Below are 72,089 nucleotides of genomic sequence, written 5' to 3'. Positions count from 1 at the left end.
GAGCTGGAGGGAAAAAAAAAAAAAAAAGACAGAAAAATGAGAAGTAAATACATTTGACAATAAATTTGAGATCATAAACCTTGGGATTCTTTTTATAATACCACGTACTTCAAAATCAGGCAGTATTTTTCATTCGACACGGACTTAAAGGTAGCTCAAAGAAAACATAGGATTAACTGCTAGTAGTGGGATAGTGAGTGCAAGCCGAGCTTGCAAATAAACACATCAGAGGCTCAGTCTAAAAAAAGGCAGAACACAAATAACCTCCTCTTGTTGTGCCTACAGTTTTGCCTAACTGTTCCCAGGTCATGAACTAATTTGCCAAAAGAGAGGTTAATTCCGGTGCAGCAAGGCAGCATTTCAGGAAACAGGTTTTGTGCATGTGGCCTGTGGAGGCTGGGTCACTCGAGGCCCCGCTGGTAGAATGGCTCTCGGAAGGGCACTTCGAAAAACCCTGTGGTGTAGGTTAGTGAATGGGCAATACATTCAGAGGTTGGAGAATACGGGCATTTGCAAACACAGCCCTGGCTTACACCCAAATGTTGATGTCTCCTTCACCTAAATACATTTGTTTTGAGAGACTGTGTGACCTTGGGCAGCCTACTTCCATTCCTAGGCTAGGTGTCCTCCTTGTGAAACAAGGAGCTTGGATGAGTTGCCCTTTCAAATCCCTCCCTGCCCCAAGGACTCAACACAGGAAGGCTGGCCTCTGCCCCCAGAAGCTTCCAGCTGAAGTAGCCGAAGTGCTGGGAGTCCAGCTGCAGGGTGATTCCCATTCATGCTCATCTTTCAGAGCCCTGGGACGGGAGGACGAGCAAAGCATGATGTCATTTTCAGGCAGAGACCTAAGTTCTCTTTTCAGGTCACGTGATTTTCCCTCAAATGTTACACTTCATCATTGGCTGCCCCACCTGACCTAACTCAGTGAGTCTCCTGATTTTCGCGTGTGTAGAAGTTACCTGGGGATGTTGTAAAACGTGCAGGTTCCTGAGCCTTCCTTGCTTCCAACAGTTCTCATTCGGCGGGTCTGGGCTGGGACTAGGAAACGGCATGCTTAACTAGCACCCCAAGTATTCCCGTGGACGAGGATTTGAGGAACACTGTTCTAACTGTTCTGAATTTGGGGTTCATCTCCTCCAAATCCTTAGCCTCCAGGGGCCAGGGCCCCATCTGACACTGCAACATAACGGAGAGCAAAGTGAACGGGACATGCCAGATATTCAATCAAAATTCAAGGAGGAAGTGAATCAATGAATGAGTCAAGTTCACATAATAGGGAAAGTCATTATCTCCATGAACTACCAAGCAAAGCCATGCAGAGCTCTCCAGGCAATGCTTGAGAAGCTAGGGTGAGTGGGAGAAGGGGTACAAGGCAGACTCCCAAGGTGGGTCCCCGTCGGGCCACCAGAAACAGTAGGCTGCTGGCAAAGGGATGCTTCTTCTAACAAGCAAACACGTTGGTCCAGGGGGAGTCCCTGAGCCCCCACTATATTTTAAGCTGCATCCCTCAAAATGTCAAAAGTGGGATTAAAGTATAAATGATTGTCAATTCACTCCTGTCCTCCTGGTCCTGTGCTGAGCAATATGGCCTTTTGGGGATGTAGGGCAGCAGGGGAGGGGAAGAGTTGAGGACGGTCTTTAAATGTAACCGAGTAGAGTGAGCTCCACCGTGTCTTGGGGGGATAAAGCAGTTCACAGGCTGCTACTTTTTTGTGACATAGCTTTTACGGGGGGAGAGCCAGAATATTAAGCTCATTGCTTCCAGATGGGAAGGTTGGACAAGACAGAGAGGCCTTGGCTCTGAAAGCCTGGACGCCGTGGTGCGATAGGGATGTGACATATTGAAGTAATCGAGATAGAAGATCTGGCTTTAGCCAAGGCTGTCAGATAGATACTTTTTAAAACATTACATGGTTTGTAACAAGGTATTGTGTATCCTCTCAGAAACCCTGCCGCCTCAGTCTCTGGGAAGACGGTGGGGGGAAAAGTGTGCTTATTTTGCTTGAGTTACTAAAGCTCCTTTTATATATGAGGAATTTGGCATCTCCTGGCTGGGAGCGGCTGAGCCAACAGTCCGATGCACTTGTAATGTAGATCATGCTAGTGACTCGCTAAGTAAGTCCAGGTGCTTGCATAAGAGGCAGAATCCTAAGCACTCCCTTCTTTGAGCCCTGAAGCAATCATGGCCCAGCGCCTCAAATGAGCCTCAAATCTGTTTAATAAATCATCTGTCTATTTATAGAGTTAATTCCACGGAGAAATTCTTCAGGCTGTCGGGTGGGACCTCTTCCACTAGAGGGCGCCAATGCCCACCTCATTCATTCTAAGCTACTCTTGTTTTACCAGGAATGTCAGCTCGCCCTGGAAGCCCTTTGTCCAGTCCTTTCTCTCCTGTGACCTTTAGGCCCTAGATGCACGCAGGGTGGGGATGCTGAAGAAAACCCAGGCTTCACTGAAGAGTCTCCTCATCCAGTGTCCACAGTAAGAGTTTTGTTCTGGGGTGGAAAGGGAGAGTGGGTCCAGCTGCCTTTGGAAATCTCCAGTTTGCACCGTAATAGTACTAGTTTACTTGGAATTCTGTGAGTCGGGGGACAGACGGCTCCTTCCTTGGTGAAATTCACACCTGAGAACAGGTTGGGACGTCCCTATGGACCCGGCGTCTGCTTTGCATTTCAAAGGCTGGGGACTGTTAGGCTCATATTTTCATTAAAAATTTGTATTAACTTCTGCCCCCCCCCCTCACATTTCAATGTAATTCCAGGATATTTAATTTCAACCAATCATCTGAGGGGAGGGGGGAGGAGGAACTTGATGTGAAACAGCACACAGGGAAAGCCAGCCAAGTAAGCAAAGAGAGCGGCTCAGGGCTGTGTAGATGTGACAACTGAAATCTCTTTTGTTCTCCCAGGCAGGCTCTGAAACCAAAGTCCCTCAAGGACAGGAGATCTAGCTCTGAGCTTGGGATCAAGATGACCAGTTGTCCAGGCTGGCCTCCCTGCTGGGGCAAGTCCTTGAAAGTTTCCTGGCTTCCGTCACCTGGTTGGACTCCGGGGAGAGGAACGCCTACCATTTGCCACTGGCTGTGGGGATATGGAGAGAAAATTAACAAGGCTTCAGAAAAGCCACTCTCTGGAGACTGTGGTGGACATTAGTTATAATGTCCTAGCCTCGAAATGACTCAGACTTCAGGTTACAAGTGTTACACTGAGATGAACAAAGGAACATTAGTCAAACATTAGTCCCCCTTGGCCTTGCTGTAGCGTGGTGGTCACTTGTTCAAATGTCTGCAGGGTCCAGGCAGGTAATGCAAATGTAATTATGAAAGCGTTCCTGCCACAGAGCAAGTCCACAATAAATATTTGCTGACCGAATGAGTGAATAACAGTGGGTGATGGTAGGAGGCATTAGGGAATGGTGGGCGCATGGAAGGGCATGTGTCTTCCATGTTAAACTGGAAAGCACATGCCCTGTTTTGGGTGTTTAAAAATTATAGTTTTTTTAAAACATGACTTTAAATATCTTCTGACCCAAGGGCTACTGACTTGTAACTCTACATTCACTTTTATATATATTTAGGCCTACTTAAAAGACTAACAAAGAAGGAAAATAAATTTGGTAATGTGGGAAGTCCCAAATCTGCCCCATTGAGTTTGACTTTAATATCTTATCTTTGTTCATAAATACAGTCCTATTGTCCCTTCTGCTTACCCACTTTGGATTAGGGAAACTCAGTCACTTTGGAAATACCATGTACAGATGGTGCTATACCGGATGAAGGAGCACAGCAACACTCTCTACTGCAGGTCTCTATACGGAGGGCAGGCCGAGGAGCTAATGATCAATCCCTCAAGAAAAGTCCCCATCAACAAAACCTCAAGGTTGTGCCGGAGCCAGAGGGAAACCTGGCCTGATTTTAGGCCCGGTCATGGAACTGGGCTCTCCTTAATTCACAGGGCTCTTTGTGAGGACCCATGAGTTAGTATCATAGGCTTTATAAAGCCCTTTAGAGAAAGGGCTTTATAAATTGCAATGTGCTGGTGAGTGTAAAGGATTCACACTATGAATTTGGGGGAGAAGCTGGAGGAACGGTTCTCATACGGGTTTGTTACGATAGATTATTGGCATGGTTCTCTGTGTCTGAGTAACATGCCTCTATTTATGGGGTCAACCTTTGCTTTTCCCCTGAAGCTATCTCTGACTTGAGTTAAGGAGCCCATAGCTCACGTTTGCCTGTTACCTCTGACCCTCAGTCAGTGCTCACCTGCAGCCCCGCCCCATCCTTAGAATGGGCGTGAGGGGATGAGCCTTGAGGCTGGACACTCCATAGCCTGCTCTCTGTGCTCTGCCTCCTTCAAACCCCAGCAGTGGGCCCCACTCTCAGTCATTCATTGTTTGCACTTCTTTACTTTCTACATCTATCTCAACAATACTTAGTTGCCTATTTCCTACATTATATTTTAGGTAAATGTGAAATATTATTTCATCCTGGAGCTGAGGGGGATGCACCTAGCATTGCTCATAAGCAGGTAAAGTGGACAGGGTGACCAAGGCCAGCTCTCACTGCCAGAACCCAGTCCTGCTTCCTAGTCTGGTGAAGGCAGATGCTTGGACTGATGTTTCTAATAAGATGCGTGGATTTGCACTGCCTAATGGTCAAAGTCAACCTCCTAAGCCTGGAATTCGAGGCTCTCCAAATCTGGCAATATCTTTCTTATCCTCCCCCACTTCCTTATAAGCACCCCCAGCTTCAGGCACCTCGGAGCACCCCCCTTCCACATACACATCCCACATTTTCTCTTGTCAAGCCTTGATCCATACAATTTCTTCTGCCTGAAATTTTTTTTCTGCAATGTCTGCCTGCCATAATCATGACCATTTTCAGAGAGAAATGTTTATACACCCGTGCATTTCCATAAAGAGGGAGAGGCAAGGTGGAGGGTTTCACCATCCTCTCTGGGAAAAGAAAGGATAGGGAACACTTCCAGCTCTTCTCTCCAACTCTCACCCATTCTTCTTAGAGCAGAGGGGTGGCTGGGACCAGGACCTCAGCACACTGGGCTCTGTCCCACCCCTCCCCACTTTGTAGGATTCTACTTGCTCACTTGGGCCAGGGCTCAGAGGCCATCAGGAGGCCCTGCTGTCAGTGTGTGTTCCTCCATCGAGGCAGGACTGGCCCGAAGCAGCAATGCCCCCTGCAGTAGGAGGGTGAGCACTTCGCTCTGCAGACCCAGGCCTGCCTTCACCAGGCTCTCCTAAGCTTTAGGCCGAAAAGTATACTCTCCTTCATTCTTGTTCTACCTCTCTTGCTCTAATTGTCTCTGAATACTGGTGGGGGTGGGGTGCGGTGGGTGGGGAACAAGTTATTAGGTATATCCTCCAATCTCCAAATCACAGAAGTCTCCTCTGTCTCCCCTCACCTGATGCCCTCAGCCTCTCTTCTTCCTCTCCGGGTAACTCCCACAGAATTTCAGGATTGTATTTCATTTGATCATCCTGTTGTTCAACAGAAATTTACAGGTGTTTGGAGAGCTGGGATTCTCCTGACTTTTGATGTGAGAAGTCACATTTCAAGTTGCGATTTCCTCTGAAAATCCAGTTCTTGGCATTCGTGTGGTATAATGTGAATGAAATTGGACAGGAGGCCAATTTCATTGGCCTTCTCAGATTGAGGCCTATAAAATATTGAGAGCCTTTTAGGAGCCAGCGATGGTGCTAGGAGCTTTTTGAGGCATAATCTTGAGAGAGTTGAGTAACTGATCTCCTTTTTATGACGATGGTAGCTGAAGCTCAAAGACAGAACAAACAATAAGGAAACTGTGCTCTGCTCACATAGCCTACGGTTGGTAGACCCAGAGCTGAGATCCAAAACCCTTGACCTTGAATGCTCTGATCTTGTGTCTCATCACACACATTCTCTCTGTGCCTCTTACAGTCCCTCTGCAGCCACAGAGTAACCTATAAAACATATCTGTAGCAACACAAGGCCATTCAGGGTGCAAGTGCACTAAAGACTCCACGCAGGGCTGATCCCCGTGACCTTGTATAGTCATGGTAGGTTTAACGGAAGGAGCAGGATTGATTGGAGCCCTGGAAGGAGAATTCTTAAGTTGGCAGAGAGGACTTGGAGGGGCATTCTAGGCAGAAGGTCCCACAGTAACCAAGGAGCAGAGGCCAGATAGATTGAGGGAAATCCAGAACACAGTGAACTGACCAGCCTAGCCTGACCCAAGGCTGATGTTGGGACGAGATGGGAGGTGGAGCTAGAAAGGACAGTTAGGTCTTTACCTAATTGGTTTTTCTACTTGGGATGAACCATGGTATCACCGTTTTGAAAATACATATCCCCAGTCCCTAGACCTAGTGAATCAGAATCTCAAGGAATGGGTTGGGGCAATTATTATCATCTTTTTAATCTTCCACAGATAATTCTGATGCTGAGTAGAGGCTGAAAAACACTGAGAAGGAAAGCCATAAAGCAGACACAGAGCACCGGGTTTAGATTCATTTCAGTTCTTGTCTTGGCCTCTATAGTGCTCTGAGCTGGGGCAAACCACCTCAGTTTTCTAATTTTTAAGATAGGAGCAATCATAGGAGTATCTACCTCCCTCAAAAGTTCATTATGGTGAGAAAGCAAAATGTTGTATTGGAAAGCCCTAGCGCAGTACACGCCCCGAGGAAAACAGAAGTGAAGGTGAGCTGATTCTCTGAATTGGGAGGTGCTGCAGGGTGCTGGTGTTTGGGGCTGGTAGGACACACAGGGAGGAATGAGCATTGAGGATCAGAGAGTCCTGGAGAAGGGCTAATGCAATGATTCAGGTGTGAGCTGATAAAGTACAGAGATGGTGAGGCCCTGAGGACATCTGTGTGGCCACAGGCCAAAAGGATTCCAGTTCTCCGTGGTGAAAAGGAAGGCAGTATCCCCATCTAAAAATAAAACAAGCTTCTCCCAACACTGGCCTGGGTGCCCTGAAATGACTGGAGGGCAATGAGATGCAATTCTAGTTTAAGAAATTTGGCTCTTTTAATACAAATTCACAAGCAGCTTTACTGGGGGAAAATGCCCATGTAGCATGTCTTCCAGAATATTGCTAATGAGAGGACTGTCCAGGCAGGAGGCCCTGGGAGCTCTGATTCTGGCATCTTCCATCAGATGGGGGCGGGGGGGAAGGACAGGGGACCAAAACCCTGGAGGTTTAACAAAAGCTGAGCTGCCATTCCATACCCCCAATGCTCCCAACTTGATCCCTGGAGCAATTCCCTCTGATCCTGAAAGAGTTACTATACCTCAAGGTGGGGTGGGGCTGCCTGCCCCCCTTCCTCCCCTCCTGGAAGCTGCAGGACCCATTATCTCATGAACTTTCCCCATATCCCTTGGAAATAAGTATTTCCTTATGGTAATGATTGTTATTCTCATTTTACAGCTGAGCACATGGAGACAGAGAGATGCTCCTCAAAAGAGGGGGACATTTTCTTCCTTTTCTCTGGACTCCGTCAAGTTCAAATCATAAAAAGGAAAGTACAGGGAAGATCTCTGCGTATTTCCAAGCCCGAGGTAGCAGGGCTCAGCGTTAGGAGAAGGAATGTTTATTGTGGGTTTTGTGTGCTGCGAAATTTATGTTCAATTTTTGGGGGACGGTGGATAGCTCCTTTTGATTTTCATATGCCCATAAAGAAAGATGGGGTTTCTGAAATAATCTTGTGGATCCTGTATTTTGCATATGAGGAAATCAAGGCCAAAAGAGGGGAACTGTTAAACAGGCTCTGAAGGGAAAAACTGAGCTCCCAACTCCTAGTTGCATTTATGTCCTGCTGCCCGCCCCGGCCTAAACCGTTTCACATGCGCTGTGGGCTGACTCTCCAAGTAAAGGCACATCCAAAGGTAATTCTGACTTTCCTCAAGGTCATCGTGAGAGCCTGGCTAGAGGCTGGACTTATCTGCAAAGTTTGAGAAACATACTGAAATTATCAAGACTTGGAACACGGCCATCGTTTGCACTGAGGTTTCACTGCCTTATCGAGGAGATCCTAGGTTTGAACTTCTCAAGGTTTAGCCAGTCAGTTTTATTTACCTCATCAGGAGCCCTGCAATCTTAGGCTGGTCCCCCAGGCTTGGGTTGAGGAATCGGGGAGGTATGGGAGACATGCTGGCTCCACAGTCCTCCAGCGACTGACCAGGGATAGGAGTTCTGGGAAACCTCCCCAGCCTGAGAGCAGCTTGGGTCCTGGGCCTGGTACAAGGAGGGGCACAGATGGGGCAGCCTGGATGGCTGCTGTCTGGGTGTCTTCCCAGGTGGAAGATAGGCCATCAACATAGAGTCGTGGGTCTAAGATACAAGAACCAACATGGCGGTCAGTACAGGGTGACCCCTTTCTAAACAAGTGATCTGTTACTGGAGACTTCCCACAATTACAGATGTGAGTAGTCCAAACTAATTTTCTTATAGGCAAAAAGAAGAAAGGATACGTTTTTGAGACTTACAAATTTATCCATACTGTAAAATAACTAATTTGTTTTTGCTTTTAAATTTACCTTTAAAACAATAAGTGCATAATATATAAATAAAGCTTTTCAGGAAACTAAGAGAAATTTGTTAATTTTTTTTTTCCTTGAGGTTATCTCTAATGTTTTCCTAAATCAACTGCTTGAGTTATCCTGGCAGATATTTGACAAGTTTCATAGTATTTTATCACATCTAAATCTATTTTGTTATGTTTTTATTCTCAGGAATGTTTCTCAGCAAAAGCACTATCCTTGCCACTTAATGTACCCTTGGATAGCATTGACATAAGATATAGAAAAAATGCTTATATTATAAGAACACTGAGTAATTAAAGAGATAGCAGGAAGAGTGTTCCACCCTACTTGCTTGGGTGAACAACAGAATGGACAGGTTAAGGATTTGTGTGAGCATTGCCATGGAACAATAGTGAAAATTTAGCACTATTGACCATTAGGCAATTCTCAATTTTTATAAATTTTGGAGATTTGAGTAATTTTGAATTTTTGTCATTTTGTGTACCATGTTTGAATTCATCTACCTTTCTACTGTACTATAAAATATACAAAATACTGTGGAAGTTCAGAGAAGGGAGTGGAGGGAAAATACTAGAATCAGGATTCAAACTCACAACTCTCACTTCTGGACAATTTTTTATATGATTTACTCAGCAACATATCATCTAAAGATCCACCAGGCTTATATTCTTAGCACATTTGACACACCCCATTGCTTCTTTCAGGGGAGATCACTGCCAAGAAGTCATCATGTTAGGCACATTTATTTTATTCTGTTCCCATGACAATACTATAATGTCAGTTTCTTTATGGTCAAGCTCCTATTGCATATTGTGTCATTTCCCTGTGTCTCTAGTTTCTCTAGAATTGTGGGCCCTTGAGTCCTGGCTGCTTTGGCAGCTCTGAACTCCAGTGTTTATCTCCCCAGCCTCTTAGCAACTATTCTTTGCCAGGCTTTGCAGACTCTCTCAATTGGCAAATGCACCAGATCAAAGCAGTGTCAAAAACTGTGCACACAACCTAGCCCCATAAATCTTGGCTGTTACAGTAGCTTTCTACTGACTTTTATTTTATCTACTTGTCTTATTGTTCTCAGCTAGAACAATGGCTTGCTAGAGCTACTGTACGTAAGCAAAAGTGGAAGATAACATATGTTTTTGAGATTTGAATATATAGATCTGGGCCCTGCCTTTTAGCAGATGAATAGAATTTACATACACGGTACACTGTATTTATTTATAGATGGATATTTGGGTGTTTTCCAGTTTTCACTGTTCAAAATAATGCTGCAATGAATATTCTTGGATGTGTTTTCTTGTGCACATCTTTCAGAATTCCTCTAGAATATACATCTGGAAGTGGAATTGCAGAGCCAGAGAGGATGCTCATTTGTAATTTCATTACTTATTGCCAATGTTCTTTCCACAGTAGATGATCCACCTTTACGTTTCCCCCAGCAGTGTATGAGTGTTTCTGTTTACCACTATCTTTGATAATTGTGAAGCCATTTAATTTCTGCTCATCACATGGAAATGGGTTTATATCTTCTTATTAGTGGGGTTCTCAAGTTCATTTCACTTCAGGGTTCTACTTCTGGAAACGCCTGTTCACATCCCTGGTCAATTTTTTGAATGAGTTTTTGGCTCTTCCTTATGAATCTATTTTTTTCTTCTGGTTTTACTGACATATAATTGACATATAGCACTGTGACGTTTAAGGTGTACAGCATAATGATCTGACTTACATACATCATGAAAGGATTGTCATTATAACTTTAGTAAACATCCATCAACTCATATAGATATTCAATTAAAGAAATATAAAAATGTTTTTTTCCTTGTGATGACAACTCTTATTTACTCTCTTGTCAACTTTCATATATAACATCCAGCAGTGTTCATTATATTTGGCATGCTGTACATGACACCCCTAGTACTTATTTATCCTCTAACTGGAACTTTGTACCTTTTGACTGCCTTCATCCAATTGCCCTTCCCCCCACTCTCTGCCTCTGGTAACCGCAAATCTGATCTCTTTCTCTTTGAGTTTTTTTGTCTGCTCATTTGTTTTTGAAGTACAATTGACCTACAACACTATGTTAGAGATATCAACTCACACCTGTCATAATGGCTGTTTTCAAAGGGACAACAAAAAACAAAAGTTGACAAGGACATGGAGAAAAGACAACCCTCATGCACTGTTCGTGCGAATGTAAATGGGTGCAGCCTCTATGTAAAGCAGTATGAGAGTTCCTCAAAAAATTAAAAACAGAACTACCATGCAATCTAACAGTCCCACTCCTGGGTATTTATCTAAAGAAAATTGAAACACTAATTAGAAAAGGTGGACACTCTTATGTTCATTGCAGCATTATTTACAATAGCCAAGATATAGAAGTAATCTAAGTGTCCATCAAATGATGAATGGATAAAGAAGAAGTACACACACAATGGAATATTGCTTAGTCATAAAAATAATGAAATCTCATCATTTGCACCATCATGAAAGGACCTAGAGAGTATTACGCTAAATGAAATAAGTCAGACAGAGAAAGACAAACACCGTATGATTTTACTATGTGGCATCTAAAAAACAAAACAAGTGAACAAATACAATGAAACAGAAGCAGAATCATAGATACAAAGAACAAACAGGTGTTGCCAGAGGGGAGGGGTGTGGGTGGAGAAGAGAAATATGTGAGAGAGAAAGAGGTGTAAACCTACAGTTGCAAAATAAATGAGTCATGGGTATGAAATGTACAGTGTGGGAATATAGCCAATAATTATGTAATATCTTTGTATGGCGACAGATCATAACTAGACCTATTATGGTGATCATTTTGAAATGTATAGAAATATCAAATCACTATGTTGTGTAGCATGGATCTATTTATACAACCTGGATACCAATTAATCCTTGGTTTGTTATATATGTGGCAAATCTATCTGAAAGTATTTATTGAGTGCCTTCTACATGTAGTGCTAGGGACATGGGGGTGAATAAGACAGACCGGGTCTCCATTTTCATGGACCATATGTTCTGGAAGGGGGAACAGATTATCAACAAAATTAATCAATATTTATTTATTTATTAAACTAATAAAATAATTTTAGATCAGAAGAAATACTATAAAAATAAAACAGGAAAATGAGATGAAGAGTGATGGGTGTGGAAAGTACTACTGCAGGGTGGAGAGGTCACAGAAAGCTTCAAGCTAAGGCTGGATGAGACGAAAGAGCTCTATGAAGCTAAAGGGAGAGTGTTCCCCCATAGGGGTAAGAAGTAGTCCCAGGTCCTGAGACAGCATCAACTGGGCATTTAGTGTTTTCTTTCTATGCACCCATCCTCCAAATGCCACCATCCTCTGCTCCAGCAGAGCCACGAGTATTGCTGATCCGAGTCTGGGTTGCAGCAGGCAAGATGTACAGATTATTCTCTGTTACAATAAGATGCGTTTAGCTCACCCCCCTCCCCTGCCAATGATAATAACTGAAAGACGAGGGAAGTCTGTCTTTCACAGAGCACAGCTCATGCCATCTGGACAGCATCCTGACTAACACAACGAGCATCCTGGATTCAGATAACCCAGGTTCACATCCTCCTTCCGTCATCTTAGCTGAGACCCTAGAGGGAGTTCTCTAAACACTCTGTGTTTCAGTTTCGCCTTGTGTGGAATGAGGGTTATATTTGTCATAGGCAGGCCTCTCAGATGTCCCCCAGTGATCTTTGTCTCTTGTGTTCCACGTCCTTGTGTAATTCTCTCTGAATAATGTAGGCTGGACCAAGTGACTCACTTCTAATAACTAGAATACGGTAAAACTGATAGGATGCCACTTCTGAGATTAGGGTTTTGTTTGTTTTGTTTTAAAGATTAGACTTTTACTGAATTGAACTGAGATGTAAATTCATGACTGATTCATATCTTGAAAAATAAGGAAGGCTAGGTTGCATTAGGAGGATTGATAACAAAGGAAACACTGAAATGTAACATAAATCAAATAATTTGCATTATCCAGAGCTGAGAAATAAATAGCATAGTATAACTATTGTTCCCAATATCCAATAGAAATTAAGCCATCATTGCAGAAACAAACAGCTTATATAATCTTTTTTTTGTAGATTCCACATATAAGCTATATTATGCGATATTTGTATTCCTCTGGTTTACTTCACTTAGTATGATAATCTCTAGGTCCATCAATTTTGCTGCAAATGGCATTATTTCATTCTTTCTTATGGCTGAGTAATATTCCACTATATATATGTACCACGTCTTCTTTATCCATTCATCTGTCGACGGACATTTAGGTTGCTTCCATGTCTTGGCTACTGTAAATAGCGCTGCAGTGAACATTGGGGTGCATGTATCTTTTTGAATTACGGTTCTCTGCAGACATATGACCAGGAGTGGGATTGCTGGGATCATATGGTGACTCTATTTTTAGTTTTTTAAGGAAACATCATCCATCGCGGCTGCACCAATTTACATTCCCGCCAAAAGTGTAGGAGGGTTCCCTTTTCTCCACACCCTCTCCAACATTTATTATTTATAGACTTTTTGATGATGGCCTTTCTGACCAGTATGAGGTGATACCTCATTGTAGTTTTTTTTTTTTTTTTTTTTTTTTTTTTGCGGTACACGGGCCTCTCACCGCTGTGGCCTCTCCCGTTGCGGAGCACAGGCTCCGGACGCACAGGCTCAGCGGCCATGGCTCACAGGCCCAGCCACTCCGCGGCATGTGGGATCTTCCCAGACCGGGGCACGAACCCGTGTCCCCTGCATCGGCAGGCGGACTCTCAACCACTGTGCCACCAGGGAAGCCCCCTCATTGTAGTTTTGACTTGCATTTCTATACTAACTAGCGATGTTGAGCATTTTTTCATGTGACTGTTGGCCTTCTGCATGTGAGATTAGGTTTTAAAGGTCTGTGACTTCCATCTTGCTGACTCTGTCTCACTCTTTCTTGCTCACTCTCTTTAGGAGACAGATACATATCAAGGGACCTAAAGGACGAGGAACTAAGGATGCCTTCCAGCCAATGTCCACCAAGAAACTGACTCCTACTAACACCCACTGAGCGAGCCTGAAGTGGACCCTGCTCAACTGAATGAGATAATGTGACCCTGGCTGAGAATGGATGGCAGCCTTGTGAGAGACCCTGAGCTGGAGGACCCAGCTAAGCTGGGCCTTGATTCTTAATCCACAGAATAAATAAATGCATGTTATTTTAAGACATGAAGATCTGGGGTAATTTGTTATACAGCGACAGATAACAAGTATAATAAATGACCTTATCGGGTGGTGCCTGTGAGGATGACATTATACAATACAAGTAAAGTGCTGTGAGCACTGTGCAACACTGGATAAGGACTCCTTAAGTGTTGTGGGTGTTATCCCACTTATTGCCAAGGTTAGGCAACTGGTGCATTATCCAATATTGAGGCTGACAACAAGTCTTGTCTCCCACAAATCTCCCTCAAGCCCTTTGCACCACAGATCCGACCCAGGGAGCAGTCTTGCAGTTACAAATCTCAAGGGTGACTTCTTCAAACAGGTGAACACTCCAGCCAAGCTCAGTTCTGACTTTCTCCAGGAAGGCTTTACACACAGACCCCATCCACAAAGCTCTCTCCTTTACTCTGGAAAACTTCCTCCACTATTTTCAGCGTCTGATGCATATTGTATGGTCTAGAACTGTATTCTGTCTTCTCATGTCCCCTTCCCCACCCCCAGGTCAACTTGAAGCCCACTGAAGCCCAGCAGTGGAACGTTACAGAGCTCGAAGTAGACCGATCAGGTGTGGGTGATCTTGGACAAGCCACACAATCTCTCTGTGCCCATTTCCTCATTTGTAAAGTGAAGACAGCAATACCAACCTCAGAGATTACTACCTTCACACCTTTAGCAGAATGCCTGACCTAATATTCACTGAACAAATCTTAGCCATTTCCATTATTATCATGACTCTGTATTTCCCTCCACCCCTGTGCCACACTAGGTACCTGAAAGGGATTCTACATAGGCTACAGTTCTTTTTTCCTTATCACCTTCTTAGTATATAATTGATTTCTTAATGTTACTCTTCACTCATGTCCTCTCTCAGTGGAATTCAAGCTTCATTAGTGGGGGGCGTGTCTTTGCTTATATTGTTCATGAGTTGATTCCAAGGACCTAGCACAGTGCTTAACATACAGTAAGGGTTCAGGATATTATGACTGACTGACTGAATGAATGAATGAAAACGATGCTCAAAAGCCACTTAACCTCTCCGAGTCTGCCTTCTCTAAAGAGGAATAACACCACTACTGCAAGGAGCAGCTGCTGCTTTTGCCTCCCTGATGTTTCTTCTACATCTAACAACACAGTTCCTCCTTCCTGTGTGAAAGACATTCCATGAGATTCAGGTGGCACTGACAGGAGGGGTCACCCAAGCTGGCCTGGCCAGTTGAGAAATACCACTTCTCTGGCTATGGGGGTGCCCAGATGGGTATATGCTCCAAGTAGGCCCAATCCATAAGATTCGATCAGTGTGCTGTGAGTGAGGGGTGGCTTGGGGGGGCCCAGGTTGGCTGGGCCGTGTGCGCTGGAGGTTGCCAGCAGCCATCTTGCAAAATGTGAAGGCAGTTTGCCTGAGGAGGAAGCCGGGCAGGGGTAGGCAGAGCAGAGCCAGCAGCCTCAAGAAAGAGTGGGCCTTGTGCTCTTTCTGTTCACAAGGACTGGCTGAGAGTCAGCTGAGGCAAACAAGATTTCAGGAATGGATCAGAGGACTAATATGGAGAGAAGGACTGAGGTGACAGAAAGAAGGAATTCTCTGTCTGAAATGCCATCCCTCCGTGTTTGTTTGTAAAACTTCTGCTCATCCTTCAAAACCTCATTTGAGGAGGTTTTTCCTCTTCTAATTCTCCCAGGCTGAATTGATCATGATCCCCTCGTGCCCCATGGTACCAGGTTTAGACTTGGTCACAGTCTTACCACTACAAATTGCAGTTACCTGCTGTGTTAGTCATCCAGGGCTGCCATCAGAAAATATCACAGATGGTGTGGCTCACACAATAGGAATTTACCTTCTCATCGCTCTGCAGGCTAGAAGTCCAAGATCAAGGTGCCAGTAGGCTTGGTTTCTGCTGAGGCCTCTCTCCTTGGCTTGTAGACAGCCGCCTTCTTACTTTGTGTTCACGAGGTCTTTCCTCTGTGGATGTTGTCTGTGTTCTGACCTCCTCTTCTTATAAGGACTCCAATCATATTGGATTAGGGAACACCCACATAGCCTTATCTCACTTTAATCACCTGTTTAAAGGCCCTATCTCCAAATACAGTTACATTCCACAGTATTGCATGGGGCTAGGGCTTCAACGTATGAATTTAGGGGGGCAAAATTCAGCACAAACACCTGTCTACCTGCCTATTTACTCCCCCAAATTTCTTGAGGTCACATGAAGCTGCTTTGAAAAAGTTGGATGAATGAAAGAAAGAAAGAATGAGTAAGTGAAAGGAAAACATTGTCCTGCACTAGGGCAAGACAGAGCTTTCGTTTGTCCATAATGGCCATGTCCCTATTTGGTCTGCTCTGATGGGTATAGAAGACTCTCGTGACCTGGCTTAAGTCTACCAGGGGTTATTGGGGTTCCTTTGGCCCTGTTTTGGATGGGAGAGTGTGCCATGGGGAAAGAATCAGATTAATTATTTTAATCCTACTTAAGGTCTTCCTTGCCCCTACTCTCTTGCTTTCTTCCCACATCCAGTAAATCTCCCAGAGCTGTCAATTTTTCCAAAGTAGCTATCACTTGATGAGCTCTTGGTTGGACTAGAAAACCAGCTTCCCACCTGGCTTGTTTCCCACCACTGTCCCCACTTTAACATTACCCTCGTCCTTGTGATTGCAATCTCTCTGGAATACAGGGTTAATCTTGCCATTCATCTGTTAAAAAAACTCCAAGGACATCTCACTGTCTAAAAGAGTCACATTAACTTGCCCTTCATACCTTTCCTGGTGTTGTCTCATCCATCCAGCCAGTGTATTCTTTATTCTCCACTCTCCTGCCCCACCAGGACCACGTCCCCGAGCCTCAGCCTGTGCCTCTCCCACTGCAGTGCCTATAGCACTCTTCTCTCTCTTCCTTCCTGGGGAACCCACCCTTCCCAGGCCATGCTTCCCAAACCACATGCCCTACCAAAGCCTTCTCACCCTCCACCATTAGTTGTCCTTTGAGCTCTTCATCATAGACTCAACCCTTCTGTATTATAGCTATTTGTATGCATATATTTAACTACACTTGCTAGACTGGGAGTAGCCTGATAGTCTTATTAATCAGTGCATCCCCAGCTCCCAGCACAGTAACTGGAATATAACAGACACTCGAAAACAGTTAGTAGAATTTCTCTGGATGCCTAATATGTCCCAGGCATAGAGACATGCGTGGATCTGACATAGACACAGACACTACTTATAGTAATATGCAGTAATATGTTAAAGGCTTGAATGGAGGTGAGGGTGGGAAAGGCTTCCTGCAGAAGCAGCACTTGATCCTGGGCTGGTCACATGGGTAGTGACCTTATGAAGAAAGTGAAAAACAATCCCTTGCCCATGCAGGGTAAGAACAAGGGGAAGCATTCCCAGTAGAAGTAAGTTGCCCAATTCAAGGAAAATTAGAAGCAGCCAAAAAAAGCTTCAAGAATATCGAGTGGCTGAAATTAGTGGAGACGTAAGAATCATTTGCTGAAAGTCTTCACGTTGCAGTGATGGTCCTTGGCTTGCAGCACTGATCACCTCCTGCTTTCATGAACTTCCAGATAGCAAAAGAAAGGGCAAGAGCCCACATATGGGATGACTTAAATTGGTGCAAGGTAATATGTGTGTCACTCTGATCGGGGGTGGTACATGCTGCATTATTAGGCCCAGGCTGAGGCCATGGTACAGTCATAAATCAAGAAGCTGGGGTTTAAAAAACAGTGGAAATGCTGAGGAAACATGAAGTGGCTGACCTGTTGGGCTGGGCTCTTACTCCCGACAAGAATTTCGATGACTAATGATGTGGATACAGAAGTACTTAACTTTCTCATAACTGCATGTGTAATTTATTTAATTCCGGGGTATCATGCAGTTCCGGGAGCCCTTTAAGATGATCAGTTGAAAAAGGTTTCCCACTATTCAGAAGAGGCTGGAAATTTGTGCTTTCAAAGAAGATTTTTTTTCCCCTGGTAACTGGGGTTCATGGATAGAAAGGTGGGATTGAGGAGAAGCCACCCACCTTTCTAGTTTAATTTATAGTTTTTGCAGTTCTACCAGTAGATAATCATTCAACTGGATCTTTGAGAGCCTTTAAAAAAATAAAAATAACTAGGAAGGAGATAGATCTCATTTCAGGATTTAGTGGATCATGTTCACAGAGATTCGTGGCAATCTGCCGAGAGAAGGGCCTAAATGTTTGTGGGGTGTTGAAGGATGACAAGTCACATAAGCCTGAGACTGCCTACCTGCCTGCCCACCTGCCGTTCTGTTAATTACCTGCTGCCTCATGTCTCTGAGCCTGAACTTCCTCATCTCTAGAAGGAGACTAAGAATACCCACCTCACAAATTGTGGAGAAGATCAAAAGGCAAAGTTAGACACATGTGTTCATACATAATATGCTTCTTAGATGTGTGTGAAAGTCAGATATATTTAACTTGAACAAACATTATAAATTTATAGACGTATTATAAGAAAAGATTGGTCCCAGCTAATTATAAACTACATAATCCCTAACTGGACATTATTGGTTTGGTGCAATCTTAGAAGTAATATGTTTAGTATGTCTTTTATTTTTTTTTACTAGTTTCTTTCTTTTTCTTCTTATTTTATTTTATTTTATTTTTTTTACTTTACAACTGAACACAGAGATAGTGAACTTAAGCAAAGTGAATGATATTGTTTGTTTATTTGTGCCTTCTTTACAAGCGTAGGCCAGTTTTATAAATCTTTTCAAAGAATTAATATTGCTAACCCTCTCTATTATATGTTTGCTTTCTATTTCATTAGCATCTGCTCTTATAGTCCTTATTTGTTTATGTTTTTATTTACTCGAGTTAATTTTTTCTGTACTTTTTTTAACTTCTGAAAATGAATGCATAGCTGATTGATTTCCAATTATTCTCTATTTCTAATATATTCATTCAAGGCTATTATTTCACTATCATTTTCTAAAAATATTCTAAAATTCCTATTTTGATTTCTTATTTGATCCATCACTAATCTAGAAGTGTATTTCTTGATTCTCAAACATACGAGAGTTTCCCAACTATGTTTAGTTACTGACGTTTATTTTAACTCTGTTGTGATTAGGGAACACTATGTACTCTCAAATTCATGAGATATGTTGAAACTTGCTTCATACCCCACTATAAAATCACTTTTTGACATTCTTCTGCCTGTCCTTGAGAGTTGATATATTCTTCTCTTGTTGGGTACGCTGCATATCTGTCCATGAAATCAACTCACTTAACCAAATTGCTGTTCAAATCTTCGACAGGCTCACTGACATCTGGCCGGCTTTGTCAATCAATTACTGAGATAGATGTGTTAAAAAAAAATCCCACTGTGACAGTAGATATGCCCATTCCCCTTGTAGACATGTGTTTTTGCTTTTGGCTTTGTATGTTTTGAGGCTCTGTAACTTTAAATTTCATAGCTAGGTTTATGAATTTTTTTTAAAAAACTGTTGTATCTTCCTGGTGAATTAAAAACATTTATCATCATGAAGTGACCTTCTTTATCTACATAGTGCTTTTCAGCTTAAGTGTTAGTTTTTTTTTTTTGCATGTGGGATCTTTCCAGACCGGGGCACAAACCCGTGTCCCCTGCATCGGCAGGCGGACTCTCAACCACTGCACCACCGGGGAAGTCCCCATCAGCTTAAGTGTTAGATTGTTTTAACAGAGTTATGCCAGTTTTAACTTGGTGACTTTTCCTGATGCATATTTTTCCTTTCTTTTGCTTTTAATATCTTCATACTTACTTTCAAGATATATTTCTGTAACACTGGGTTTTTAAAATAGTATAAAAACCTCCATCTTTTTAACAGAAGTATTTATTCACTTTTATTTATTATAACTACACATTTTGTTTTACATCTACCATGTTATTTTGTATCCTATATTTGTTCCACACTTTCTACATTTTTCCTTATTTTCTTTCAGAAACATTATTTTTATCATTCTGTTTTTTCTGCTATACTAGTTTAGAGATTACACCTTTTAAAAATTATTTCAATGGTTACTCTATATCACATCATTCATCCTTAACAATAAGTTTGAATACCAAACTTTACCTTTATCTCACCCCTGCACAATAGAAAATCTTCAGAACAGTTTAACTCAATTCACCCCTTCCTGATTTCCACCTAAATATTATCAGGTATAAATCTATTGTCTTACATTGTTATTTTATATACATTATTATTTATAAATAATAAATGTTTATACAATTATTATTTTCTAACATGATTATCAGCTTTATACTTACACAATATTTTCTTTGTTCTTGCTTCTTTCCTGTATCTCAGAACTTCTGTTTGGAATTACTTTCCATGTGTCTGAAGTGAATCATTTAAAATGCCCTTTGGGGAGGGTTGGATTGGGAATTTGGGATTAACAGATGCAAACTACTACATATAACATGGATAAACAACAAGGTCCTATTGTATAGCACAGGGAACGATATTCAATATCCTGCAATAAACCATAATGGAAAAGAATAGGAAAAAGAAGTGTATATATAATATATATAATATTATATTATATATATATATAACTGAATCACTTTGCTGTACACCAGAAGCTAACACATTGTAAATCAACTATTCTTCAATGATATATATGTGTATATATATATATATATATATATAATATGAAATATTCTAAAAAAAATCTATGAGCAGCCACAATTTATATAGCTATATTTTAACTTAGTGTTAGGTATTAACTCTATTATGGTATTAAGATCAATTGCAAAAATAAAGTGCAGCAATAAATAGGAAAAAAATAAGACGTCCTTTGATGTGGTTCAATGGTGGCCAGTTCTCTCCGTTTTGGTATGTTTGTTAAGATTTTTATTTTACATCCATCCTGGATATATATTTTGATTGGGTATAGAATTCTGGGTTGGTAGTTCTTTTCATTTAGCATATTACTGTCTTCTGGCTTACATATACTACTTCTGGTGAAAGTCGGCTGTCCATCAATCTTGCTTTTAAAGGCAATTTCACTGTAGTTTTAATATCCTCTCTTTGACTTCTGTTTTCTGCAGTTTCTTTATGATGTATCTAGTTACAAATGCTTTTTTATTAAAATATAGGGTTCACTCAGTATTGTACATTCTATGGATATTGACAAATGTACAGTGACATATATCCACCATTATAGTATCATACAGAATAGTTTCACTGCCCTAAAAATCCTCTGTGCTCTCCTTATTCATCCCTCCCTTCTGTCTTAACCCTGTTAACCGCTAATCTCTACTGTCTTCATAGTTTTGCCTTTTCCAGAATGTCATATAGTTGGAATCATACAACATGTAGCCTTTTAAGACTGGCTTATTTAACTTAGCAATATGTATTTAAGATTCTTCCGTGTGTTTTCATGGCTTGATAGCTCATTTCTTTTTAGTGATGAATAATATTCCATTGTCTGGATATACCACAGACAATTATTTTTGTTTACCTAACTGAGGTACATATTGGTTGTTTCCAAGTTTTGCACTTAGGAATAAAGCTGCTATAAATATCTGTGCAGTTTTTTTGCATGGACGTATGTTTTCAATGTTTACCTTTGTAATATTCCTGATTAAAATTAAGCTTGTTGGAGATGTGGATTCTTGTTTTTCATCAGTTCTGGAAAACTCCCTCTCATTTTCTCTTCAAATATTGCCTCTGTCCCTATTCTCTCTTTTCTTTCTATAACTCCAAAAATATATATTATATATTTTTATTCTATCTACCACATTTATTAATTTCTCACCTAAAATTTCCATTTTTGCATCTCTCGTCTGGATGGTTTCTTCTTATTGTCCCTTTGGCTCATTACTTCCCTCTTCTGTCATGTTCAATATGCAGCCAAATGCACACTCTGAACTTCTGTTTTTTTGGGGTTTTTTTTGCGGTACGTGGGCCTCTCACTGCTGTGGCCTCTCCCATTGCGGAGCACCGGCTCCGGACGCGCAGGCTCAGCGGCCATGGCTCACGGGCCCAGCCGCTCCGCGGCATGTGGGATCCTCCCAGACCGGGGCACGAACCCGTGTCCCCTGCATCGGCAGGCGGACTCTCAACCACTGTGCCAGCAGGGAAGCCCCACACTCTGAACTTTTAATTTCAGTTATAGTAATTTCCATCTCTGGAAGTCCAAGTCCCATATCATTCCAAAATTTGTTGCTTTTATATTTTTTTGCTCCCTGCTGAAATTTTCAAACTCATTTTTATTTCTTTATACACAGTAAGTATAGTGAGTCTATCATCCAAGTCTGATAATTTCCATATCTGATATTTTGGCATCAGTGCTGATGACTCTCACTCATGGTACCTGCACTTGTAACTTTAGTGCTAATCATTACCCTTGAAAAACTTATTTATGGAGGTTGTCCAAGCCCTTTTATGAAGGTACCTTCCTCTAAAGAGGATCTGAATTTTTTTTTTTTTTCCCTGCTGGTCATCTAGGGTATTACCAGTCCCTAACAATTTTAGACCAAATTGATGGTTTGAGTTTTCTTGTATTGTCCTGGTGAAATCAATTTTCACTTATGCATGGGGGCCAGGGGTTAGTTTATGGCCTTCCAAGGATAGGTTTTCTCTTCTTTTATATGTTCCCTCTTCTTCTCAACCTTAAGACAACTCCCCTGTTACACGGGATAGTTGGGAATATAATATAACGTTAATTCTTGCTCACCCTTACCTTACATTGAGTGTGTAGTCGTTCAGAATCCCAGCTTAATGTGAGTTTGTGTGGGTGCCTATCAATCCCAGATTTTGTTCAGGCTTTCATTTCTAGCCTCCTTCAGTTTCTAGGCTTCTAAGTAGTCAAAAAAATTTTATACTCGCTGTTTCTTGTAGGGAGACAAATGTTCTCTATGACAAAGTAATTTTGCCTTCTCCCTTAACTTTTAGGATTCTTACCTTCATGTTTGCATGATCTTGATCAAGAATTTCTCACCATCTTGTCAGCATTTTGGTGTTTTTAAGAAAATTTATTTTTTTCTATTTTCATCAGAATTGTTAGATGTCCTTAAATAAAAATTGGTCCAAATAACCTAGCCTGCCAATTCCAGAAAACAATGTTCCCTGAAATAATTATTTTGAAAAAGAAACACAAAAAAATTCTTTTCTCTGTCACCTCCCATTTTATTTAGAAAATTTTACATGAAATAATATTGATGTATCATGTGTGTTATCAGTTACATAGTGGGAAAACTATCCTAAGTATTAGGAATCTTTAATTAGTGGGTTTTCACTAATAGGATATGTGTAATCTCTCTGAATTCTCAACAGATGTTGGAGAGTTAAAACTGTTGTATTTCAAAAGAAATGGATGCATTTACTATAAAGTACAGTAATATGGTTCTTTTGATCATTGTACTATGATTTAAGTCAGACATCTTCATTGTTTGTGCAATTTCTCAGAACCCATGAAAGATGATATATTTCCCTCTGGCAGAAAACCAACACTCTGGACTGGGCACTGGGTTATTTAACAACCCTGATAAATAATTTACACTTGGGGATATTATGCAGAAACCTTTTCAATTAGCTGGTGTTGACAGAGAAACTAAATATAGTAGTCAATGAAAAAATTTTTTTCAACACATTCTTGACCTAACAGGCAGAAAAAAAATCTTATTTCAAATATTATCTCCTCTAGAAAATGAATATACTAAAGGGAAAATTGTGAATCATAATCATTATAAATATGAGAATTAAATATCAACTTTTTTTTATTTTAGAGAAGATTTTAACTTTTTCTGTGTACATTATCATAGTTCACTAAAAGAAGCGTACACTGGCACAATAGAAGGAGTCAGAGGCTCTAAAATCTGAAAAATTTTGGTTCAAATGATGAGCTCATCAGGCTTCAGGCAAGTCACTAGGCTTAGGAATAGAAATACCCTGCAGTGTTGTTACAAGGATCAGAGATAATACACGTAAAATATCTCACATAAATAGTAACTATTATTATTCTAGAAAGAACTTTCTCCTAATTTGTCCTATTAATTTATGACCCATGGTCTTAGGAATTTGCAATAATGTGGCATTCTTTAAAAAGAAAATAAGCCCTTTAATTTTTTTATACATACATACTTATTTGAAAATTGATTATGGGGCAGAGTAAATACATACTGGTTATGGCAGAATTAATTGTGTTGCCTCTGGAAGATCGTATCTAATCAACTGAAGGCAGATTGTTTACTAGAACACACAGGCCTGCAGAAAAAACTGGAAGGCAGTAGTCAATAATTTAAACTCTATAGACGCTTCCAGGGGAAGTTGTGGAAAGATTAATTCTTTTTCATCTGTGAGCCTTCTTTGTTGATATTCTAGCTTGTCTCCTATTAATTCCAAATTACCACTGACTACAGTTGTCAAAAATGATGACACACTTACTCAGGGCTTTCATGCTTATCATTCCATGTTTTGCATAAGAGTATGTAGGAAAATGCAGCATTACTTTCACAAGCCAGAAGGGCCTTCTTTTCCCTGTCAAGGTTGAAGTCATTCTCTAAGGTGTAGGAAGAGACCATCCTCCAGGCCGGTTAAGTCAGCTCCATCTACCCTGGCTATCAATAGTGTGGTAGACTGCTTAGTTTTTAGGTCATTAATTAACTAATTAAATAACCAGCCTAATATCTTGTGAATAATAGATATAATACAGCCCCTGTGCCAGATGTTAGCAGGAAGTGGGAATGTTCAAACATGTCCCTGCCTTCAAGGCAGTATAGTCTGGTTCTTGAAAACTCACATCTAGCTTTTGAATCCCCTCTCACCTTTACTTCTCTGATTTGATTTGCAGCATATAAATAGAAATAAATATTCCTAGGGTAGCCAGGGTTTCAGTTACGAATGTCTTTTTAATCAGTTCACACTATCCCAAACACTTAAGCAGGGTTATCCATTACAAGTCATTCTACAATCTTAATCAAATTGCCTGCTAAAGGAAGCCCAGTATTTATTACTTTTTTCTTAAACGGAAAACAGCTGTGATAAATTAATCCGTTCACCTGAAATCTCATATTAGGAATGATTCTCAGATATTCTCTTAACTGACCGTCTTTCCAACTATGAATAATATATTCCTCTACCCCTATCTGTGTCTTTGAATGTGGCTAATTCACTTGGTCCCTTTTCTACCTCTCTGTGAGGTACACTGGAGGCAAAAATGTCTCCTGAGCCTGACTAGCAATATTTAGATGATAAACAGATATTTAAAAAAAGGGAAAAAAAAGTCACTCGGAAGGCAGCATGGTCAGCAACAACAGAACACATGCTTACAAGGCCCACATTAAGATCCACGTCCATCCAGAGCATATATCTCCTGCTTATGCAGGTACCACCGCTAATGTCACCAAATATTCAGCCTCAGAATTAACTTCCTCTCCTCTGATTCTATAATAACAAATCAAGATTCTGATTATAATTTGGTTCCCCAAATGGATTTCCTCACTTGGGTACAAAATGCTACCCAAAGGAAAGAGATTTCCAGTTCTTTTGGTGGTTTTTCATTATCAACTGACATTTTGACAAATTCAAATATCTGAGGCTGCTAAGCTAAGGCCCAAACAACGTACTATTGATTTCACCAAAGGCATGCCACGTTGGCTGCCTCTCTTTCAACAGCCCCGTCCCTTTCAAGCTGTAATATTCAATTTCTTCATGTCTTCTATATATGCCTTCACTTGCTCATTTTCAAGGTGATTTTTATTTACAAATTTACGTTTCTTCTCTCTGGTCAGTAATCCTGGTGGTCTGTTTCCTTTATAGGAAACAAAATCCATCCCAGATACAGTATTTTAAGGAGAACAAGATAGATTATAGTAAACTAGGTGTCTACAAAATAATGGGAAGGGCTGGAAAAGTGAAATAGATTATATTCACAGGAATGACTCCAGAAATACAACAGAACTGAACTGCAAGGGGAAGTGACTGCCTTTGCCACGATCAGGAAGGTGGGAATCTGGAGGGTGCGATGGAAATACTGAGTTACAACACACAGCACCACAGCTATGAGCCAGAGACCAGGAAACTGGGATTAGGAGGCCACCACCATTGTAACCTCCTCTCAATACCCATTAAGAAGTGGATGGACACAGAATTGTCAGGTCTACCCCAATTGCCTCTTGTTATCAAAAAACAAAAGAAAACCAAAAAAAAAAAAAAATCCACCAAACTAAACAAAAAGAAACCACTCTGTACCCACAACCTTTCTTGCCAGCAGAAAATAGCCAGAAACACTAGGAAGAAGTCTTCCTTTTCGATTCCCTCTTCAAAATCTCACTCTAGGGGCATCTACATGTTGGAAACTGGTTTTCATCCAGAACACGGGCAATGTAGATTTTTGTTTATTGTTTTAAAACTCTCCAGCCTATGCAAGATAAAAAGGGTGCTCCAGATGTAGGTAGCAAAGAAAACTGAATGGCAATTGACCACATCCAAAATATTATTGGTTCTGTTTGTCTTATGCTCCTACCAACTTAATACGTTTTACTTGAAGGTATCTTATCTTGCACACAGCCCACTTACTCGTATTTAATCTCTTGATGCTTGTGTATGCACTTGTGGGTATGATCAAAATTGTGCCCTGGAGTTAGCTGTAAGCTATACTTGGCATGATGTCCTGTGTGAGATCCTGTATAGTTTCATACCCATGGAGGCCACAACTAATGGTTAACTATGTAATGTGTGTGTATCATTGAATGTCCCCGTATCACATATAGTGTGGAAAACTAGAAAGGTAAATCCCCATTGAAAAGAACACTCTCATTTGACTTCTCGCATCCCACATTTACTTTAATGAGATACAGACCTCTCCCCCAAATCTGCTGTTCCTTTCCTTTCCACTTTGCCATAATTTTCTAATTTAAGTATAGTCACTTTTTTGCAACTTCAATTATTTTTTCAAAATATTCAAATATAGTTATCCTCTTTTCCAGTTCACAGAGAACTATAGAGTAAAAAATGTGGGCTCAGAGAAAAATGAAATGTATACAGTGACATTTGTAACTCCCCCAGCTTCATTTATCTATAGGATGGCTCTTGATAGCTTTGTGTGAGCTTTTGAAAGTTCAGCCAAGCCAGCTGCATGATCACCACAGACAATAGCTCCCACACACGGGGCTGCACGGATTAAAGAACCTGATCCATCAGTAAATCTGCCAGATGGCAGTGGAAGAAAGCTTGTAACTCTCTCACTTTCATTTCAACAGCAGCAAACAATGTTCAATGTTTAAAATAAACTCTTCCAGATGAGCTAAAGATAAACTCTGAGGTGGGTGGACTTGAGCTTGCTAGGCTGCAGCTCTGAAGTGTTTGATTACATTAACACAAAATCCCTGGGTAGAACCCACTTCTGTCAACAGAATGCTTAGACTCGAACACCTACTACACGAAGCCATTTCCTGTGCTTTCATGGGTTGGTGGCAGAAACTTGCTTTGCTTTTTTCACAAACTAATAATGATTATACATTTCTTCCTGCTCAGTGTTTCCTCAGACCATGTGTACAACTTCCAGATATACCTAAAATGCCAACACTGTGTGTAGGTCTGCACAGATAAAAGTCTGTTGAGTATATTTACAATTGAAACTTCTGTTTACTAACTCAACGTACAGCTCACATAGTAGCAAAAAAGATGCCATTAGGATTTAGAGCCATTCTGCTAATAACTGGATAACAATCCAGATCTATGGAGTATACAAAATAAATAAATAAATACATAAAGGTACAAGTGTTTTAAGTTAGAATTTATAAAGGAAGTTTGAAAATAGACTTTAAGACCTGCAGCTTAGGACAGATCAAGCTGTAATACATCATATGTAACATGGCAACTTCTAATGATAAAATGACATACTCAAAAATAACTGCTAAGTGTTCAAGCATTTACCTGTTTAACACAATGAGTAGGAGCTTTAAATGAGAGACTGAAGCAAACAGAGTTGATGAAAATAAGTCTTAGGCTGCAAAAGACATTCAGGACAAAATACATCAAATAATAAATATATTGGGACATTAAAAAAAAATAAAACATATTCCCAACTTTAGATGAGAAGGCTTTGGGTGAATGTGATTCACTACACAGATACATTTATTGCCAGTTCCTCCAAACTGAAACTTTTCTGACATGTCAGTGATAGCTCTACTTTACACAATAGAAGCCCTCTTATTTGAAATTGGTGGGTCACATGAAAAGTTGATTAAAGAAAGATTGTAAAGATGAATCATAGGCACCACATTATCATTTGAACTTGAAACATATAACATGTCCATTCATTTCCCAACTTCTGATATAAAGCTAAGGACTTGTCTTTTTTGTTTTTCTGAGTCTTTAAAATGGGGTCAAAATTTAAAGCCACTTGCAAAGCACTTAATACAGACAACTTTTAGATTTTTATAATATTTTAGTTTTTGACAGTTGTTTTGAAACGTTATTCAACAGTAAGTTTCTAGTGATTCACCTTCATTTAGCTTTTACAAAGCACTCAGCTTACTTTTCATAGAAATCCATATTTCATCGGTTTGCATTATGATTAATAACTTCTGGTACGATTAATAACAAGCACAGCTAACATACACATGCAGCTTTGGTTTGGTTTCCTTTGTTGCCTCCTAAGTCCTGCGAGCCTGGAATAATGCCTGGCACATACTGGGCATTCAATAAATATTTATTAAACGAGTAAATGAATGGTACGAAACTCACTCTTCCTAAGTATGTAACAGAATAGGTGGGGGCAGAAGTGCCAGAGGTATGCTAGCGGGGAGCCTGCCAGCCTAGTGCATTCGCATGCTGTGGGCATCAGTCACCATGTTTTACAAACAGAATGGAGAATCAGTTATTGCAGCCAGTCTGTTAGATGATGGCTAGTAAGAGGGCTTCTACTGTACTTTGATTAAACATCTAGTGTAGCAAAAACTCTTCCTCGTGTCTGTGCAAAACTGAGGGCTCCATTTAACTTTCCTCTAGGAGTAGATTCCCTTCCTCCATGGTAACCTGTAACTAATTTAACTCCCTATTGTCCAGAGAAGGTTTGGGAAACATCTGAAGCTGTTTATGTAGGGGCCAAGCTCCTGAAGAGTGATTAGTAACGTGTCTTCTCTGCAGTGTTCCTTAGCACATTTGGAATCAATTAAATATTCAAATATAGGTTCCCTTAGATCTCTGGCCAGGCGCGGCAGGTTTGTGAGAGAGGAAGCTGGAGGCAGATAACTGCTATTCCTCACACCAGAATCTATAGCTGGAGAGAGATTTGAAGAATACACTGTTTACACTTCCTGGGTCCGCAAGCAAATAGTCACAGGAGATTAGAAATGATTAGGAGAAACAATAGGAGACTTATTAATAGGAGTAACAGTGTACATGAGAACTGTGCCTTACAAGGTGTCTTAAAGACAAATAAGTGGGGACTTCCCTGGTGGTCCAGTGGTTAAGACTCTACCTTCCAATGCAGGGGGTGTGGGTTCGATCCCTGATTGGGGAACTAAGATCCCACAGGCCTCATGACCAAAAAACCAAAACATAAAACAAGCAATATTATAGCAAGTTCAATAAAGACTTTAAAAATGGTCTCCATGTCAAAAGACAAATTAGTGAATACATTGGGGTGTTGCATAAGTAAATAGTATGGCCTTTGTGATCCAAGAATTTTTCATATTTTTAACAGATTGTTAAAAAAGAATATGTAACAGAAAAAGAATATGTGCATATGGCTTAATAACCTTAAGTATTTACAATGTAGCCTTTTTAAAAAAAGGTTGCTGACTCTTGGTTTAGAGGTTTTTTTCCCCATTATGTGTACTCACCTAATTACTATTACTAATAATGGTATAATGATAAGGTACATAGGGAAGAGGAAATGAACATGTGGCAGGTATTTTGTTAGACTCTTTGTCGGCCTCTTCACTGAACAATCCATTAAAGTTAGCATTCATGTCTCAATGACAGAGCCAAGAAAACAGAAGCTCAGAGAGGTTAAGTAACTTGCCAAGGTCACAGAGGGAATTAAACAGTAGAGTTGTTCATCAAACCCAATGTGGTGGTATATTTAAGCAGTGAGATCACTTTCCCAATTAAATGCTACTTAGAACCCCACTATATAAAATAGCTGCTCCGAGTGAAGTCGAGGCAGAGGACCCAGAAATCTCATTCATTTTCAGAAAAACCTGCTTGAAATAGAAGTCAGTATTTCCAAAGATGGTCAGTGACCAACATGAAAATGGGTTTCCAACTCAATTGTTCCATTATCTGGCACATTACATGCTTCTTTCTTAACAATATTTTGCTAAAGGCGAGAGTATCAAAGTAACAGAATTGCCTTTTTCTTACTTCCTTGCCCAGTGAAATAGAAGTCAGCAGAAAGGGGAAAGGAGAGAGAAGCAAAGGGTTTAAATAATCCTCAAAATCTAACCAGTTATACTACAGCGATTAGCCCTCGATTCCACCAAACACTGAGTGGGAAGGACATCTTCCAAATGGCAGCTCGTTTTACCTTAATAGGTAGTGTTTCCAGATGAGTTTCTAGTTTTCTAGTTTCTAGTTTTCCATCATGATAAATTAATATATCCTATTTTATTATGGTGCCACAAACAAGAAATCTGAAAGGCTCAATTCTCACAAAAGGCCCAAATCCCCTGAAAAGCATCAGGCATCAAAATGCAGCCAGAAAAGATGGTATTAAATGAAAAAAAAAAAAAAAGGCTCCTTTTCAATGAAGTCGAGGTGTAGGACAGATTTATTAGCTTCCATTTTTCCAGGTTGCATTCTGATGTATTTCCTGCCCGTATTTCTAAATTCAGCAGGTCTCTTTGTAGGATTATTTTTTAAAAATAAGTTTCAAAGAATATGATGCAGCTATAATGACTACACCTGCAAAGACACACCTGTGATGATACAAACCCTAAGTGTTTCTCATATTCACAACCCAATGCTCTAATAGAAAACAGACCTTCTATACCATTTGCCAAGATCCTGCCATTCTTAGAAAGAACTGATACTGGTAACCAGATATTACAGTCTTAAAAATAATAACCAATCAAGGACTACTCCTGACCAAAATGGCCATTAAATTCTGTGTAGTTGTCTATCCTTTACAGTCATAATTCCTTTTGTCAATATTATGAGATGGTTAAAACAAATAGTTAAAATTACTATTGATGCCTACAATATTCCTACTTACTCAATGATTTTTATGTATACCACCACTGACTTATTATTTACTCACACATAAGTACTTACTGTGTCAGGTACTGTATCTGCCTCTTGAGGAAGAAAAACTAGTAAGAATATAATCTTTCCTTGGATAATTCCTATTGCAATTGTCTAGCTAGAGCTGTGAACAATTAGTGCACTAAATTCCTAGTAAATCTGCCAAGATCAATGAAAAAAAAGTAGACTGAGAATTGGATCCTCCTACAGATATTAAGGAAAGGAACACACTTGAAGGGAATGTTAAAGGCTAAGTAATATTCCCGGTAAAAAAAGAGAAGGATATTCCAGATTGAAAGAACAATATAAGGAAAGGCCCAGAGGCAAGTGGGTGATTGGTCCATATTGAGGACTGGGTTATACAATGAAAGGAGTAGAGATATACTGTCTAAGACGTTAGTAACTAGGCCTATTTAAATTTAAATTGACCTTAAGTAATATTAGAAAATCAGTTCTCAGTCACATTTCAAGTACTCAATAAACACAGGTGTCTAGAGTCTACCATATTGGACAGTGCAGACAGAATTATTTCCATCATTGCAGAAAGTTCTACAGGACAGCACTGAGTGTAAGAGTACAAGGTAAGCATGTGGCCAGTTCATGGGGAGTCTCAAAATTATACTAAAATGTTTAAATAGAAATGGTTTATAAACTACTGAATCGCACAAAGTCCCTTCAGAAATAGCCTTGGAAGACTCCATCCTCACAGCATTGCTATGATCTATTATACCCATCCAGCTTCTACATTTGAATAAGACTTCTCTTGAAGAAAAACATTCGGCAGCTTAAAAAAGAAAGAAAAAAGGCTGGAAAACCCAGTTATGGGCAACTGGAAACCACCACAAGTTTTTAAGCAGGGACATGACACTGTGACACAGATTTGGATTTTAGAAATATTACTTCTTAAAGCAGTGCGCAAGATATGTGGGAAGAAAAGGCACTGGGCATACCAAGATCAGTAGAGGCTAATGAGATGATAAAGGACTAATTTCAGAGAAACTTCTAAAGGAATACACAAATAAGAATTTGCATCAGTAAATTTATTCCAAGTAAGAATTGTGCATTCACACCATGCATATTATTTCCCCACAAAAGCCAGTATTGTCATTAAAACACTTAACACTTTAAACATACCATAAAACTCAAAGATATTTGAAAAACTTCTCAACGTATCTATTTCAAGTCCTTGAATTCTTTAATGTTTGTAATCCATGCTTGTCCAATTATAATTTAAAAATATATTATAACCATATCACTCATTATAATCATTGATATGCTTATTATATATATTTAAAACATCTTTTCTGAAATTTTATGTTCTCCAAAAAATAACTTTTTAGTAACTTCAAAATACCTCTATGGACCTCTTAGCAGTACTATGGTAAAACCAAAATTGCATCGTCAAGTAGCAAGTGCCCAAGCCACACCATTCCTGATCAAAGATAGAGCTGACATCCAGGGAATTCCCTAGTGGTCCAGTGGTTAGGACTCCACGCTTCCACTGCTGGGAGCCCCGGTTAGATCCCTGGTTGGGGAATTAAGATCCCGCAAGCCACGTGGAGTAGTCAAAAAAAAAAAAAAAAAAAAAAAAAAACCCAAAACGACAGAGCTGACATCCAGTCTTACAAACAGCTCTCTTCCACTCCTTGCTCCTATTTTAATATGCCAACCATCACTTCACTGACATCCCAGAGTTTTCCTGCAACAGATTCATCCATAGCTTTGGGCAATAGTTCTTCCTCTTTACAGTCCCCAAAGTACTTTCCTGACACACCTTCTACCTCAGGGGAAGAGGCTAAATAAATCGAAGTCTGGGCACCTTCTAGCGGAGTTTTGAAAAAAGCCCATGTCACCAAATTGAAAAGTGGTTTGACTAACAGTGGGATGTGTATGTGCCTCCCCAGGTTGGTCCGCACCATGCCAGGGTGTAACACATTGACAGTGACATTTGTGCCTTCTAAGCGGCGGGCTAGTTCTCTGGTAAAAAGGATGTTAGCCAGTTTGCTCCGACTATAACAGAAGCTTTTATTATAGTTTTGTTCACTGTTCAAGTCTTCAAAGTTGATGTCTCCGTATTTATAAAGTTTGGAGGTAACTACCACAATCCTGCTGGGAGCTGAACTTTTAAGGAGTCCAAGGAGAAGATTGGTGAGTAGAAAGTGCCCCAGATGGTTCACTCCAAACTGCATCTCAAACCCATCTTCAGTCTTCATATATGGGCACTGGAAGATGCCTGCATTGTTGATCAAAACATCCAGTCTAGGCTCTTCCTTCAAATGGCAAAAAGAGAATGGCAGAGTTATGAACACAGGCCTTAAATATGCCTAAAATAAAATTTTAAACAATTCCTGCAAACTACTAAAATTCTAAAAAACGCCTCTATGAGTTTTCAACAATTGAGAGAAAAGAAGACGACGACAACAATGACTTGTGTGCCTGACCTGGTGCTTTTCATGTTATCTCATCTACTCTCAACAACTCTATAAGCAAACTGAAGCACCAGAGTTAGGTGATTTGTCCAGAATCACAGGGCTCCTAAGTGGCAAACAAAAACCTGAAGTTGAAATCTGACACCAATGGCTCTATTCTTAATTAGTAAGCTGGACTGCTTTTCTAATTGGGATTTTCAAACCATAGCTAGACATTCAATGTGAGCTAGAGAGTGGAACTACAGCAGAAGACAGGTCAGCATTGTTTATTCCCAGAGCTACTAGTATCAACACCAGGGGCAAGTTAGGATTGTTTTATTCTGTAATTTTCTAATAATAAATGTCACCATGGGAATGGCAACCCCAGGTTGTTTCCTTAAAAATGGGACAAGCAATAGAGAGGGTGAGGGATGCAAATTAATACTGGAGAGAACATCATGAATAAATCAACGGAACATTAAGAAAAATATTAAACAGGTAGTATAAACATATCAGAAACAAAACCATGAATCATACATACTAAGTCTCACAATAACAGCAAAGGAGACTTAACAGAGGAGGTCTGCCCAACAAATACCTTTAACCTCTATTACGACTCTAGAATTCACAGTTCTTTTTTCCCCGATATGAAATCTGCCTCTTTCAAGCTTCGAGGAGTCCCCAGCTTAAGAGATCTATACAGTCAGAATTTCGCACTTTGACCATATCCTCCTGCATCTTCCCAGATTAAAGTCCTAAAATTTAGACTGTCCTCAAAGGGAAGTCTTTTCATTCTTTACTTCATTTAGTTGGTTTTCCCTTGTCCCTTCCTGGCTCTGTCTCTTTTGATGGGCAGAGAAAAAGAAATGTACAACGTGTTCCAGGTGTAAAGACACAGTGATGACCCACAAATAAATTTGAGGTCAAATTTCAGATATCACTGGCCCTTTTGCCAAATGTAAGTGAAAAGAAGAATGTGTTAAATTTCACAACTGTTATCAAAGCCTACCTGTCAGTGGATTAACTATTTCTCATTCTGTGTGTCTCAGCACCTTTTGCTTTTCCAATAGTCAACTTCAAAAAGAAGGCAAAAGTTCACCCGTGGGGGAAAGAAAGGAGTGTTCTTTTCAGTAATCCTTTGGAAGAGTTTCCTGTATTAATCATTTCTGAGCCATCATTCTTTGCTGGGCTTGTGTTATTTTAAGACTGTTTCATTTACTGTTTTTTAAATTCTAGAAGATAAATGACATAAATACCAAGAATACCAACCTGTGGGAAATTTACACTTCCTTTTTTTTTTTTTAATTCTGGTTATAGTCACTGAACTACTGAACTTCAGAGCCAGGAAGGAACTTAATACATACTTAGAAGCAAGGACAACTTAGTTATCTCTTTATCTCCTTAACTTTTAGTAGCTGTTTTAATTGGTTCTGTCAAGTGGCCAAAGTAGTGAGAAACCATAGGTATCAAGGAATAAGTATACCCAGTCCCATCTACATTTTTAATGAATAGGAAGATCCACTTTTGATTCTCCCAACATCTCTTGTACACTATTACTTCTTATTTCTAATCCTGATAATGAAATACTGGTCATAACGGTAAAACAAACCAAAACTCTCTGGATCTGCAACAGCTCCCCAACTGTGTATCGAGTCGCCCTAGAGAGTCACAAGGAAACTCTCAGGGCGATTTGGAGTATTTTACATTTTCGAGGGAAACAAAATGATACTCTGCTCAACATCTCAAAAACTACCAAGCTCCAAGTGGTTCACACCTTCAACATTTTATTGTGCTATATTCCTTTTCATGATGTCCTACCTTTGCAAAGCTGAGTGTTTAGTAGTTGCTGCAATGAAATGCAAGTACAATGTTAAAAGTCAACATAGAACAGAAATGAGGGTGGCAATGGTCAGTCTGATTCCAAAGTTTGACAAGCTGGTACAGTGAACAACAGATGCACATTTCCCATTAGTATACTTATGGTTATAATAATTATGGTTATTGAAAAATGAAATAAAAATCTTTTCTTTCATCTATGCTATGTGTATTTTTGTTTCAAACAGTTACTAAGTTGTTACATAAATACTTATTAAGTTGTTTGGATCTAATTGCTTAATGAATAAGCTGTTAGATATTTGTTTGGCCTAAGGGCATCATGAAAAAAATTAGAAAGTTTGGGAACTTCTGCTCTAGACTCAGAGGAGACTCCTTTTCATATAGGCTCCTTTTCTATGCCAGCTAATTTTAAACATCACTCTTCTGAATGCCCTCTTGCAAGTCACCTCTGCAGGGAACCCTTCTACCTCAATTTCAGCAGAGGACATCCATTTCAGTGTAATATCTACTATCTAAACAAAGAAATCCTCTACCTCACTGGCAGGCAGCAGAAGTACTGTATAGGGGTTAAAAGCAAGGGCTCTAGAGACAGTTCGTGGGCAAATTACTTAGCCTACCTATGCCTTAGTGGCCTTACGTTGTAAAATGGGGATAACAATGCCTACCTCACAGGGTTACTGTGAAGACTGGATGACAAGAGCAGTCAAAGTCACTTTAATTTCATTAAAAGTTAAAAAAAAAAATCTGAAATGCTTGGAACAGCTCCTGGCACACAGGAAACTTTCAATAAGTGCTAGGTATTATATTATTTTTATTTCTGTCCCCATTTAGAGCACATGACCACTGGCACTCCAAGCTCCAGTCTATCTGGAAGTTAGGCCAGAGTATGGTTAAGAATACTGCTCATGAGTTCACTGGTGGCAGAAAGCTGAACTTCCTACCCTAGCGGGGGGGGAATTGCTCCAAGGTCCTTGTCTAGCAACGTCCCCTATGTGCTCTCAGGCTCTTTGAGAGATGGCTTGGTGTACATTCACTTTGGACACAGGAAAAACAATCCAGGGACCTGGCGGATCTCCTCCTGAGCTGTCCTCACATGGCAAGAGGAAATGTTCAGAAACTCGTTTATTTTTCTCTTGGGCTCATTTTCTTTCTCAACATTCTTGGAAGACAGAAGACTGTCCTACCAATTTTTCCAGCCTTCAATTCCCAAGCCGCCCGAATCATTCCCAAGGTCACACCCCCTCCCTCGACTGTGGGCGGTCCCCTCCCCGGCTCAGCCCCCGGCCCTCCAGGCCCCGCCTCGCCCGCCGAAGCCCCTAGCCAGTCCCCGATCTCCGGCAGGTTCCCAGAGCCCCACACCTGGAGCACCTCCTGACAGAAGGAGCGCACGGAGCGCAACGAGGCGAGGTCCAACTCCTTGACGACGAGCTCGCCGGCCCCGCTGGAGTCAGGCCCCAATTCGGGGCCCCCAGCCTGGCAGATCTCACGGCGGAGCTGAACCGCCGCCTCCTCGGCGCGTGTGCGGTCCCGGCAGCCCATGATCACTCGGGCCCCCAAGCGCAGCAGCTCGGCGGCTGTGGCGCGGCCCAGGCCGCTGTTCGCACCCGTGATCAGCACTGTCTTCCCGTGCATGAGGCCGGAATACCCGCCTCGGTGCAGCCGCTTGACGTTGGGCCCCACGAACCTCCGGGCCGCCAGCCACAGGGCCCCACCCAGTGCGGCCAGCAACGCCGCCACCGTAGCCACTGCCATGGCCGTCCGGGCCCAGGGCCCACCTGCGCCTGCGCGGGACTTCCGGGGTCGCCGCGCGCCCGGGTCTGAGCTCGCCCCCCGTACGCAAAGAACGCTGGGGCGCGGCCTGTCGTCCCCTGACGGCGGCGTGGTGCATGCTGGGACTTGTAGTCCCCCTTCCGAGGGCACCTGATTGGTTAGTAGAGGACAGCGCTCTGTGTGGCTCCTCGGTGGAGCCGGATCCCAGCCTGAGAGAAGGGTGAGCACGGCCCCGGGTTTTCAGGCTCCTGAGGTCCCTACCCATGGAAATCCCAGACTGGTGGTGGCCTTCCCCATGGAAATGCCTAATGAGTACTTTGAATTTACAAGTCTCTTTATAGGCTGCTTTACAAATCCCACACTTCGGGGCTGGCTTAGTGTGATTTTCGTTAAGGGCACCTGGGACTTGTTAACGCTCAGTCCAGTTTACCTTCATCCTCTGGAGAATGGTCCCTGCCGAACGAAAGTCTGAAGAGAGGCTCTTTTTTCCCACAGCTGACGCTAAGAACTTAGCGACATGAATCAGTTAGAAATAGAATGGACCAGTGGTTCTCAGACTTTAGCGTTGCATTGGAATCAACTGCAGAACCTGTAAAAACAGAAATTTCAGGGCCCAGTTTCAAATTCATTAGAGTCCAAAATGGAACCTGAGAATGTACATTTCTAACAAGTTCCCAGGTGATTCTGATGCAGGTGATATGGGGACCACTGTTTGAGAATGTTAGACCATTGTGGCCTTGATCCATATATAAAAAGGCATTCTCAAATGGTCTTATTTGACAGTGGTAGAGATACACTGGGGAAAGCGTGGACTTCCTGTATGCATAGATTTCTGAGCAGGCTCATTCACAAGCGTCTTCCCCCTTCCCTCCCGGAGAATATTAAATGTAACAAGGAAGGGAAAGTGCTTTTTACACTGTAAAATGCTTCAGAAATGTCAGGGGTTATTGCCACAGGGATCCATCTTCAAGCTGCAAACTTCAAACTTTAGACTGAGCTACTCTTTTTTTTTTTTTTTCGGTACGTGGGCCTCTCACTACTGTGGCCTCTCCCATTTCGGAGCACAGGCTCCGGACGCGCAGGCTCAGCGGCCATGGCTCACGGGCCCAGCCGCTCCGCGGCACGTGGGATCCTCCCGGACCGGAGCACGAACCCATGTCCCCTGCATCGGCAGGCGGACTCTCAACCACTGCGCCACCAGGGAAGGCCAGACCAAGCTACTCTTAAGTCGTCATACGTTCATCTACTCACCCATCCAATACATGCCAGGCCCTATGCCCTGCGAGAGTCACGAAGAAATAGGGCACCATTTCTGCCCTCAGGGTGCTTACTGTCTGGTCCAGAGACCCCTCCTGCCCCAGCCCCCATTCTAGAATCTTCAGGACAAGAGAAGAGACACACAACTTCTGTAGTTTGAAATAAACTCCCTAGATGATTTTGATAAACTCTCCTCCACTCCCTTGTATTTGGGAAGGATATAACATGCAACAAAAAGGCATAGTACAAACAGCCAAGAGGTCGAATGCCAGAAGAAGGATTCTTATGAGTGCTGAGAATGGAGCTCAGAGGTGGGAGGAGCACTCTCACTGAGGATTAGACAAGGCACCAGGAACAGAAATCATGGCGGGTCGGGGGAGGGGGGGGCTTTATTCTATCCTATCTGTAACTTGAAGCTGCCTCTCACACTCACTGAGCCGGGAGCACGTTTCCTCTCTTCCTTTCTCTCCGTCCACATCTTTCCTGTCCTGCAAAGCCCACCTCCGTTCTCTACATTTCCTGACCACTTCCAGCCCACACAGATTTCTGCTTCAGCCTTGTGTGTGACCCTCACTTGGCACTGAGGACAACCAGCCCTCTCGTGTTGGCTGTTTGAGCTTGCACATTTGACTTCTTCTAAGGGATTGTTAAAGGATGGGATTATGTCTGAGTCTCTCTTGTGGCCTTTATCTTGGGGACTGCATAGAAAACAGTAGGTACTCAGTAAGTGTCATGACTGATATATTTTGGACTGCCTTACATCAAATTAGGAAGCAGATCAAAAGATGTGTGTCAGCAGTGGCATGCTTTAACTAGAACCCGGGTGGAATATGTATATGTGGGTGAGGTAGAGATGGAGATGGATGAGGAGGAGCAAGACAGGGTGTGAGGAAGGGAAGATAGACAGCATATAGCTTTTTCTTTTTTTTTCAGCATATAGCTTTTGAAGTGAGATCTAAATTTGAATCTTAGTCCTACCATTTATTACCTGCACATCCTTGGACAAGCTACTTAATCTTTTTGAATTTTAGGTTCTTCATTGATTAAAACAAAGGAAGGTAATAATATTGATATTATGTCACGAAAGTTTGGTTTGATGAGAAAATGAGGTAACATCTGAAAATAACCAGCTTGTTGTTCCTAATGTAGTAGATTATGGTTAATAACCAATCAATGTTTTTTTTTTGAAAACAAAACAAAAATCACAACAGAATGACAACAATGAAGGCTAGGATACTACACTTACTTCATGTCACATTTTGAAGTGGTAGCCAAGGCTTTTTTTCCCCATATAAACATTGGACCTACCTGCTGGGCCCAAAGCCAGAGACTTCAAATATGAAGCCTTGTAGTCCAGAGGCAATGAACTCAGGAAATAAGCTTCAAAGAATCCTTCCAGGAGGTTCTGTCTGGAGCTCATCTTAGATGAAAGTAACCTGTATGAATAAGTGATTTATTTCTGAATAAGCAATGTCAAAATTGGAATACTCACGCAGGTAGCGTGGTATTTTCATTTTTGCATTGATTAAAAGGCTGTTCACAGAGGCAACAGACTAAAAAGCTCCAGTTTTCAAGTGTACTTAACCCTTCTCTTTCCACTTGTGAAGACCCAATATTCTATAATGATGATGGGTAATGATTCATTCTAGCTACCAACATCCATAAATGAGCAATGCTTTGTAAAACTAAGTAGGTTTCTGACATAGTCCTTTAAGCATTCAAGAATTCAAGTTCTAAAATTATTCTAAAGAGTCATCATTATGACTTACACACAGAGGTAGTTGCAATGTCATCAACAGCATTGACAGTTCCAAGAGAAGTAGCTTGAAGGAAACTTGAGAGTTCAAAACGTTTTAAAAAACTCAAGAGAAAACCTTTCCAAATGAACAAAGTTCTGAGGTCTAATCTACTGAAATACCTAATTGCCCTAGAGATCCACAAGATGTGGCTTCCGTAATACCAGACTCACTGCTTTATTTCCCCTTCCCATCCCTAATTGTTCTCTTTTTGATTAATTCCATAAGGTACATGAGCTGTGATGGTGCCAAATTTCTGTGCCCCTTCAATGTGGAACATGTGGTCATCAAAGAAGAGGTGGGGCCTTATCTTCACCAAGATGGGACCTTTGGGGGCTCCAGCAAGGAAAAGAGCTTCGTCTATCTCTAGACCCCAGCGGCGAAGGGTTTTCAGCACGCGGGCGCCTGAACTGGCTGCACTCCTAGCTGTAACCAGGTAGGTCCTGATTGGGCAACATAACCGTTCGTCTTTGGCATAAAACTTCTTTTGCAGTCTGCCTAAATCTTCCAGAAAGCCTTTCAAGGGACCCTGTAAAAGGAACATATGTCACAGCTGTCATCCAGTGAGCCAAAGGAAGTGAACGCTAAAAAAGCAGATGTTTATAAGAACTTATAATACTGCATGAAACATGCAGTATAGACCAGTGATACAATGCTGAAACTCCTTGCATTTATGTGATTATATTTCCTTGTATGGAACCATCCTTGCATTCCTAGAGTAAAACATAGGATGGCCATATAATTTATCATCTAAACACAGATATTTTAAGAGTGTAAGAAGCTTCTATAAAAAGTTGAACCAGGGCAACAGACGTAAACTATCCATGGCAAAATGGGACACTCTGAAAGCTCAGTTAATCAGCAAAAGCACTCCGCTTTTGATTTACTTTTTGTGACTTGCACATTTTAACATTGTAAAGTGTACTTTTTTATCTTGTTCAATTCCTTCTTGGCTTGGATCCAGTCTTCTCTATATTTACAGTTACTTTATATATCATCACACTTTTATCTTCAACCTTTCTGAACACTTACTTTTAGCTGTACCTCTAGTACAGAACATAGAATTGGATTTTGCTAAGTGATACAATCTGAAAGTCTTAATTTTTAAAACAAAAGCTGAGTTTTAGGCCATTTCTATTTATTGATATCACAAATATATGTGATAATGGTTCTGTATTACAATTTGTATTTCATTTTTCACGTTTAAAGATTTCAAAAGATTGTTCACTGTCTTTTTTATTTGAACATGTGTGTATGTGTGTTTCTTCTAACATTTAGGAAGGTTTGTATTATTTCCTTCTATTGGTTACCTTTATAACTTTTTATAGTACCTTCAGACCTCTATTTTTTTTAAATCCAGGATCTATTATTTTTTATAATGAAAAATAATGAAATTAGGGTACTTCTTCACCTTTCTCCTATCCTCTATTTTTTCTTCAATCATTTGATTTTAACTGTTTCATCTTTCTCAGTGTTTGCATTTGAATTATTAAAGATTCTTATATTTCTGTCTCGCAGCTTTATCCTTTGATCAGCTATTGTAACTGAAGATATCAGTACACCTACTCTTCCTTATAACTTTTTCCTCCATATTTTTCCAGTTTTTAATAGTTAAATAATTTCTACATTGTTAGGGCATGTAATATGTGCTTTCTTCTCTGTCACTCTAATCCCTGCAGTTGTTTTAGTTTTAGATCTACGGTTAAATATATTCTATGCCCATTTGTGCCTTTGTGTGTTTGTAGTCACCTACATATTGGCCAAAATGTGTCCTCTTGTATTAGTTTTCTCAAGAATATCTTATGGAAATAATAATCCCTGAGAATATACTATGTTCTTAACTGTTGATCTGTTTCCTTTTTACTTGAATGAGCTTTTGACTGGATATAGAATCTGTGATTTCTATTTCCTCTCCACATGATCTTATAAGTAGGGCTCCACTGTGTTTTGCTACTGAGTGCTGCTGTGGAGAAGACTCAGGACAGCTTGATTTTCTTTTCCCCACTTGTGTGTGCAGGGTGCCCAGAGAATTATTTCTTTATCTTTGAAGCCAAATAATATTACTAGGGCATGTCTCAGTGATGATCATTCTCTTCTATTTCCCTGTAGTATAATGTGGCCTTTAGTTTCTAACCTTTAATAGTTTAACGTATCCATTAAAATATTCTGATAATTCAGGGTGTTTTCTTGACTTATATTTTGATATGTTTGCATCTTTTTATTTACCACACACAACCCTATCCTCCTACCCCCATAACATAATTTCAGTGTTTTCTTCAGGTATTCTAATTTTGCATATGTTGGATTTTCTTTACCTAGGACCTATTTCTATCATTTTTCTCTCTAAAATATTATTTTTCTATTTGCTTATTTCCAGAGTTCATTTAACATTTTATCATCTCTTCCCTGATTTGGGGGATTTCCACTTTATGACCCAACTTTCTTTTAAGTAAATGTTTAGTCACAGTTTTTACCTATACTTTGGCAACTGTTTCTAGTGAGAGTTCTTCATCTGTTATTAGATTTTGCTCTTCTGTGTCTGCCTTTTTCTCATAGTATCTTTGCATATATTCTGTGCTAGTTCTCTTTTTATTACTTATCTCTGAAGTAGATTAGTTTTCCTTGGAAAAAATAGAGGGATTCTGGGAAAAGGTCATGGATAGTATTTTAATATTGACTTGTTTTCACAATTCAGAAGCTCCCTTCTTCTCTGCTGTCATGGAAACCATTTTCCACAAACATGGCTTATCTATGTGATCATTTGTTTAATGTTGCTTTGTCTAAGGCTGCACATATTAGAAAAAAAACAAATAAAAAGTCACATAGGTAAAAAAAACTATAACATATTATTGTTATTACTTTTTTGGCCACAGAAACAAAGTGGGGGGCAGTGACTGTTGGCAGAAGCCACCCTGCTCACAGTTTGATTTTGAAACACAGAGGAACACGGCTCTCCCTGATACTTTTGAGTAATTTTCAAAGAGAATAAATAGGGCCTGGTCAGTTTATATCGCCATGTTCAAACCAGGTACCCATATCATTCTTTCTTTCTTCTGTTTTGGGGTATGTTTAACAGTTTATATATTTGTACAGTAGTGTAAGTATGTAATTTATCAAGAAAAAATATAGAAACATGAAGGAAAGTTACTTGAAAATACCTTTTTGAGGAGTTCTATGATTTAGAACATTTGGATTGCCTTGGATGTAGAAAGCTGGAAAGACTGTTACTCCTATCCTAACAACAAGAAAAAGCCAGATAATCTGAAACATCATACTTTTTCTTGAGCCCATGAAAGAGCTGAGGTAGCAGGGCAACCGACTAACATGAAACCTAATGGAAAAAATTATGGAAAAATCTTCAAGGACAGATGGAATTCAAGAACTGGCACATCTTTGGCAGAGCCCTAAAGGAAGATATACCAGACGCCATAGAAGCAGGTATGAAAAATTCAGGTAATTTTTAAAAACAAATTGGAAAAGGACAAGTATGGGCTAATGAGAGAACACAGAAGCCCTGGAAGCCACAGACACAAGAAATGCACACTGTTTTACAGGATTTTTTTTTTCCTATGGATTTCACTAGTTTCTTATGAGAAGGACTGCAGACAGGGTGGAAAATGAAAGAATAGAGTCCTTGGTGATGCAGACGTGGAGGAGAGGAGCAGCTGCCACTGTGAGAAAAGACTAAAGATCCACCTTGTCCCATACTTCCTAGGGGACAAAAGTATTAAACTGTTGGAAGAACGGCTTCAAACACTGTTACCCCCAGGGAGCAGGTAAAGATCTACTGCTATGGGGGAAGGGGAAGGAAAAATCCTCCACCCTTGGGAGAGGGGCAGGAGACCCAGACCATTAGATATCACCTCTATCACTGGGAGAAAGGTGAGATGAATGATATAACTTCATCCCTAAGACCTAGGGGGGGTACACACTTAGATTTAGACTAACCTGGGACAACAGAGAATGTCGCTTCCTCTCACATCACCACCTGAGCTGGCAGAGACAAACAATAACAGTTGGGAGAAGGGTAACAATGTGGAGGCCACCCATGAGGCATGGACACAAAGAGAAGGCCTACAGCTGAAAATGGAAAAGGAATGTTATGAAAAATCCTTCAGTACCCTACCAGAGGAATTTGAAGCCTGTGATGAAATGAAGGTAACAATAGCAGCAACAAAATGCTTACCTAGTTGAATGCCTGATTTGGTGATTCAGTCAATCACACTAATTGCTAGCAGAAGAGGATCTATGCCTATTACCAGGCAAAAATACTGTTTACCAGAGCCTATACTGTCTACAAACTATGATTAGAAATTAATCAAAGATTTATGAGACTACAATAAAAATAAATTAAAAGAGCAATTAACTTTCAAGAGAAAGTAATTAACAGAAGACGCAGTGATGACCTAAATGTCATAAATGTGAGAGGAAATTGAAAATAACTCTGATTAATATCTTAACAACTGTATTAAAAGGTGGATGACATACATGAGTAGACTAGTAATTTCAACAAAGAGATGGAAAAGATAAGGGTTGAATGGAAATGTTAGAAATAAAAATTGTGGTACAGAAATGAAGAATGCTTCTAATGGGTTCATTAATAGAGCCAACATAGCTAAGAAAAGCATCAGTGAACTTGAAGATAGGTCAGTAGAAATTACTCAAGCTGAAAATAAAGGGAAAAAAATAGTGGGGAAAAAAAGAACAGGGCATTGAATACTGTGGAATACATATACACACACCATATTCAAACTGCTGAAACACAAAGAAATATAGAAAATCTTGAAGGCAGCCAGAGAAAAATAGACACATTATTTACAAAGGACCAAAGATAAGAATCTCAAACAATTTGTTTTCAGAATTTATGCAAGTCAGAAGACAATGAATGGGTATCTGTAAAGTGCTGAAATAAAAATAGGGTAAATGCAGAAAGCTATAGCCACTCAAAATAAAATATTTTTCAAAAAAGGAGAGTAAAGAGTTTTTCAGGAAAAAAAAAAAAACTAAGAGCCTTTGGTAACAGCATATCAGTTCTATATGAAATGTAAAAAGATGGTCTTCTGGCACAAGGAATAAGATACCAGGGAGAAACCTAGATCTACACAAAGAAATGAAGATTCTTGGAAATGGTTAAAATGAAGATGAATGCAAAAGACATATTTTTGTCTTTTCCTTATTCACTTTAAAGATAACTGACTACCCAAATAAACAATAGTAGCAAGGTATTATGAGTTTATAGTATAGGTGAAAGTAAAACGTATGCCAATATCACAAAACATGGGAGGGAAGAATTGAGAGTATACTGTTGTAAGGTCCTTACACTGTACATGATGTAGCATAATACTGTTTGAAAGTAGACTGTGATTAATTGATGTTGTATATTGTAAATCCTATGGTAACCACTGTAAAATCTAAAATGAGTAATAAATCAATAGTGGAGATAAAATGGAATCCTAAAAGCATACAATCTACACAATAAATTCAAAAGCAAAAATAATAAAAGGAAAAAGAAACTAAAGTTAATTAAAGATGAAACAAATAGAAAAAGAAGATGGTAGATTTTGATCCAACCAAAGTAATAATCACATTAAATATAAATGATCTATACTATGTATAAAATAGACAACTGATGGGAACATACTGGATAGCACAGGGAACTCTACCTAATGCACTGTAGTGTCCTAAATGGAGGGGATATATGTATGTATGGCTGATCCATTTTGCTGTGCAGTAGAAGGTAACACAACATTGTAAAGCAACTATACTCCAATCAAAATTAATTAAAAGAGTAAACCAACTGTAAAGAAAGAATTTGATTGTAATAAAACTTAGTCAACTTGCAAATAAATAAATAAATAAATACGATCTGAAAACAGCAATTAAAACACAGGGATTGTCAGATTGTACAGAAAAACAACAGAAACTATGTAATATCTACAAGAAAACCAATTTAAATATGGAGATATTTTATATGTAGAAACATAAATGGTTAAAAGTAAAAACATAGAAAAGTTGTACCATACAAACATCAGTCCAAAAAAGAAAAAAAAAGCTAGAATGGCTGTATGAATATCAGCGAGAGAGGCATTGCATAATGAAAAGTGATTAATTTGCCAAGAAGATATAATAATCTTAAATATTTGGGCACCAAACAATAGAAATTAGAAATACATGAAGCAAAAATTATATAATTGAAAGGAGTACACAACAGATTAATCCTCAGTTATACTTGAAGTCTTCAATGCTGCCTCCTCAATAGTGGATAGAAGAAATAGAAAGAAAATCACTGACAATATTAAACACCTGGGCAATACAACCTGAATAATACACTATTAACTTACCTAATCTAATTGATATTTATTGAATATTCAACCCCAAAACAGCAGGATAAACATTCTTTTCAAGTAGACTAGAAACATTTACCAAGATAGACCATTTATTCTGGGTATAAAATAATCCTCAACGAATTTCAAGAGTTGAAATCATAGAAAACATATTATCTGACTACAACAGAATTCTACTTGGAATTAATAACAGAAAGGTATCTGGAATAATTCCAAATTTAATTTCACAATTAAATACCCATTTATAAATAACTCATAACTCAAAGTTACAGGGAATTAAAAAGTACTTTGAATTGAATAAAAATTACAAACCACCTATCTAAATTTGTAGGATGCAACTACAGTAGCATTTAGAGGAAATTTTACAGTATTAAATATTTATTATAGAAAAGAAGCCTCAAATCATCTTTAAAAACTTAGGAAGAGCTGGTTATTAAAAAGATAAATAAAATCGTTAAAGCCTAGCATGATTGACCACAAGAGGGGAAGAAAAGAGAGAAGGCAAATATTACTAATATCAGGAATGAAAAGGGCTACATCACTAAAGTTCCTAAAAATAGTAAAGTCATAATAGTAAAATATGAGAGAATATTTATGCTCGTTAATTCAGTGACTTAACTGAAATGGACAGATTCCTTGAAAGACAAACTCATAAACTGCCAGAAGAGGAAAGAGAAGAAAGCGATAATCTGCACAGTAGTTCTGTATCTATCAAAAATAATTGAACTCTTGGTTAAAAGCATTCTAAATAGAAAAGTCCAAGCCCAGATGGCTTCTCTGGAGAATTCTACCATATATTTACAGAAGAAATAATACCAACTCTACACAAAGTCTTCCAGAAAATAGACAAGGAGAAAATACTACCCACCTCATTTTATAAGGTCAGCATTACTCTGTAAGATATTACAAGAAAAGAACACTCAAGAACATAATGGCAAAAAAAATTTTTTAACTAAATTTTAGCAGATTGGATCCAGCAATATATAAAAAGGATAATACAACATAACCAAGTTGAATTTATACCAGCAATGCAATTCATCAATATAATTTATATTTCAACAGACTAGAGAAGCCACATGTTTTTCTCAATAGATAGAGGAAAGACATATGACAAAATTCAACATGGATTTATTATAAAACTCTAAAACAAAACAGGAATAGAAAGTAACTCCCTTAACCTGACAAAGGGCATCTTGCAAAAAACCTGTAGATAACTTGCAGAAAACCTGTAGATAATATATTTAAGAGTCAAAGACTGAATGATCTCCCTCTAAGATCAGGGAATAAGGCAAGGAAGTCCACTCTCATAATGCTTATTGAACATTGTACTGAATGTACTAGCAAGGGTAGTAAAGCAAGAAAGATAAAGGACATACAGAATGGAAACAAGTTTTTTTTTTTCTTTTTTGTGGTACACGGGCCTCTCACTGTTGTGGCCTCTCTCATTGTGGCGCACAGGCTCTGGACGTGCAGGCTCAGTGGCCATGGCTCATGTGCCCAGCCGCTCCGCGGCATGTGGGATCTTCCCGGACCAGGGCACGAACCCACGTCCCCTGCACCGGCAGTCGGACTCTCAACCACTGCGCCACCAGGGAAACCCTGGAAACATGTTTTTATTCACAGTCCACACTGTCTATGTAGAAAATCTTAAATAATCTACACAAATTTTATTATGACTAACAAGTGATTTTAACAAAGTTGCAGGATACAAAGTCAAAATACAAAAATAAATTGTGGTTCTGTGTATTTGCAATAAACAAATTAGAAATGAAAAAATTTAAAGCATCATTTATAATAGCATCAAAAGTTATTAAATACTTAAGTATGAATCTAATAAACTTTGTGTGATAGCTATATGCTGAAACCTACAAAACACTGATGAAAGAAATTAAATATGACCTAAATAAATGGAGAGATATACTATGTCCATAGGCTGAAAAACTTGATATTGTTAAAATATCTATTCTCCCAAGATTAAGCTATAAATTCAACATAATCACAATAAAAATTTCAGCAGGATTTTTTTCTAGAAATGGACAAGCTAATTTTTAACTTTATATGCAAATGCAAAGGAATCAGAATGTCAAAAGAATTTTGAAAAATAACATATTTGGAGGACTCCTGCCACCAGATCTCAAGTCTGACTGTAAAAGTATGATAATCAAGACAGTGTGATAATGGCAAAAGGACAGATACCTATATTGAAGGAAAAGAAAGCCAGTCTTTTCCACAAATAGTGCTGAAACAAGATATATCCATAAGTAGTAAAAATGAACCTTAATACTTTGCACAAATGCATCAACTCAAACAGGTAATAATTCTGAAAAACAACCCCATAAAATTGTAAAAACTTCTGTTCAGAAACATAGGAGGAAATTTTTGCCTTGGGTTAGCAAAGATTTCTTAGATATGATATAACAAGCACAATTCATGAAAGAAGAAATAGAGAAATTGAATTTCATTAAAATTATAAGTTTCTGCTCATTGAAGGACACTGAAAAATATTAAAAGAGTGAAAAGACAAGGACAGACTGAGAGAAAATATTTGCAAAACAAATATATGATAAAGGACTTGCATCTAGAATTGTAATACAAAGAACTTTCAAATCTCAATAATGAAATAAAAAACAACCCAATTCACATGAGCAAGAGATTTGAACAGATATTTTTGCCAAAGAATAAATATGATGGCAAATAAGCACTTGATAAAATGTTCAATATCATCTATCATTAGGGTAATGCAAATTAAAGCCACAATGAGATACAATTATGTAACCACCAGAACAGCTTAAAACAAACAAACAAATGAAAAACAACTGACATTACCAAATACTGGCAAGGATGCAGGGCAAAAAATCTTTCACTGGAAATGCAAAGTGGTGTGACCACTTTGGGAAATAGTTTGGCACTATCTATAAGGTTAAATGCATACTTATCCTGTGACCTAGCAATCCTACTCTGAGGTATTTACCCATGAGAAATGAGATTTTTGTGTTTACACAGAACCCTGTATGCAAATGCTTAAAGTAGTTTTATTTATAAATGCCAAAAACTGGAAATGACCTAAATATCCTCCAATAGGTAAATGTATGAAAAAATGTGGTACATCCATAGAACAGACTACTACTCAGCAGTAAAAAGGAACGCACTACTGATGCAGGGGATGACACAGGTGAATCGCAAATGCACCATTCTAAGTAAAATAAGTCAGATTCAAAAGATTGCATCCTATGGGGTTCCATTTATATGACACCTGGATAAGGCAAAACTATAGGGACAGAAATCAGATTAGTGTTTGACAGATCCTGAGGATGGGGGGCTAGGATGACTACAGAGAAGCACAAGGGAATTTTGTGAGTATTTTGAGTTTGATCGTGGTTTCACGACTGTACACATATGTTTGTCAAAACTCTCAGAACCGTGCACTAAAAATGATGAATTATACTACATATAAAGTATACCTCAACAATTCTGATTAAAACACACACACACACACACACACACACACGGAGATCACTATCCCAGAATGGTGAAATGAGATAGAGATCAAATCAGGAGACATCCATTACTTGTCATGGTACCACACTGGAGGCTTTATAAGCTACAATGAGAGTGGCTAAATTAATCCTGTCCAGCTGTCCCATTTGCTGGTGACTCTCAGATCTCCTCCATTGGAGACAATTGGGATATTGTCATGACGAAACCATAAGCCCCATGACCAACATAGTTGAAAGCCTTGGTTAGGAATCATATCTCATAACTTCCTTCTCATCAGTGGAAACATCTGGCAAAGCCTGGTCTTTATAGGAAAGCTACCCTTTCTATGTGAAAAATAGCATATTTTTCCACTGTCAGAAGGACCACATTATGAAAACAAGTATGCTTAGTAAGAATTCATTGGGTATTCCTGCAATATCTAGTGTTGAACTTCACAATTTCAGTTGTTTAATGGGGAAAATGCTTTAAAATATGGAGAAAAGAACTGATAAGTACAGAATCTAAAAGAAATTTGGATTCTTTCCCTGAGATGAAAAAAATGGTATTTTAAGATTATCTTGAAATAATTCTTGTTCTGAAGTTTTTTTTTTCTTTTTAAGTGCTCTTTTTTAGAGATCTTGAACATTTTAATAATGCTTAAAGGCTAATGTACAATGGGCTCTAAATTTCAGCAAAGCAGACTTATGCAAAATATAACAAAGGGTTTTCATCTCAATAGTAAACTTTGTTAACACTGAACAACTTTTTGACATGAGCTCAAGACTTCTAAAGAAGCTATTTAGGAAGGGACTGTGAAGTTAAACATACACACACAAAAACACACAGAATTTAAATATCACTTGCTGTAATGTGAGGTGAGTTAGTAAAACTTCCATCTTTCAATTAGTCTCTTCCTACTTTTAGAAATGTAATAAAACTAACAATATTTAAGATCTTAAGTTCAAGAAGAGCTGAGGAAGAAAAGGCCAATTTAAAAGAAAGGCCTAGGTAAGATTCATAGATTAAAACTGAATGCTCCATCGTTTCATATTCATTTTGGAGACTACTTTGATGTTCAAATCTCCTTTGGTTCAGAAATTGCAGGTTTTGTTCGTTTCAGACCATGACTTTAACACTTCGGTTCATGGATTGATTCCAAAAAACCTAAAATTTTAATTGTTCATACTTTGTACTTGCTTGGAGCTCATTATTTGATTTAATTTAAACTCTCAGTTTTGCAGATTTTTCTCAATTAAGTGCTACCTTTATGGAGTTTAAGGGTATGGACAGAGAGGTTCAACAAATGTTTACTGACCTATTGGAAATAACCTTACTATTTTGAGAACTATTATGTAGAAATGGCTAACTGGTAAGCCGTATTACCTCTGTTACTCATAATTTGGAGGAGATGAACTCTCATGAGAAGATCATAGAAACATTTCCAAAAGGATAGATAAAAGAACACTAAAATTTAAAAAAAGTTGGCAGCAGATGCTTTAAAATGAGGAGTTCATGAAACAAGGGGAGAAAACTACAAAGGATAAGAAGTGAGGAGTGGCCTGCCTAAAAAATTTTAAAAGTCATCACAATGAAGAAATATATATATTGGTATATTGGAAAATAAGTAGATCAAAATTAATTAGAGCTCATTGAACCTACCTGAGCAAGAGACTTATTCTCAAGTAGTGCTTCATGTTGAAAGAATTTGTCCAGCCCGTGCTCCTTGGTAATATGGTCAGACTCATCAGAAAAGAGGACGGCATCCCCATCAAAGGCCACACGGAGCTGTGTGTCACAGTAAGCCATGTCTTTGGCTCCATCAAACATTGTTGCAGAGGCGATCCCTGGAAGACCATTGGAATTAATTAATACTCTTCTTAGGACCATATGTTTTAGTGTCTATTTAAAAAAAAAAAATTCTTCCCAGACCTCGAATTTCCTCTCTCGCTATTACCTGACAACACAACTCTTCTTCACAACCACACATCTCGAAACAGTCATCTTTGTACTGCCTCCGTTTCTATAAGGCATGGGAAAGTGTAAAATGGGTGTAGGATAATCACTGAAGATGTCCACCTCCATGAAGGTGAAAGCTCTAAAAGACAAACTTAAGGGCTGCCACTTGTGGAAACACCTTAGCAGAAAACCCAACAACGACATAAACCACATAATCATACGTGAAGGCCAATGGAATGAAACACTAGTGCAGTCCTCTTTATTAACTAGAGAGAGGAAACCAAGTAATACCTTCTTGTATTGCTTCTTGTACTTTTTCAGAATCCGCAGAAAGATACAAGTTGGTAAGATATGCCTTCAAATAGCCAATGGGGCTTTTTCCACCAGACAGAACCCGGTCAATTAGTAATCCTATTATCGGGCAAGAAAGACTTTGTTATGTCAGAGACTAAAGACAATATACTTACTGGAAATGCAAGTGATAGTTACCTTAGGAATAAATGAGTGCCTACTGCAGTTTTAGAACTACCTTTGTAGTACCAATATTGAAAAATGTCTCAGCTATTTTATATAACGGTGCATGATGGTTTATGAAGTATATCCAGATAGGCCATGCTAGTTTACTCTCACACAGCTGTTATGGCAGGCATTATTATCCTCATTACAGAAAAGGAAACGGAGACATAAAGACTGTCTAAGCCCAGTGCTTCACGTTGACTCTTGTCTAGACTAGAACAGTGCACTTTTCCTTTAGCTACAGCATCCTCACTTGTTGAGAGGGCCAGTTGAGATGTGGCTCTGTTTTTAAGTACCATTTTAGTATTTCTTTAGTAACAAAACAATAGTAATAGCAAGTAGTGATAGAATTTAAACTATTTCCCCAAAGCAACAACAGAAGGTCTGAAGTTGTCTCTCTTGACTTGAAATTTTAAAGGCAGTCATTAGCAGGTTGACATTAATATACCATTAAATGCCTTTCAAATCAACAACAGTTAAAAAAACCCACTAGATGTTGGTGAGAGGTTTGTAAAATAGGCACTTACATACACTATGGATGAAAGTGTAAATTGGTACAAGCTGTCTAGAAAGTAATTTGATATTTATTGATAAAAGTATTGATAGCTTTTAAGCAGCTTATACCTTTTGACCTAGGATTCCTTTTTTTTTTTTTTTTTTTTTTTTTGCGGTACGCAGGCCTCTCACTGTTGTGGCCTCTCCCGCTGCGGAGCACAGGCTCCGGACGCGCAGGCTCAGCGGCCATGGCTCACGGGCCCAGCCGCTCCGCGGCATGTGGGATCTTCCCGGACCGGGGCACGAACCCGTGTCCCCTGCATCGGCAGGCGGACTCTCAACCACTGCGCTACCAGGGAAGCCCTAGGATTCCTTTTTTAAAGAGTTTATCCTAAGGGAATAATCTGAAACTCTGATAAAGATTTATGTAGAAAGATCTCAGCACAGGATTATTTATAAAAGCAAACCATGGTTCCAATGATGTGAGAATAACTAAGGTATAACATTAAGTATATAAGCGATGTACCCATTCAAAGTGTTTTTGGATATATGATAAAACTGGGCAGCTGCAGATGACATAAAGCAGAATTTTGAGCCAGTTGTTGCTGAGCCAGCTAGTCAGTTGTTTATCATCTGCATGGACCAAGAGAGTGGATAGGATCTATCCACAGCTGAAGTGGAAGTGTTTGCCGTGGTATGGACGAAATACTCTCACTTTTTCACTAAAACCAACATTGGGCATAAGTGGCATAAAAGTGTACTCTACAAATCCTTAAATAATATTAATTTAATGATCAGAAATTATTTGGTGGTACTGGGGACTTCAAAAATGGCGAAAACATCGTCCCTCTTCTCAAGGAGATCACAATTCACTAAGGAGCCAGGCATGTAAACAGATAATTATAATATAGAAAAGACCACAGCGAAGGGAGATACAAACTGCCTTCAGCCCCGAGAGAAGGTAACTAACTCCTCAGGTGAAAAGTTGTTATTCCATGAGCAAGGCTGTGCAAGATTGGGCTTTATCTGTTCATTAACAGAATTAGTATGTAAATAAGTAGAATTTCTCATGCTACTAAGTGCAATGGGCCTAGTGTGGTGAGGGATAGGTAGACTTAAATCACCCACTAAATCAAATGAGGCTGTCTTGTAAAAATCATAGCTGTCCTTTATTGAGTGATTACACCGCTCATCTCTGCCAAAGCTTTTATATATATTCTCTCTTTTCATAGCATAATACTATGAAGACCGCGTTTTTGAAAGGTAAACATATTTTCAACTGTGTATCAGTAAGATGTTGGCCTTATAATTAGGATAATATAATATAAAACTTATAACTTGTAATAGATAGTGATTATTTATAAATATGCCTCATTTAAGCCTAGAAGTTAAATATGCCAAATTTAAATCTTATTTTGACTTGACATACCCTTAAGACTGGATATGTCACTTAGAAAATGGGCTAAAGGTCCCCACATAAGAAGTCAGGTAAATTCATGAGAGGAAAAATGGGGACCTCCCCTTAAAGCCACCAACACACTAATGGAAATGCTATGAAGAGACTAGTGTCAAACCAATTTTCCCTGTAAAGGAATAAAGACAGTTTTGCTGGCATGAGTATGAATTTGATGTGTGGGGAGATCAGCCAGGGCGAGTCAGATGTTAAGAGTGGAAAGGAAAGGTAAAAACCTTTAAACCTTTAACATGCGTCTGTGGTGAGCAGGAAGTCTGATCACACAGAGAAAGCCCTGGGTTGACGGCTCCTTGAAGTCAAGTTCAGAAGTGAAAAACATAAAACAGAGAAATATATTGCAGGACCTGGGATTAAGACTTTGAAATTCACACTTGACAAGTTAAGTCCAGAGCTTTGGGCCCAACTCTGTGCTGAAGTTAAAAATGAACATGGCCTCTCTTGTTCTGACATAGGCAAATAAACATTCCTCACGCAGAAGGGGGTGTCACTATCAGACACTGCATTAGTTAGGCCACAGTGAGCAAAATAACATGGCTTCTCTCTTCCAGAGCAGCGAGCTGTTCTTCCGCACGGTATTTATTTTACTTACCATAGTGATTGACGCTGTTTATAAGCCGCACTCCCACTTGGGCATGGTTATTAGTCATCAGAACAGTATCAAGTAAGTCCTGTTCATCAGGATTCAGCTCACGGAGTCTAGCACTGACGTGCTGCAGTGCCTGAAGGTTACAAACACAAGTGTGTGTAAGGAGGGCCAGGCAAAGTGGGCACTGGGGGTCTGGATAGAAAGGATCCCATAGGTGTCCAATTCAAGCCCTGAAGACTTCACTGAGAGACTGTGGCTCCTTTAAGTCAGGGTTATGCCATTCATTTCAGTATTTTCAGCCTCGCATACATAGGACCTCAGTTAATGTTTACTGAAAGATGGGTAATGTTTGTTGAAAATTGTTACAACATTTGGTTTACTAGAATTGTTTCTGTGAGGTACATAGATAGGATCAGGCTAACCCTTTCATGGTTTGTCTGTTTTTGTTTTTGATTCATAAAACCTGCCTTTCTTGATCTGATGATTATTTTTTATTGTGAAAAGTATAGGCTGCTTCAAGAATTTTCATGTTATCCTTGTGCAGAGGCCATGCTAATGGTCTCTGTGTTGTTCCAGTTTTAGCACATGTGCTGCCAAAGTGAGCATTCTGTATATTTTTTAAAACATGAGTCTTTAGAATAGGTTTGTGGTTTCCTCTCATGCTTCCCCTATGCCTCATAACTACATTCTACTTACAACACGTGAGGTGTCATTTGTTTCTGCCTGGTTATGATGTCATTGTGTAATATTTGTATAAGTTATATAGGGGATCAGAGCTATAAGTGCTATACATTTCAGTGTAAGTTCCAAGAACCTTACTTTCTCTATTAAAGTCAAGCCCCTAAGTGCCAAGAGCATCTTGAGTTTCTTAATATGCTGTGTTTGGGGCAAGAGCAGCGAAAGTGAATTTAATCTTATTTGAATGGGGTGTTTTATTTCTACTGCTTGGAATCATAAACTCATTATTGCTTCTGGTTACTGCTCCTTCTACGGAGAGGACAAAAGTTTCTGTTACAGGTCTCAGAATTTGGGCTCCACTTAGGGAAGCTCAGCATTCCAAACCTAGGGCTGCAGTCCCTCCCTCAACAGTGTGGAAGCTTCTGTGAAAATATAAACTGACCTGGGGTAGACTTAAAAAAGGCAAGAATGACAAGGGTGGATTAGGAATTATAAGGAAACCTGGAAGAGATCCCAGGGATTAGCATGAGTCCTTGCCTGCCATCCAGAGTCCTGGAAGGCCGAAGACAGCTTTGCAGAATACTGACAAAGCGGAAGGCCGGCCCTGGGGCCAGCACGACATTCTCATTGGAAAGCTGATACTCCATGTACTTTTCCAGACCCTCTTCCTTGTAGATTTTCCTGCTGTCCACCATGTTGAAGAGCGCATGGGATGACACAGCGATGGTGATGGCATGCTTGGGTTTGGGCTGCAGAGAGGGGCACCGACAGGAGGACGAGTCACACAGACCTGAAGGGATCAGGAATGGGCCTCATCCCAGGGCAGGGTGGGAAGGAAACACTTGGGTCCCGGCTTGGAGGACTGGGATGCTGGAGACAGCCAAGGGCTGGGTCCTACTGTGCCAAGGGGTAGGTTCAGGGAGGAGCAGCAGGGGCCTGGGTGAACTTCCCTATACCATGGACAGGAGGGAGGCTGAGAGAGGTCCGGCCGCGGGGCTGTGTGGAGCGGCAACCCGGGTACCAGGGGAGGCGGGCCCTGCTCACCAGCCTGGGGCGCGAGCAGCTCGGTGTCTTCTCGTACAGTGTTCTCACGGATGCCCAGTAGGCATCGTCCTCGTCCGCCTCTTCCTCTCGCTGCCTGACCAGGTCAGGCATACAGTCTTGATCCAGCTGTGACGGGTAGAGAGCCCTGCCCTGGGCATAGGATTTCCTTTCAGTGGGGGGGCGTGCGCGGATATTCCCGCTGGTGCGTATCCCTGGAATTTCGCGAGTCCCGCAACTCTCGTGTGTACTGGCCCGCTTGGATTTCCCGCCCCAGGCCGGGAGACCAGGCGTCGGAATTCTCAGCCATCTTGGTGCTGCACCGGGACCCGGTCTGGAGCTGGACCTCCGGGGTCTTGGAAGAACGTGAGTCGAGCGGCATGGTTGGTGTGGGTGGCGAGCGCTGCACTGACAGCGGCTTTGGTGACTCTTGATGGCTAGGGGAGGTGGATGAAGTCCGGGAGGTCTTGGAGCTACTGGGGGGCTGGAGCAAGAAAGTGGGCTTCTGAGTTAGATGCCCGCCTAGGGTCCCCGTCCTCACCTCTGCCCAGCTGGGTCAAGGAGCTGTCCCCTTCTCTGTGTTCCATTCCCAGCTCTTAGGTGAATCCTGGTTCATCTCAGCTCCTTTAAGTAGGGCTTAAAGGGGCTCAGACGTTTCAAGGCTCCATATATTAGACATTTCTGTTACATGGACCCAGAGACAGACTGCTTTCATTTCCCCGCAGTTGTTCCATCAGCACCTCACACTTTTTTTTTTCTTTTGGAGTAGATAGGGTAGGGGTCCTCTTCCTTGCCCCTAGGTAGCTGGCACATAGTTTGCAAAGTTCTGTCACTTTCTTCACATATACCTGCTCAGTCAGAGACCTTCTGGTAGGACAGAAGGCTTGAGGAAGGGACCTTGCTTGCCACTGCCTCCATCTGTGACCTCCAGTTAACGTGATGAGCAGCTAGACCAGAAGTTCCCACCAGAAGGCTCTGCAAAGCACCTCAGGGGCATCCGTCTCCACATTTGCTCTGTGATTAATGCAGTGAGTGCTGGGAAGGTCGGTAGGCTGGAGAATCAAGTGTCTCCCCATCACCTTCGGAACTTCTTGTGCCAGTGAAGCTCAGTTGGAGAGAATCATCTTCCTAAATAGGAGCTGGTTCTAGTCATTCTAGAGAAAGGACTCCTTCACTAAGGTACGAGATAGATTATTAAGCATCCATATATTATTCCAGTTTTTGTGATTATTTCACACGTTTCAAAGGGCATGTTCTTGGTGAGATTATTGAGCCAGTCCTAACAGAGACAGATGGATTGGTTCTCCCAGTGTCTGGGCCTGTGTCACACTCTGCATCCAAACACTAATTCTCACAACAAACTTTTTCTTCTTATGCGACTAGGCCTAGTTAAGGGCTCAAAGCGTCACACAACCTAATACTCTTGAACAGTTTATCTCCTTTGTTGACATTTTCACCCCCTCTTCTGAGTCTTGGGTACTCAATGAATAGTTTTTGAACGTGTGAAGGAAGGAAGGAGAAACCATGGAGTTTAGTCATTCAACGTGCAGTTTATAGACCTAGAGATCCTAGGTTTTAGTCTAGCTCCATGAGCCTTACTAGTGTGAAATCTTAGGGAAGTTTCTCTGTGTTTCGGTTTTCTTACTCTGGGGATTGATGGGGGTGGGCGTCTGTGAGGGCTAAGTTAGCTGAAAGATATAAAGTACACGGAACAGGGCCTGGCGCATGGAAAGCATCAATCTATGTTATTATTCTTCTTCTTATGGCATGTACTCTTCCCTTTCATTCCCATCTCTACCTTAAGGCTTGTGTTCTTGCTTCTGGACTCATCTCCTGATGGAGCTCTGGTGGATGGGCTCCATGAAGTTCGAGACCACTGATTTCTCACTAGGTACTCTCGAGAGTCTGTCTTCAGCAAGGTTAATTCTCGTGATCCCTTTCAAGGAGAGAAGAGACCCAGGAGTGTAATACCCCACCACCGAGTCCTCCCACACATGTGCTTACGAAACAGCCATGGCAAGCCAAATATAGCAGTGATCAGTGAGAAGGCCCCTGCCCTCTATGACGTGTAATTCAGTCCTGGCCCTTGTGTATTATTCTAGCTCTGGCCCAATCCTAACTTCTGTGAGGAGCAATAAAGTGGGAATCTACCTGGAAGAGCATCCAAAACCAAGTCTGATATCTCATAGGTTTTCACCTGTGACTCCTCTTATGCGGAACTTAGTAGAGTTGAGCCTTTTTCCTCCCTTTTCCCCACTTCCGCCCTTAAGGATAAGCTTGTTAGCAGATGCTGAAAAGACATACCCAACATTTTTGACCAGATTACAAAGATGAAGGCCACTGGTACCTCAACAAGGCTGTAGCAGGTCTCCCAGGTAGCTGCAGAAGAGGGAATAGCGCCCTCTAGCACTGCCTTTGGGAGGAACAGGATGGAGGAGACCATGGAGAGGCAAGTGGAAGTTTCCATCCCCGTATCCTTCCCCTCACCCAGACTGCCTGTAGCTCCCCTCCAAAGTCAGTAGTTTGGTCTCGGCTCACCCTGATCACGGTGCTCTGCTAGCCCTGCTCCCACAACAGGCACGTGTGAATATAAATACGTGTCGTGCAGCAGGGGCCGAGGAGCGCTTTTCCATCAGCTACACAAAGGCAGCGTCTGCACGACGAGTGACCCCGCATGGGGCAGCATCTCAGCGAGTGATGCGCACGCCTCATCTGAAAGATGGTGCAGAAGATGGTCAATGCGATGGCCAGACTCCCCTTCCCTCCCTGATTTGAACAAAGGCCAGTCTCCTCCCACAGGCTGAGCAGAGGTTTCTACGCCATTTATTCTGCATGAACATTGGGAGGTGTGCTGGATGGGTAGGCAGGGGCCAGCTTCTTCTAGTATTTTCTTAACCTTGCCACGAGGACGTTAGGTATGCCTTAATACAAATCTTGATAGCTCAGTCTTTTCTCCCCAAACTCCCCTGCCCGCTAATATTTTTTTATTATGCTGTCTGCTCTTTAATTCTCTCACCAACTCTGAAGAGGTCAGCTCACCTGAGTGCTCAGACGAACTCCTGATTTCTCAGAATCCTTTCTAGATTTGTCTACTTCTAGGCTGTCTTTTGAGTACCTTGGTCCAGTCTCATTCTTAATATGGAAACGAAGAATGTTTATTAATTTTTCATCTCAGGGCATTAGAAACCTTGGGTTTGGGGAATCAAAAGATAAATGAAAGTTAGAATTTGTCTCTTGGCCACTATCAAAAATATAAATTATAGATATTATTTTTCCTCTGTTCTAACAAGCATGAGTAAAAAGAACATATATCAGACAACTATACAAACAGATTTTTAATATAGAAGTTTGTTGGTTTATAGATTTGAGACATGAAGCATTTATCATTTACAAAATGGTAACATGGGAAATGCTGTGGGAGAATTTCCCAGGGGTCAGCAGGACTTGGAGTTAAATGTGAAGCTGCTCACACAGAACAACTTCTTTTCTCTGTTACTCTGAAGATTGCTACTTATGGAACTTTTTCATTTGCCATGTAGAACTGAAACTTCTCTTGTTTGTTTTATTCATAAACCAATTTCCTGTCGATCTGAGCCTCATCAATAATAGATTTTTTAAATCAAGCACTTTAATCCTGTACAGATCAGTCAACAGGCATGTCTTCTATTCATGTTCTCTAACTATTCATAGCATCAAGAGTGAAAAGAGGTCTCTTATTAACGAACTAATAGGGAAGACCATGTAGGGGAGCAGAAGAAAATGGCTTATTTCATGGACATCTATTCAAATATTTGTTTTCATTTTCAACTGCAGGAAATACTGTTGTATTAGAGCAGTGTTTCTATTGTTTCCTGCCAATTCAGTAGCTGTAATGCAATCAAGATTAGTGTTATTTATCTGTTTAAGGAGCTCAACTTCTAGCATAGACCAAAGTGCTCAGGGGCAGTCTGTTAATCTCTTTATGCTCTGTGCCTTGAACCTAGGAAAAATCTAGTTGATGTTAGTTGAGTGACTGAGTCTATGTCTGAAGAGAATGGCATAGCTGTATAATCCTAGAACTAGTCCTAAAATCTTTCCATCAACCCCCTCAACACTATCACCATGAAGTCCTGTCGCTTACTCCAAAAGATATTTTAACTCTAGTCCCTCTTCTCCATTCCTGTTCCAGGCCTCAGATTGTTATGGGTCTGCATTCTTAGAATGTGGCTTTTGACCAGATTTCATGGCCTTAAATCCTCTCAACTTCTAGATCCATCTACCCCATTTATTTAGGGTGATATTTATAAAATGTAAATCTGCTTATGCTTCATTTCTGGATACACTCTTCATTCGCTTGGTTAGAGAGACCCAGGAGTCTCATGATGTATCCTGTCTACCTCCAACTTGTGTGCCCTCCACTCTACACTCTATCTCTATGTTCTATTTTTGCCAAATGACTTGTATTTGTCTATATACCACCCTTATATCTTATAACCTGCTTTTCCCTTCAGTGTTCTTCAGAACCAAGCTCGGCACGACCTGGGAGAAGTTCCCAGTATTAAACCTCCCTCTGTGTTGCCTGTGTCTTTTGTACATACTTTTACTGAGTACTGAATTGTACTTTGTTTATGTATTCTCTTTCCTACTAGGCTGTGCATTCTTCAAAGAAAGCAACTGTGTTTTCGCCTCTTACCACTAACATATGAGCATTTGCTCAATAAGTGCTGACTTATTGGATGGACTTATACCACATGATTTAATCTCCTTTTTCTCCACTCTTCATGTTCTTTACTTCTCCTTTTGCCTCTATGTGTGATCACCACCTGAAATGTGATTGCTGCAGAGCATTTCCAGAGGCAAATGATGGACTGATATCTACATTTCCTCAGTTCTTTGGCAAGATTCTAGGACATTCAATTCACTGACCTTCTTTTTCTGTTTCAGAGATGTTTGACTCATTTCTTTAACTATTGAAATTCTTTTGTTGTTATGCAGGTTTTCCTCTCCCCAGCTCCATTTCCTGTTGTTTCTGTTGCTCAGTCTAGGTCTGCATTTAGATTGTCAAATTTATGACATCACATGTGATTCCATAGTAACTAACTGACTCTCTGAATATGTGACTTAAAAAATAAAAAGAAATAGTATTATTTGTGTGCATCCACTCATAACCATTGTCTGGGTTTTTAGGAATCAATGTCTAAACAATGTTCGAATGTTTAATATGTAGCAATATCAGTATTACTGCTTCCTTCTTTTTAAATCTCTTTAACATTAGTAAGTTACTTATTGTATCAATTCCATTTGTGGCTGTACACTTTCTGGTATTGCCAAAATGAATGGCAAACTCATTTGTGGACCTGAGCATTTATTATTGTTTATCCTGACAGATTTTGGAGAACTTTCTGAAAATCTGGAGACTTTTTAACAGCTGAGATCTTGTTCTAGACACAGAGTTTAGACTTGAGTTTAGCTTTAGTGTTTGGTGTTTCTTTCACAATGGGAAGGCCATTTCCATTTATTAAGTCAAAGCACTTAATGTGGCTAAACATAGTGTGGCAGAATGATACTTGCACTGTTTTTCCTGGTGCTTGCCCCATCTTTAAACGTTCTTAAACACGATCTGTCCCTCTTGTATACACACAGAGAAGAAATGTGTAAAATCCAGTCCCTGACTCTGGTTTATAACGTCCAATAATGTTCTTCACTTATGGTTCTGATTTAAGGTAAGAGACATGTGTCATGCCAGCCTGATTTTGTCAAACCATCATGGACTGAGACAGATTTCTGGCCTCTCTTCATGGGAGTTGACGACTTAGTTTGAATATCAGAAGTTTTTGACAGCTTTAATCAAAGTTCTCCAAAGGATCTTCTAGATCGTTAAATACATATGCTCCAGGTTAGACTGCTTGGGTTTGAATCCTTCACCCACCCCCCATGTCTCACTGTGATCCCAGACAAGTTGTTTAATTGTCCTAAGTCTCAATTTCCTCATTTAGAAAATGGAAATAACGATGGTATCAACATCAGATGGTAGTTGTGATGGTTGAAATAAAAGTATTTAAGACAGTGATTGGCATTCACAAGTGATTAACAAATATTAGTTATTACTTTTACTGAGAATTTTGCTACAGCTATACTACAAAGTTAAAATTGAAAAAAAATCTTTAACTGATTTAATCTACACTGCAATCTAGTTGTAGGAACAGAAGTTTAGAAATATTTCTTATTCATGTCCACGTATAACCAATCAAATGTCAGTGTGGTGATTCTTCCCATTTCCTAAACTCTGTAGTCTTAGTGGCACAGACAGAACAGGGAGGGCAGGCTGAGAAAGGGGCAGGCATTAGAATAGCAGTTAGGAACAAAAGCTGTGAGTCTCAGCTTGTGTTCTGCAAAACACAGGAGGAGGCTTTTGCAGAGAGGAGGGACTGGAAAAGTCTCTGGTTTTTGACCAGTCCTCTAGCCTATACCTAAGATCTGCTTTTGCTTCTGCTCCCTTCCATGTCTCTTCTATGTAACTCTGCATCCATATATTCAATAAGTTCCTTGATTATTGTTCTTTTCCCATAGCATACCACCCAGAATAGAATATGAGCATAATAAGTGTTTCACATTATTTTATGTATCAATATGTAAATATATTGTTTTGTTCTGAGCGCTAAGGGTGATTAAAAAAATTGCTTTTCTTCCAGATTTTCTAATTTGTTTTCCTTTATTATATTCTGATTCTTAGCTCTGTTAGTGAGCATGGAAAACTACACATATATGTAGGCAGCTGTATTAGTCAGCATTGCTCCAGAGAAATAGAACCAGTAGGATATATATATAGATATATACGAGGAGATTTATTATGGGAACTGGCTTATGTGATCATAGAGGCTGAGAAGTCCCACAGTATACTGTCTGCAAGCTGGAGAACCAGGAAAGCCAATGGTGTAATTTACTCTGAGTCTGAAGGCCTGAAAACTAGGGGAGCTGGTGGTGTAACTCCCAGTCCACTTGGTTTGAGTAATCATAAATTTAATGACTCCAAAATGTTCTAGAGTGTGTACACTACAATTTATGTATTTCCCTACTATTGGATGCTTGGGGGATCTCGACGTTTTTGCTATTGTAAATAATATTTTCTCGAGTATCTCCTTTCGTTAGCTAAAGTACAAGTTCCTTAGTACAAAATTTTTCTGTCCATAATGATTAGTACATTAAAAAATATAGTTGGGTGATCAGTAGCCTCTCCAAATTGGCACATCCAAATCAGAACTCTTCATTTCAATCCTAAAACCTGCTTTCTGCTCAGTGTTTGTCACCTCAATAAATGATACGTCATTCACTTAAATTCTACCTCTGCTAATCAATGTATTTGGACCACTTACTCCGTTCAAATTTCAGTTTTGTTGCCCTCAAAATTGGAATAGTAACATCTACCTGTCAGGAAGGATGTAAGGATTATAGGTAGTATAATAACATGCATAGCAATAATAGATATGTTCATTATCATTTTGTCTTAGTGAATTATGAACAAAGAATTTTGCAAAAAGCATTGCTTTGATGTTATCATCGATGCCTTACCAAGTAGACATGCTATTATGGCATAACTAGACTGTCAGATTGAAAATGAGAATATGTGGTCTAATGATATTTCCAATCAAGACTATTTTGGAAAATTTAATACAGCTAGCAATGGACACCGTCCATGTCATAGAATGGATAGTTTGGGGCATGTTGGGCCTAATATTAGTCAACACAGCTTCACCTTTCCTGAGACAACAGAATGGGTTGTGGAAAAGGAGGAAGAGTCAGGATTTCCTTTTGTCCCCGGATCTGTCACTTGAATTGGCTTGCTGTGTTCATTTTCTACCTCTTTGTAACAGGTCACCATTCATTTAGTTTAAAACAAGTGTATTTATTATACCATAGTTCCTCAGGCTAGAAGTCTAGGTGGGCTTAACTGAGTTCTCTGCTCAGGATCTCCTAAGGCTGAAACCAAGGTGTAAATCAGGATGGGCTCTTACTTGGAAGCTCTGGGGAGGAATCTGCTTCCAAGTCCATTCCTGCTGTTGGCACAATCCGGTTTCTTGTGACTATAGGACTGAGGTCCAACTTCCTGGATGTTGGCCAAGGTTTACTCTCAGCTCCTAGAGGCCATTCTCAGATTCTTGCCCCAGGTCCTCCCTCTCATTAATGGAGAACCTCCCTTGTGTTGAATTCCTCTCCTGCTTTGAATCTCTGCCTTTCTCTTTTGTTACAAACAGAGGCAATGCTTTGTTCTGGAAGAAATCACATGATTAGGTTATGTCCACTTGGAAAAATCTTTTAAATTAACCTGGAGTCAGCTGATGAGTAAGCTAAATTATAGCTACAGAATCCCTTTTGCCATGTACAAAACCTACTCATGGGGGTGGTGTCCCACAATATTCACAAGGGAGGGAATCATTTAAGGTTAAGAGTCTTTTGTGGGGACATGATCTTAGAATTTTGCCTACCACACTCATTTAACTGACTTTACCTTAGTGAGCTTTCAAAACACAGAGCTAAGTGAGTAAAACCTAGGCTTGGAAATGATTGACCACCACCATCTACCTCAAGGAATACAGGCTAACTGGGGTTTCTTTGGGCACTTGATTTAAATACATTTCCTATTTTTTGAGAGTATCGGCTGGGAAAGTTAATAGATGGAGAGGTGTCTGAGCTTATTCTTAAGTCTCTTAGATTCATGTGTTTGGATGTCTTTGGAGGAGTGGTGAACATATGCCTGTAGCCCTTTGAGAGTCTGTGACTGTTGAGGCAGGTGTGGAACAGACCTGGGAGCACCTTGACCCCTGCATAGAGTGTTTATGTACTCACAGTGTTTCTTTTGGAATAGTACTGAAAATAAATGTGGGGATAAAGTGATTTATCCTTCTTAGCTCCTTTCTGTAGAAATGGCATCTCTCATGATTGGCCTTCAAAATATATCAGGTATCGGTGTTGGCTTTTGAGTCAAATAAACCGGCATTTAAAAGCCAGCCCTGCTACTAACACGTAGTTAATCTTGGTAAGTCCCTTAAAATCTCTGCACCTTGTTTTTCATCTCTATAAGGCGGGTGTTATGATACCTAGTTTGAGTCTTTTAGGGAGGAATATATATGTAATGCTTGTAATGTGCTTGGCCCAGAATTCCTGGTTCTGTGGCTGACTGGGTAATACACAGTATTTTGCAGCCACTCTCATAAGGAAGTAGAAATTTCCCACCCCTTGAATCCAGGCCTGCCTGTGACTTGCTTTATTTAATGTGGTGCTGGGAAGTAACATTGTGTGAGTTCTAGAGCCTAGGCTCTCACAGGCTTGCAGTGACTGCTTTTTCCCTTTTGAAATGCATAGGGATGGTTTGAAATCTTTATGAATGAAAAAGTATGGGCCATGAGAGCTCATGCTTTTAATCATAGGACACTTTTCATATTTCAGACTATTTACTACTTTTTAACTACCAAACTGAGTGAGGCAACTTGTCCAAAGTCACAAAATTGGCAGTTGGTAGAATCAAGTTTCTAACTCAGTCCTACCTGCCTCTAAAGCTTACAAGGATTGTTTGTTTGTTTAATCACACTTCCTCTTCAGGGAGCTTCTCCAGTGGCCCATTCTTCTATCCCCAGCTTAACAGTATGTCAGTCTGAAACCCTATGCAGTTAATTGAATAGTCTAAGTAATTAGATCAGACAGGTCTTCATAGTTTCTAAATATGAGCCCTATCCAACAAGACCGTGTCTCTATAAGTCTCAGAGCCCGATTAAGGAGTAGCTTCTCATATCAATCCTGTTTATGGTGTGTATGCACAGTTCTCTTGCCAAAAGCTGGTAAGTCGAAATTCCTTGTCCAAAATATTGACTGGAGGCCAATGTGCATATACCAGGCCCTGCCCAGATGGCAGTTATGTCAGTGTTCTGCTTACATAGGTCGAGGCTGCAAAGTACCAGTTCTGGGAAGGTTTTCCAGAGAGGAGAGTATGCCATTCAGAATTCACCAATGAAGAATAAGTTGTTTTTGAAGTTCACGTTTCTCGAGTCTGTCCATCTTGATTATCCACAGGACTCAGGAGATACCAGGGATTAGGGAGCCAGAGAACTCTGTCTGTGGTACAATGTGATGGGATGCAATTGATGGATTGGGAAAGAGTAAAAAAATGTAAAACACTTGTACTTTAGAAAATATTTTTAAAAAGTTATCCTGAGGGGAGTCATAAACTATAAAGTCCTTCAAAACTAAAAGTGTTACTTAATTGCTGTGTAGGTTAGCGTTCTAAGCTTCAATCTTCTCATCTGTAAAATAGGAATTAAATGTTTATATACGTCTCACAATTTTGTTGTAAAACTTGAATGAAATCATGCAAGTAAAAGCACGTAGCACAGTTCACAGTAAGTTCTTAATAACACATACCTCCAAGACAACTTCCATTTAAAAAAAAGTCTGCATGTTTGAACAGGGAGAAAAGGTCAATTGGAAGATCGCCAAAGGGCTTCAAAATCAGGCAGGCCAAGTAGAAATTGGTGACCACTTTCTCATAAAGGCAAGGGAACTTGGTGCCAGTGTGAAATCGGAATCTTGATCTTTTTAAGAAAATCATGAGGAGTTTTTTCCACTTCTCATTTGGCTTAGCCAAAATGGTCCATGTTCAGCTTTTTTTCTCCATCCTGCCTTCCACACTTACTTTCGTAAGTAAAGTTAACAAATGATCCCATTTCTCCCATTAGTAACAGCCATTAGCAGGAATGTTCGACACTCACCAGCATTAACCAAACCCTAATTAGCCAAACACGGCCTGCCACCCCTTACAATGCACACCTTTCTTTCCCCACGCCTGCTATGGCTCACCTAAAAGAAACATTTGTAGAACTCCCCTCCTTAGCCCACTCTCCCTCACATCATTAATCAGTTTGCTATGCCTCATCCAGAGAAAAAGAAATTGTTCAGTTTCCTGTTGCAGGCCGGCCAGATGAGCCAGTGCTAGGTAGTTCAGTACGTACCCTCATGTTCATGGCATATAAGCGGCTGCACCTGGAGCTATGGTGTGTTGAGCAGAACATGTCTTGGACTTCACAGAGGCTGCCTTTAAGCTGTCTAGTTCTGTATGATGCTGTGATGCTTCCGCTTTCCAGAGCCAAGCCTGAATAGAACAAAGCAGGGAAATACCTCCTAGCCTGGGACCTGGTGGCAGTTATCAGCTTGCTCGGAGGATCCGGGATCTGAGAGGGGCTGTGAGGACTCGGGGGCTTTCTCTATTAGGTTGTTTTAAAAAAAGAAAAAAAAAACAAAATACAAAAAAGAAAGAGAGGGTTGAGGCATCTACCTGTATTGGTGCTCGTTATGCTGCCCCTGCATGGTCACTAAGTTATTTCCTGTGTGGAGGTGGCAGTGGTAGGAGCTTCACTTCCAGGCATCAGGAGCTCTCAGGCAGCTCTCTTTGGACAGACAGTATATTGTGGAGAAAAGCAGCATGGTCTGCAGGCTTGGCTTTGAGCATCAGTGCTGCCACTTCCTATGGGTCTCCGCAAGTTGCTTAACCTCACAGCCTGTTTCCTCATTTGTAAGATAGGAATGATACTACTACTGACCTCATAGAGAGAATGGAAACAAGAAATGTGAAGGATGAAGCACAATGCCCGGCACAGAACAGGCACTCAGTAACCATCCTTATCCCAGGTCCCCTGCCTTCTGATTCACCTGCAAAAACAAATTTCAGGGACTCTGGGGAGGATTTTATCTGGACCCTGTGACCCCCTAAGGAGGGCCTTGCCCTGAACTTCAGTGCCCCATGAACAAGAGACCAGGAGTCTTTTCTCTTTGTTTTCCTTTGGCCTGTTTTTTATTTGGGGTCTGTGTGATTTCCTGGCAACAGCCCCGTTGGTGGTGAGAAAATATGTGTGTTTGCTATTTGAGGAACAAGCAGCTTGTTTCTAGAGGTTCCTTCCCCCACAATATCGTTGTAAAATGTAGTTCAGCAATGAATGTCCCTCAGTGCGGCACAGCTCAGACTCCCAAGTCTAGTCCAGCTTGGATTCTGTATTTCTGGGGATGCATATGGGCCAAATTGGCTCTCATGACATTTTTCAGTCTTTTGAAGTTTGACTTCAAGATTGATAGCCTTTTCTGGTTAGACTCCCTGGCAGCCCACTTTCTCCTCCCCAGTAAAATAACAAAGCTTGCTTCCACTCCTGTGTTCCCATTTCTGTGGATGGCACTACTATCCTCCCGGTAGCTCAGGTAAAATCCTGGATTTATCCTAGACCCTGCATCTTCCTCCTTGTCACATCCTGTTACTCATTAGCATCTTTTGGCTTGACCTCCTTAGTATCCTTCAAAACCGGCCATGTCCTCCCGTCCCATGTCCATTGTTGTACGGCGGTCCCTTCCACAGCACCCTCTGCAGCCTCTACCCTAAGCACTAAGCACACTGACTTACACTTTCTTGTTCTCGTATTTTTCCTTTCCATTAGTCTGTGGAAACCTTGGGGGACAGGGCCTATGAAGTAATCATCTCTGCATCTCCAGTGCCTCATACAGTAGTTGAAATAAATGTTTCCTGGATTAATTAAAAAAGGATATAAGACATTGTGTTCCCAATTGGAAAGACTTTCTATATCAGAGGATAGACTAGCGTTTGAAGAGGTGATTTCTGTGACCTGAAAATGACTCCCAATCCTTTCTCCATTAATCCTGGGCCTGAATGAGATTGTACCCATTTGCGTTTTTCCAACTTTCAGCCAAAATGTTCTCAGTAATTAATTAGTCTCCTCAATAGCTCAACAGAGACTATTCTAAGAAAACATAGGTATCGGTGCTGCCTGATGACCCACAGACATCTAAAACTTGACATGTCCAAAATTGGACTTATCCACTCCTTCCAAAATCTTTTCCCTGTCCTATGTTTCTTACTCCTGTGAGCCTTGTTACCTAAGCAGGAACACGAGAGTTATGCAAAACCTCTCCTAGCTCTGCCATCCTGCCATTCATTTGGGCACTGAGTTCTTCAGCATCAACATCATAACATCTCTTGAATCTGTACTATCCTCACCATCATTGTCTAGTTCCCACCCTCATCATTTCTGATAGGAACCTTCTGAACTAGGGGTTAATGGAATGGATGATATTTCAGATACCATTAAGAAAAATGGACTCATTTTACAGATGAGGAAACCAAGGTCTAGAAAGAAGAAAGGACTTAACCTAAGATCATAAAGCCAGTTGATGATGCAACCAAGAATAGAAACCAGGTCTTCGCAGGCTGTCTCTTCTTACCATATCTAGCTGCTTTATTTTATTTTATTTTCTCTTAGTCTATCTTTCTCATTTGCTTCAGTTCAACAACAAAACACTTATTGAGAATCAGCTTTGTAACAAGCATTATACCAGGCATTGGAGGTCCAAAGGCAGGAGAACAGAATCTGGGGTCAGTAAAACTCTTGTCTCTCTCTCTCTCTCTGTCTCTCTGTTTTTCTCAACAATGGATGGCCTCCTCCTTGAGTGCAGACAGAGGTCAAAATGTACATGAACATGGCCCTTCGGGTTTTGTTCTCTCTTTACTGTGCATATGTTCCGAGGCTCGGTGTCACATTATGCAGTGCCCACTGATAAATAGTAGGCAGAGAATGGACGAGAATGATTTTGAAGCGGGAGAAAATGTCCAGATGTTAGTAGCTCATAATGTTTTAATTTTCCCCAACGCCATCACCAAAGGTTTGTCTTTGGTTTATTTGTGTTATCACAACAGTGATGATGGAGTTAAATTCAGCCTTTGAAAAGAGGATTTTTGCTTGTTTCATTTATATTCTACTGTTCTTTCATTAAACATTTCTAAATATCCACGGGGCCCAATTCTTACAAAAATAAATCAGATAAACCTAGGGTTCTTGCCAAGTCAAATATCTACAGTTTCTGGCAATTATGTAATTTCCAATTCTGCTGTAGTAACTATTGCTGATAAGTCAATCGTCATAAAGAGAAATGTTCCAGACCAATCTTTATTAGTGTGTCCTTCACTGATATATGCAAAGTCTTATTTTAAAAGCAGAGTTCTAACTTTTTTTTCTGTCCCTAGTGAATAGCTTCTCATCATAACAATTTATATCTGGATAATGTCATTGTAAAATATAAAAATGGTAAATTAAAACCCATGAAATTAGGTTCTGCTGTTATTAATAAAAACTGCTCTGGTTTTCACCATTTTGTTATGATGGCACTGTCTTATAATGCAACTTTGCAGTAATGTGTTTCTGGCGTTGCAAGATGATTTGGCCCAGACAAAAGCAATATTTAGAAAGTTACTCTGTGGGACTGCTCTGGGAAGAAAGAACTTGAGAATCGTGCTAATTTAAATACCTCCTTAAAGTTGAGGTTAAACACATTATTGATTAGGAAAGCCTTTTAGAGAGAGAGAAAAACTGTGCTATTCTGTAAGTGGTCTAAAGTAAACAAACTGAAAATACCAGCATGCTATTTTTTTTTTCCAGGGTTACATATCTGTTTGGTGCAGATATACATTGTTTAAAACACATATATTGGGGCTTCCCTGGTGACGCAGTGGTTGAGAGTCCGCCTGCCGAGGCAGGGGACGCGGGTTCGCGCCCCGGTCCGGGAGGATCCTGCGTGCCGTGCAGCGGCTGGGCCTGTGAGCCATGGCCGCTGGGCCTGCGCATCCGGAGCATGTGCTCCGCGACAGGGTGGGGGCCGCAGCAGTGAGAGGCCCGTGTACCGCAAAAACAAGCAAACAAACAAAACAACACATATATTAAAATAAAAGCATTATTTTCAAATCATGATTTCTGCCTGTGCTTTGAGAGGAATCCTCTAGAGACATTCTCCTCTGTAGTACAACTCACATGCTATGAACTTGCTTTTGTCAGGGTCATTACAATTTGTAGAATTTTTAAAAATTTTTATTGGAGTATAGTTGATTTACCGTGTTGTGTTAGTTTCAGGTGTACAACAAAGTGAATCAATTATACGTATACATATATCCACTCTTTAAAGATTCTTTTCCCATATAGGCCATTACAGAGTATTGAATAGAGTTCCCTGTGCTATATGGTAGGTCCTTATTAGTTATCTATTTTATATATAGTAGTGTGTATATGTCAATCCCAATCTTCCAATTTATCCCTCCCCCCCCACTTAACCCCAGTAACCAGAAGTTTATTTTTTACATCTGTACCTCTATTTCTGTTTTGTAGGTAAGTTCATTTGTCCCGTTTTTTAGATTCCACGTGTAAGCGATATCAAATGATATTTGTCTTTCTCTGTCTGTCTGACTTACTTCACTCAGTGTGACAATCTCTAGGTCCATCCGTGTTGTAGAATATTTTTGCTCAAATTATCTCATTCATTTCCTACAATAGGCCTAGGAGGCAGGGTTTCATTCCTATGTTATAGATGAGGAAGCTGGCGCTGACACCAGGCCTTATGCACTGTTCCTTACAGTACTTCTAGCAAACAGAAGCCTTGGCACTCAACCAGACTTTCTGCCTCTTAACAACTCCCCATCCCAACATTGTATCAAAG

The 72,089-nt window shown here is 40.3% G+C and overlaps 2 protein-coding genes and 1 non-coding gene across 3 annotated transcripts; all 3 read right to left on the bottom strand.

Moving 5' to 3' along the window:
* Nucleotides 1–32,597: 32,597 nt before the first annotated feature.
* RDH14 (retinol dehydrogenase 14) lies at nucleotides 32,598–36,941 on the bottom strand. The gene is made up of 2 exons (XM_065890895.1): nucleotides 36,549–36,941; nucleotides 32,598–33,215 (listed from the first exon to the last, which is right to left on the bottom strand). The coding sequence occupies exons 1-2, from the start codon at nucleotides 36,939–36,941 to the stop codon at nucleotides 32,598–32,600; spliced, it is 1,011 nt and encodes a 336-aa protein (XP_065746967.1).
* A 3,267-nt stretch (nucleotides 36,942–40,208) lies between these two features.
* NT5C1B (5'-nucleotidase, cytosolic IB) lies at nucleotides 40,209–61,517 on the bottom strand. Its single transcript, XM_065890894.1, is given in 11 exon segments — nucleotides 40,209–40,541; nucleotides 51,493–51,677; nucleotides 52,081–52,200; nucleotides 54,864–54,995; nucleotides 56,122–56,287; nucleotides 56,583–56,762; nucleotides 56,764–57,063; nucleotides 58,378–58,515; nucleotides 59,067–59,291; nucleotides 59,619–59,711; nucleotides 61,485–61,517. Coding segments are annotated over 11 exon segments (1,905 nt in total).
* Nucleotides 55,360–55,466, bottom strand: LOC136134287 (U6 spliceosomal RNA). Its single transcript, XR_010656567.1, has one exon. It is a non-coding gene; the product is annotated as a U6 spliceosomal RNA (small nuclear RNA).
* Nucleotides 61,518–72,089: the final 10,572 nt, after the last annotated feature.

The sequence above is a fragment of the Phocoena phocoena genome, chromosome 14 (genome assembly GCF_963924675.1).
Source record: "Phocoena phocoena chromosome 14, mPhoPho1.1, whole genome shotgun sequence".
Classification (NCBI taxonomy): Eukaryota; Metazoa; Chordata; class Mammalia; order Artiodactyla; family Phocoenidae; genus Phocoena; species Phocoena phocoena.
The sequence above is the reverse complement of the archived record's forward strand: the minus strand, read 5'-3'. Positions and strand labels throughout refer to the sequence as shown.

Excerpts from the sequence above, each read along its gene's own strand:
- RDH14 (XM_065890895.1), bottom strand. The coding sequence starts at position 36,941 with ATGGCAGTGGCTACGGTGGCGGCGTTGCTGGCCGCACTGGGTGGGGCC. Across the intron at positions 33,216-36,548 it reads TCTGTCAGGAGGTGCTCCAG|GAAGAGCCTAGACTGGATGT; the intron begins GTGTGGGGCTCT and ends TGCCATTTGAAG.